At 42.9% G+C, this 72,089-nt stretch overlaps 5 protein-coding genes across 5 annotated transcripts; all 5 read left to right on the forward strand.

Moving 5' to 3' along the window:
- Positions 1 to 8,758: 8,758 nt before the first annotated feature.
- LOC310770766 (protein HGH1 homolog) lies at positions 8,759 to 14,101 on the forward strand (the record flags this gene model as incomplete). Its single annotated transcript, XM_083663478.1, has 8 exons — positions 8,759 to 8,994; positions 9,641 to 9,779; positions 10,446 to 10,583; positions 10,627 to 10,746; positions 11,617 to 11,629; positions 11,720 to 11,885; positions 12,571 to 12,671; positions 14,004 to 14,101. 8 exons carry the CDS (start codon positions 8,759 to 8,761, stop codon positions 14,099 to 14,101), a joined length of 1,011 nt encoding a protein of 336 aa, XP_083519604.1.
- Positions 14,102 to 15,673: 1,572 nt separating this feature from the next.
- On the forward strand, positions 15,674 to 23,961 carry LOC310770765 (uncharacterized protein). Its single transcript, XM_083663477.1, has 12 exons — positions 15,674 to 16,224; positions 16,815 to 16,932; positions 17,120 to 17,176; positions 17,589 to 17,676; positions 17,781 to 17,894; positions 18,083 to 18,163; positions 18,445 to 18,665; positions 19,515 to 19,636; positions 21,284 to 21,515; positions 22,100 to 22,388; positions 22,468 to 22,611; positions 23,593 to 23,961. The coding sequence occupies exons 3-10, from the start codon at positions 17,130 to 17,132 to the stop codon at positions 22,119 to 22,121; spliced, it is 927 nt and encodes a 308-aa protein (XP_083519603.1). The 5' UTR covers positions 15,674 to 16,224; positions 16,815 to 16,932; positions 17,120 to 17,129; the 3' UTR covers positions 22,122 to 22,388; positions 22,468 to 22,611; positions 23,593 to 23,961.
- Positions 23,962 to 38,351: 14,390 nt separating this feature from the next.
- LOC310770767 (protein HGH1 homolog) lies at positions 38,352 to 45,441 on the forward strand. Its single transcript, XM_083663479.1, has 9 exons — positions 38,352 to 38,427; positions 38,715 to 38,846; positions 39,556 to 39,694; positions 40,962 to 41,099; positions 41,143 to 41,262; positions 42,135 to 42,147; positions 42,238 to 42,403; positions 43,143 to 43,243; positions 44,576 to 45,441. Exons 2-9 carry the CDS (start codon positions 38,737 to 38,739, stop codon positions 44,671 to 44,673), a joined length of 885 nt encoding a protein of 294 aa, XP_083519605.1. The 5' UTR covers positions 38,352 to 38,427; positions 38,715 to 38,736; the 3' UTR covers positions 44,674 to 45,441.
- Positions 45,442 to 46,267: 826 nt separating this feature from the next.
- Positions 46,268 to 54,557, forward strand: LOC310770757 (uncharacterized protein). The gene is made up of 12 exons (XM_083663469.1): positions 46,268 to 46,818; positions 47,409 to 47,526; positions 47,714 to 47,770; positions 48,183 to 48,270; positions 48,375 to 48,488; positions 48,677 to 48,757; positions 49,039 to 49,259; positions 50,111 to 50,232; positions 51,880 to 52,111; positions 52,696 to 52,984; positions 53,064 to 53,207; positions 54,189 to 54,557. Exons 3-10 carry the CDS (start codon positions 47,724 to 47,726, stop codon positions 52,715 to 52,717), a joined length of 927 nt encoding a protein of 308 aa, XP_083519595.1. The 5' UTR covers positions 46,268 to 46,818; positions 47,409 to 47,526; positions 47,714 to 47,723; the 3' UTR covers positions 52,718 to 52,984; positions 53,064 to 53,207; positions 54,189 to 54,557.
- Positions 54,558 to 69,022: 14,465 nt separating this feature from the next.
- Positions 69,023 to 71,933, forward strand: LOC310770768 (protein HGH1 homolog; the record flags this gene model as incomplete). The annotated part of the gene is made up of 5 exons (XM_083663480.1): positions 69,023 to 69,098; positions 69,386 to 69,517; positions 70,227 to 70,365; positions 71,633 to 71,770; positions 71,814 to 71,933. Coding segments are annotated over exons 2-5 (507 nt in total), but the record flags the coding sequence as incomplete, so codon positions are not given.
- Between the last annotated feature and the right edge of the window lie 156 nt (positions 71,934 to 72,089).

Below are 72,089 nucleotides of genomic sequence, written 5' to 3' on the forward strand. Positions count from 1 at the left end.
TAATTTACTTTTCCAACTCTCTCTAACTGTGCTGCGCCTTAAACTATGATGCCTTAATTGTGCTGTCCCCTAAAATAGGCCTTCCCAGCAAACATCGTCTTGACCGCGACATCACCAGACGATAGAATTGGAATTGTGGTTTGGCATCTACCATCTAAGTCTGACGTTCTCTCCACATTCCTCCAAAGTAACGTTTAGACTGTCACTTCAAAACAAAAAATATTGACCTCATATTGCTTTGAAAACACCACATGTAGGTGTCTTTTGTGTTTTTGTTGAATAAAATGACATTTGATTGACAATTTACCTGTTGTGTGATCAGATACTCACAGTGTGACATGCACTCCACCTGCAATGACGACTTTTATTGAACGCCCTTTTCTTTTTTTAATATGAAAACACGTTTATGTCATATAAGTGCAAGTGTCTCTTGCTATGGGCTTGTATTTATCACAAACTTCCTGAATCCTGTGGTATTGTCCCATTTCTCTTGCCGTAACTAAACGCAGTGTTGTGGGTTTTGGATGTGCTATGCTGTCTGCTAAAGTCATGTTGGTTATATTATCGTAAATGATATAAATATACCTGTCTCATCGCTGGTTGAAATCATGAAACAGAATTAGCGAGGCAGCTAGCCTATCAACGCAACTTCCAGTCGGGACCGTCAAAATGCTAAGTGCTCAATGTTAAGTATCTCTATATGTGACCAAATCCGTAGCATTTGTAACTAATTCGGTGGCCTTTAAGACACATGACTGCGAAGCGGGCGCCGCAGGATCGAATCCCGCATGAGGTGCGATCTTTTGTCTTTCAAAAATCGTTGAATCTGGACACGTTGTGGGGAAGTAGAGGAATTACGTCGCTAAGATTTCCATTCAGAATATATAATTAGACCCTGACTAGATGTAGTGGTTTGACGTGCAGCAGACGGTGGTTATACGTGAAAATGTTTGCTGGGTTACCTCTACTGTGATTTAAACTATGCTGTGCCCTCTCTTTGATTAACAGAATCACACATTCATGACTCAATCCACTGTGTTGTCATTTAATTTCATGCATTTCTTGCTAACTTAATGCCATTGTTTTTATTATGAAGTGTGACCTTATGTGACCTCTTTTGGTTTGATTGGGAAAGACACCTTTCCCATTATTTTTTAAATCTCCTTCTATCTCCTATGTTGCCTATGTGGGATCATATCTGTCTGGTGTCTCCTTTAAGGGGGTTGTTACATCGCTCCCATGTGACTCCACCACATGACCCCTCAGTGGGCTTTAAATACAGCACCTGTTTGTGATTGTTCCCATTGCCCTGATGAAGACTCTTTGAGTCGAAACGCGTTGGTATCCCCGTCTAGAATAAAGGATTTTTAATATAATTCAGAGTGCCTCGGATGTCCTTCTCTGCTCCATTCAATACCTGGGGAACTTCCTGCAACCACACTGGACAGCTACCTCTTTTTTATCTTATTGTCTGAGACTATGTTATCACAAGTTGTGATGTACTGGTGATGACATTTTCCCCATTTTGCAAAAAAACAAAACAAAAACACTAGCTAGCTAGCTAACAAACTGTAGTTAGCTAGCTACAATACACACCAAATTAAATATAAAACGGATACAAATTCATTATAATTATTTAAATACACAAAATTACAACTCGTATGATAATGACACGTAATAAGTGTACACGCCAACACAAAGAATAAAGAGTAGATTTCCTTACTTTTCTTGATCTCACAAGTCATCTTGCTTGACAGCCATGTGCTCTGCTATGACCTCAGGTCACTATGGCTGCCAAGTAAACTTTTGTTGAAAAAAAAAAGTTGGAGGTGATGACAGCAATATTTAGAACAGGTAGGAAATGTAAGCTTTTAAAGTTTAGGTTAATAAATAACTGGCAATTCCTGTATGTTGCTAGTTGTATGTAATAGGTTGACTGTTTTTTAGCCATTTTCTTTATATCAAATCAGAATGCTTACACTCTTCTATGACCTTATAATCATGGTCATTGTGAACATTGTGATCACCTCAGAAAATCTGTAGCTTGAAGGTTTTATATGTGTAACGGCGTTGTTTAGGTGGTACTTGCAGCAACCCATGTTAAGGGCTTGTCCAGGGGTGGATTCCAACTGCCGACCCTCGGCTTGGGAGTCCAGCATGTTAACCGCAACACCAAGAGAGCTAGCTCCCTTGGCGGAGCTGGTTAACATGCCTTTATACCTGGGGAGTGAGTTTAACCAATCCACTCGCTACCACTCGGGACTCACGAGGAATCCGCGCTGATTCAACTCGGTTACATATGTATGCATATTTAATGAGATATTGCCTAATTTGCATATTTTATTTTATTTTTAAGACAAAGTGTAATACAAAAAGTATTTCTCTTAATATGAAGATTAAACTGGTAGAAATGTATGAGGATATCTATAAAGGGGTAAAAAAGTCCCATTCACCTGTAGTGTGATAATAGTGTCACCTGTTGTGGTCATTTTCAGGACTTTCGTCCCGGGTAGAGATTTTGGCACACATCCCACGTTGTTCAATGGGGTCATATTAGTCTATAACAGTTGAGATATTCTCCGCTAAATGAAGTGCATACAAATCTTACCCAGGACCTCTATACAACTTACTGTTAAATCAAGCCAACAAACCTTCGGCTCCACCTTTTCTCTTTAGAGAAGTGCGCTATCTATCCATCCATCCATATATCTATCTATCTGTCTGCCCCCTCTGTCTGTCTGTCTGTCTGTCTGTGTCTGTCTGTCTGTCTGTGTGTCTGTCTGTGTGTCTGTCTGTGTCTCTCTGTCTGTCTGTCTGTCTGTGTGTCTGTCTGTGTCTCTCTGTCTGTCTGTCTGTCTGTCTGTCTGTGTCTCTCTGTCTGTCTGTGTCTCTCTGTCTGTCTGTCTGTCTGTCTGTGTCTCTCTGTCTGTCTGTCTGTCTGTCTGTGTCTCTCTGTCTGTCTGTCTGTCTGTCTGTCTGTCTGTCTGTCTGTGTCTGTCTGTCTGTCGAGCGTTCCCAATGCAAACATCTCATGCCGATGGGCAAGTGAATGTGTGAGTGTGCGCTGGTGTGTGTGTGTGTGCGTGTGTGTGTGTGTGTGTATGTGTGTGTGTGTGTGTGTTTGCTCATGTGTGGCGCTTCCATAGACAGGTCAGGATCACACCGCACTTTACACGAGACATACTGGTTTTGGTTTTGAACTGCCCGTAAGAACAACGAATGGACATGTAAGAGTCGTTTCTTTTGACCACGCCATGTGAAATTACTTCTCTGTCTCGCAGGCGCACGGGAAGCCATCTCCCACAAGGGGGGGAGATGGGGGGCGCATATACCCGGACTTGCCGAGCACTTTGCACGTGCAAAGTGCGTGCACAGTGCGTGCACGCGCAAAGTGCGCTGCGCGGCACGGCCTTGTGCGAGCATGCTGTGTGAAGTTGGCACTTGTATTGCACATTGTCTTAAAACTTGAATGGAATCAGGGGCACCGATTTATGTCTGTGCCAGTGGGTGCCCATGCTTGCGCATGCCCGTCGCCCAACCCATCCCCCGATAAAGCGATAAAGCTGTAGTGACGCAAACGCACCATAGGAGATTTAACACGTTCACTGCCAATGACGTGTTTTTTTTTTTGACGGTGGGACGTTGATCTAACCCTTTTACGTCTCCTATACCAATATTGGAGGTATTGAATGTGTATAATCTATTTTACCGACCCACTGAGTGGCGACATGTCTCTCCAGAGTAGAAAGAGGTGAGCCAAAACTGGAGGGAAAAGCGCGAGGAAGCCGTTCTCATACTGTAAAATGGATGGCGAAAACGCTTTCACTTTCGCGCTGACGCACAGCGGTGGCAACGGTGGGGGGTTCCAAGAATAGACTGGATGCACACTTTGAAACACGCACCATAAATAAGCCCAGAATCGCAAGAGCTTGATCAGAGCTCTCAACCGAAACGCCAAGAAACGAGCGAAACCCATCCAGCGAGCCCCATCCAGACTGCCAGGCAGCAGCCAGGCAGCAGCAACTCGTTTGTCACAGACCTGCTGCAGAGCCAAGGAGGGCGGAGGAGAACGCCCACGGAGGGAGGAGTTGGAAGCAGAGGGGGGTTTCCTGCTGTTATGGAGGAAATTACTGTTCAAAACTATTGTTTAGATGTCTGACGTCTTACTGATGCCAAAAATGAATGGTTAAAGTGACTGTTCTATCGAATTTCACAAAAAGCCGTTTATCTCAGAATAAATTTTCAGACGCTGAAACCATGCTGTATTCAACTGCTAATGCTTACATAACTACTAACTCTACAAACTAACACTTTTAGACAGAGAAAGCACACATTCTATTAGTTCTTTTGAGATATTGTGTGTTCACAAAATCCTAACAGAAACGAATCCTCGGCTCTTGAAAGATGAGCCAAAATCCTCAAAAAAAAACCTTGGCAGAAGCTAACTACAGTATTGAAAAACGGCTGGCAGTGAATGTGTTAACAGCGACCTACACACAGGTTTTTTGTTTTTGTTTTTTGCTAAAAACGTTTTTCTGTTTTTCTGTTTTAAAGTTTAAAACGGAATCTGGCTGTCATTAGGCATTGATTAACTGAATGCTATTGCTAACTGTTACTTTGAACATCCATTTGCAATGATTCTGGCTGGATATTAACTATTGTAAATGTGTCACAATGAATGCAATTTGTGCACAATGTGTAAATACATTTACTATTAATTGTTTAGGCCTAATTATTTGTAAAGTCACAACACATTAGAGATGTGTGTAGTTCTTCATAGATTTAGCCTCTTCATTTTGCTCTCAAATGCACCAGGTTGACGAATTTTACTTTAAAATGTACAAAATCTTCTTCCGGGGGAGAATCCCCCCGGACCCCCCTTGGGTAGCTTGGCCCCCCAAGCTAGGGGTAGGCCACCAGAGGAGGCTGCAGCCCCGGCAGCTCCCCACTTCAGCGCGGTTGATGTCTCGCATCCCCTCCGTCCGTGTGTCACTCTCACAGCAGCACTAGGAAACGACAGGGAGAAACGATTCGCTTATTTGATTGGCCGAGTAGCATCATGTGCGATGATTTACAGCGCATTCATTGGTCTGTGAGCTTTCTGGCACATAAACCAGTATTACCGTAAAGACTAGAAAAGCATGTGCTGGTTAAAATAGAAACGCTCTGAAAATGACAATTCTCAATGATTTGTAGGTTATAGGGCCATCATTAGAAAACTTAGACCAGGAACTGCAGGGCTATGTTAAAATATTGTGTTTGATCCACAGGACTCTCTATGCACACATCATGTGCGCCCACCTTCCCCCTGCGAAGAGGTCCATGCTCTTGGGTTTGGTGATCTTCCTGTTGGCATCACCAACACTGTACAGCCTCAGACTCACCGAAACACCCCCAAAGAAACGCAAGAGTGAAGATAAGGCCAAGCCCACCGGGTCTCCGCGCAGCCTTCACCAGGGGAGAAGAAAGCTACCGCCGTGGGAGACACCCAGAACTCACAGGGGGTGCCGGTCAATCCGAGATGAAAGACTATATCAGCAGGAAGCAAGAGACTACTGTGCGCTGGCAGCCGTGACAATAGCTTTGCCAGAGCTACCAGCTAAGAACCCTCATGATATCATCCTGGTGGGGCGAGCTTCCGGTGCAGGAAGATCAAGACAGGTTGAGCTTTCGGTGATGACTGGAGATAAGGAGATCCGAGGAAGTTCGTTGGACGTTCTGTGCAGCCACACAGGCGAAGCCCACATAGAAGCCAGCTGTACCCTTGACCCACAGGAATGCACAGCCACACTTAACAATTACAAGATGAATCTGAATGAAGCAAACAAAGTGTTGTCCCTTAAAGAAGTTTGTCACCAGGGCCAGTGCCGGCCCTGACCTCCCAGGGGCGCGTGATTTCTAACCCCACATAGGATAAGCAATAACCACGCCCTGTGGCGCCGGGATTGGCCAGGAGCAACACTGGAGGGCACGCAGCCCAGCGATTTCATGAACCAACTGAATAGCTCTTGAGAACAGACAGCGATATTGAGAGCGGACATTGAAATGAATTATGGTCACCTACCTTCCTTAGCATAGTAATAATAATAATAAGCATAATAATTGTAATCTACACAATGTACACAATCTACAAAAACATGCAATAATATAAACGGTGTTGTGTTCACGTTCATAGCTCATATAATATAATGTATCGTTAATTTCAATCTCAATTCTTACCCAGAGAAAAGGTACAGCACTGAAAATGTAACAAGCAATAGTTTTTTAAACATCTTTATTTTAAAAGATGAAAAACCCCAGGTGCTTTAGTCCCAAGCTTCAATGCTCCTGGCCAATCCCGGCGCCACAGGGCGTGGTTATTGCTTATCCAATGTGGGGTTAGAAATCATGCTCACTTGACACTGTACATACATGTCCAAAACACAAAAAATGACACCCATCCAGCCTCAAGATGACTTCCCTTTGATAGATGGACTATGCCTCTACATGGATCAAGTGAGTTTGCCCTGGAACAATTGACTTTAGATTTTTAATCTTTATTTGAAATCGGAGCGTTTTCATGGTGTTCTGAATGGGAGCGGGCAGCTATAAAATTCCTGCTCACTTGACACTGTACATACATGTCCAAAACACAAAAATTGACACCCATCCAGCCTCAAGATGACTTCCCTATGATAGATGGACTATGCCTCTACATGGATCAAGTGAGTTTGCCCTGGAACAATTGACTTTAGATTTTTAATCTTTATTTGGAATCGGAGCGTTTTCATGGTGTTCTGAATGGGAGCGGGCAGCTATAAAATTCCTGCTCACTTGACACTGTACATACATGTCCAAAACACAAAAATTGACACCCATCCAGCCTCAAGATGACTTCCCTATGATAGATGGATTATGCCTCTACATGGATCAAGTGAGTTTGCCCTGGAACAATTGACTTTAGATTTTTAATCTTTATTTGAAATCGGAGCGTTTTCATGGTGTTCTGACTGATTGGAGCAAGCTTAATATAATAATATAGAAGTAGTTAGTACTACAATACCAAAGGATATATAGATCTAAATGGAATATAACCTTTTCCATTTGTATTTTTATTCAATTTGTGTGATATAACTTCAATTTGTGTATTTTATCGAGTTTGAATGATCGCTTTTATTCTGAAAAAGCCTGACCGGAAGTAAGAAATTCCTGCTCAGAAATTCAGCTCCGTCCTATGAACGAATATAAGACTTCCGGTTTACTTCCGGTTTGCGGAGCTAGCGAATATAAGACTTCCGGTTACCTTCAGAGTAAAAGCGGCGTAATCATGTTTTTAAAAGGCATAGAAAAATGGTTAGTTGGCAGATTAAAACAATAAACAAAGCATCTAAACGAAGGTATACAATACACATTATGTTTCTGTTTAACACCAACTGTTTTAATAACATTGAGAACGCTCTTCTCAGTATGTAAATGGCTAAAACCTGTTCACTGGAGTGCTAGCCTTTACAAATTGGACACTGTACACCCCTGTGTCGAAAGTGGCAGCACAAACGATATATGCATGCGCTCTGATAGACCTCCTCTATAACATCACACTGTCAGCTAACCTCGGGAGGGGTAAAAAAAAACATGCCAGGCCGTCAAACCCACCCAGAGCCCAGAGGTCACTCATATTGTCATTTCTGGACTAATATTGAACACTGTACACCCCTAGTGGCAGCACAAATGATATATGCACGCGCTCTGATATACCTCCTCTATGACATCACACTGTCAGCTAACCTCAGGAGGGGTATAGTCCATTTTAGCCCAGGTTCAAAAGTGTGAAGTTGACACTGACATGTCTACTCTGCACTTTGACATAGTTATTATCATTCATATAATTTCATATCCAAGTTTAAAATGAATATGGAGAGACACAATAATGTTTAAATAAAATAACAGTTTGGCCAATAGCCGGTCCTGATATGTTTTCTATGCCTTTTTTGACAGGGAAACAAAGAAATCTTTATTATAAACAAATAACTGGCCTGTTTTAAAGTTTTTTGAACCCTTCATCACATTGTCATTGAATGAGCACAAATTCAATCATACTGTCATGTAATGATGAAACAAACAACAAATTATGTGACACAACTGATAGGCTAAATATTGGCCACTGCAATCAGTGAACGACATCTTTTCTTGCTGATTGCCGATTGCAGTCAAAAAGGCCAATAACAGCCGATACCAATACACGGCTGATATATCAGTGCATCCCTAAAATTAATTATAATAAAACAAGTAAGCTTGCATAAATATGATCCCCTGCTCTAGAACCTAGGGTGAGTAGTGAGAACAGCCAGAATTCACAAATCAGTTTTTATTAAATCAAATACATGGCTGAAGTTGAACAGAACTGTACAACTATTTTCTGTGTTCTACATGATGCTTACATTATCTAATTGTCTGTTTCTCTCTTGTTGCTTTTGCTAAGAACTTGACCTGCCAGAAGATGAGAACAACAAGTTCCAGAGAATGCCATGCCTGGCCCACACCCTTCAGCTAACACTGAAAGATGCCATGAAGCACCAAAGTGCAGATGCAATCATAACAAGAGCAAGAAAGCTGGTACACGCTGTGAGGAAATCATCAGTGGCAAATGAAGAAATGTTTAAAAGGTGTGGCAAAACTCTGGTCCGGGATTGTAGCACACGCTGGAACAGCACTTTTGATATGATGAGAAGACTCCTTGGAGACCAGAGCTGAACTAAACCAACTACTTGAGGAGTTGAGCATGGACACACTTCTCACAAGCGATTGGGTTAAGCTGGAGAACCTCGTCAAGCTGCTTGAGCCCTTTGCCATTCACACAGACCAGCTTCAGAGTGACAGCCAGTCACTCTCACAGGTAGTGCCATGCCTGCTCAACCTTGAGGCACACCTGCTGACGACAACTGTTGGGAAGCAGTTAGCTCAAGTGCTGCTGAAGTCGTTGCGAGACACTGTGACCTTAGAAGAAATGCAGAGCAGGTCTTGGACCTCTAAAAGGCATGCAGGCAAACACTACACACTGGAGAGTTTACACAAAAATAATCTTTAATCACAATAAATATGATTAACAATTATATAAAGAGAGGCAAGCTGAACAGTGTTCTATGTGCAACAGTGCTGTAGGTTTACAACAGGTACACACAAGTCACAGTGGGCCAAGACAGTGACCCACACCTAAAATTGCAACACAACAGATATTAAAACTATATTAATATTATACAGAATAACAATATCATGCACAATGCACTTCCAATTGACTGGGTCTAGCAGGGAGGAAGTTTGACAAACTATTGGAAATGATTCCACATTGAAAGTCACTGAGATCTTCAGTATGGCCCATTATACTGCCGAGTGCCAATTATTGCCTGTGGAGATTGCATAGCTGTATCCTTGATTTATTTGATATACCTGTCTGCAATTTGTGTGGTTGAAATGGCCAGATCCAATTAGACAGGGTGTCCACATACCTTTGGCAATGTAGTGTATCTATCAATTAAAAGATTTGACTCACCAAATGATTTTGCTTTCTACTACTGCTTTGAGGATTTGCTGCTCTACCAATTTTGTCATCCACTTGTTCTTTTGTTAACTAACTAGCTATTGCTAATCCGTGTCTGTTCTCCAGGGATGGCCGCTGCTCCCTCCGGTCTAAAGCTGACTTCCTGGTGGCGTTGGTTAATCTGACCGCTGACCCCTCTATTGCCATAGTGAAGGACTGTTACCACGCGCTCATTAATCTGTCAGCTGATGAGACACTGCACCAGGTAATCTGTCTCATGGTTTGATTGAGGATTAGCCACTGTCGCATTGCATCATAGTAGACAGCTACACTGAGGCCATTTACACCTGGCATTAACATGTGTTTTCTCTGTCATCACATTGCAATCAGATTGTGTTTTATCACTTGAAAGTACAGGTGTAAACACCCCCAAAACGCATTGAAGAAGGATTGCAATCTGATCGGCCAAACCACCTCCGGAGGTGGTCAGGGATCCATTGTGTACACATTGAACACAAGTATAAATGCAATGTGTCCTCTCAATCTGGATACAGCAACTTTATGCAGATTGAGAGGACACCCATTTCTGCCATCAGATTGCAATGAAAACACATGTTAACGCCAGGTGTAAATGGAATCAGGTTAATGTGGTCAAGTACAATCTGATTGCAATCTGATGGCAGAAAACACATGTTAATGCCAGGTGTAAATGGCCTCAAAGTCTCGCACACTCAATAATGACACCATAATTCTGTCTTTAGCAATTTAATCATCTTAAACCTAAAAATTACTGAGAATATGACAACATATATGAGCATTTAAAGGTGACGTGATGTTATAGCAGGTAAGTTGTGACATGTAACATTGTTTTCACAAGTGTATATAAATATCCCTGCATAATGTAATTTGGTGTGTTTCTCGTCTCTCCCAGGTGTTGGTGACAGAGGCCAACTGTCTTCCAGTGTTCTTTAAGAACCTTTTGGATGGAGAGTACTTGTTCTCTGATCGGATCTGTACCATCCTGAGCAACCTGACCCGCCACGTGAAGACCTGCAAGACTGTGCTCAAGGTTAGTCCTCTGAAAGACCCATGAGCCCAACTTGCCTTTACAGCTCGGTGCCCCTGAACATGGCCCAAAAACAAATGACATTGCCTTCATGGATGACTGCATGATTGAAATGTCTATCCTGCTGTGTTGCTTTGAAAAAACCCGCATCACAAAAGTGCAGCAGGTAAGTACTGTCTTTGCTGTGGAACTGCACTGCATCTCTAGATTGTTACATGCATCTAAAATAATTAATATAAAAACAGTGTGATTAAAAATGAAAGACAGTCTTAAATATACATACTCTCATTATCATGAAAATCATCCCATGGCTTGAAATTGGCTTATCGTAAGATATTCCATTGTGTCAACACATGCCAAAAACTAAATACAAATGTAGCCAATCGCCAAGCAAATAGAAAATATTCCAGCACTGCATTCCAAAATAATGCTGTTCTTCTCAGTCATTTTAAGCTCCAAATGCAGTGTTCAATCCACATAAGGTCTTAATAAACCACCATATTAGACAGTGCACAGTTTTCTTATTTTTCCACTGCACGAACTCAACCGCAGAACTGGAAGGAGCTATTGCAATGTTGAGGAAACATAGGATAGAAAATGTGAGAATGTCTCACAACACTTACCGCCATCTCCTCTGGCCTCCAGAATATGGATGGGTATCGTTAAGGAATTAACAATACTGCTACTCTTATCGTATCAGAGAGCTCTGCGCACCGACATAGCCAGCCTCCTCATTAAATCGAAGCGCTGCTCCGCCCCACGCCTCTGCCTCTCCACCGAGTTCTCTTCTATTGGAGGGGAAATCAAAAACATTGTTAATAAACACTGGCATGTCCTTCAAAGCGACCCTGCTTTGAGACAAATATGTGCGGAACCCCCCCTCATCTCTTTTAGAAAATCTTGTTCACTGAAAGACAGACTGGTCCACAGTGCCATGAGTCCCCCCCAGAAAACCACCTGGCTACCCCCGCTCCCCTCTGCTTTTTACAGATGTGGTCATTGCACCCACTGTTCTAATTCATCTGACTCCAAACAGTTTGTCCATCCAGGTAAAAAATACAATATCAAATCATTTATTAACTGCAGTACTACCCATGTTGTGTATATTCTAAAATGTCCATGGGGTTTGGTCTATGTAGGTCAGACCAAACGCGCACTCAAAATTAGGATTGCCGAACACAAAGCGGCCATTCGCAATAACAACATGGACTATGCCATAGCAAGGCATTACGCACAGGTAAAACATGGCTCTGATGATCTAACGCAGCTATCTGAAGCCAGAAACTACATACTGGACAAGGACAGGTGAAGGGGGGGGGTGATCTAACGCAGCTATCTGAAGCCAGAAACTAGTTAGTTATTTTTATTGACACAAAAGGTTAAAACATTTGGATCCAAACAACATTCAAAAAAATACTGGACAGGGGACAGGTGGTACAACACATCCTGTCACTCCTTCAGAGACATACTGTCAGAACAGTAAACATGAACAAAGCCTCATGATCTTCCAAACGAAAGCCAGATCACAGGGGAAGATGTACCAGTTTACACACACACACACACACACACACACACACACACACACACACACACACACACACACACACACACACACACACACTCCATGCTTTGTTGATTTTAAGAAAGCTTTTGATTTAATGTGGCATAATAGTCTCTTCTATCAATTACTCAGATATGATATTGGGGCAAAATGTATGATTTGATTGAATGCAAATATTGTGAAAACGTGCGAGGACAAAAGATAATTCTTTAAACAAGGCTGCACGGTCTACTAAACTTGTAATGTGTCTCCAGTGGATTTCAATGTACACATTGAGCAGTTAGCAACACTAGCCCAAGCACTTCCACTATTTAATATGTTACAATTGTTGTTTGTGTGTGTTTCAGGTGTGTAGTCCAGAGGTTACTGGTGTTTGTGTGTGTTTCAGGTGTGTAGTCCAGAGTTTACTGGTGTTTGTGTGTGTTTCAGGTGTGTCGTCCAGAGGTTACTGCCCTACACCCAGTACGAGGCCTCCACAGTGAGAAGGGGAGGAGTCATAGGCACCCTACGCAACTGCTGTTTTGATCACGGTGAGACACACAGTGGCGAGTAGGTTACTCAACGTACTGGATGTTCCAAACCAGCCCAACACACAGAAATGTATCCGTCAATAATTCTGTTTTCCAACGGACCAGTTTGGCCACAAAATGCCATTAAGTTAGTAACCTTTGACGTGCTGTGATTGTCAGAGCCCCCATTAAACTCCATCGTGTGTTGTTTGATTTGACTACTTTAGAGTCTACGTAAGAGTCAATGAGAGAGTCCATTTCTGTCTATGTCTGTGGCTATTATACCTCAGGGGATTATTGGAACTTCACCTTTCCAGAGTTACAGTGGCAACAATTATTGATCCTCCACCAAAGTCTTCATCATCTTCATCAGATAGACTATGTAGCTCGGGAGCTACTGTAGAGCGGGTCGTCCACTAATCGCTTTGGATAAAAGAGGTCGTGGTTCGATCCCTGCGTCCTTCAGTCTGCATGTCGAATAGGGCTGTCAAAATTGCCCCACAATCATTTTTGAATATTCCCTCTAAACAAAACACATTCGTTTGAATATATAATAATAATAATAATATAAAATATAATATATAATACTTTTTTGCGTGCGTGGCAAGGCAAACCAATAGAGGGTATGCACGTGATGTCACAGAGGCAGAAGTCACTGTGAGGTCATGCGCACTGAGTCACAGCAAGACTGAGCTTGAATGCAGTAATCAGCCTAGATAACTGACACCTGCTGCTCAGGGAGGAATTTGACACTCAATTTGACACTCATTCCTGATTGAGGGGGCGTCTTCCAGTGGGTGTGCATACCCTCTATACAACCAGAGAGCTTATATAACTACTTGGTATATTTATTTGAAGATAAACTTTTTGCTTGTTTCAACATTGTTTTTTTCCCCCCATATTTATTCAGTCAGTACTAATACAGTAGTAGCCTACACTTTTGTAATGTTTTTAAATAACCAGGCAAAATATGTATGTTTTTATGTTGCCCTCTTGGCCAGGTTTTTTACCTGGGTTAATTTATTTTAAATAATAATAATACATTTGAATATTAATTTTCAGATTCAAATATTCTTTTAATTGTTATATTCGAATATATATTCAAATGTAGAATATTCTTTGACAGCCCTAATGTCGAAGTGTCCTTTAGCAAGATCCTGAACCCCAAAATTGCTCCCAATGGCTGTGCCAGCACCCTGAGTGGTAGCTTGCTGCCATCGATCAGTGTATGAATGTGTGTGTGAATGGCTGAATGTACCTGTTTGTAAAGTGCTTTGGATAAAAGTGCAGGATATAAATGCAGGTCATTAACCATATTAGGTTTTACTTGTGTTGTCTCCTCATTCTGTTCAGCCCATCATGAGTGGTTGCTAAGTGATGCCGTGGACATCCTGCCCTTCCTCCTGCTGCCATTGGCTGGTCCAGAAGAGCTGACAGATGAAGAAAATTAAGGTGTGTGTGTGTGTGTGTGTGTGTATTTACTCCTATAACTTCAGTGTACCAGTCGATAATAGAACTTAGTTTAAATTAATCAAATTGTAACGCATTAATAACGTGGCTGGATTGTTAGCTTGCTGCTAATAACCATTTCTTTTGAGGACGGACTCAGCTGCTTGGATGCGCGTCGCAACACGGACCGGTTGCTTTGCTCTCGTTCTTTCTGCTGCCTCATCTGCCTGCTCGTGGATTCTCTGGATCTTAACAAACTGTGTCATGGTCGCGTGAGTAACTATGGTCGCGTGAGTAACTGGATACTATCGTTTTCTCAAACACTGGAACTGAAAAAGTAGCGTGGTTTCTAAACAGGATTCCTATGTGCACCAACGTATGGGCCCCACCGTTTAGAAAATCCAAGCTTGGTTTAGTTGAACACTGGGTTATAAGGGGGAACCTTTACTTGTCTCTTTGAGAAGCTATACAGTTTGGGGTTACTGTGCAAACTGTACTACTGTCAAAGTTAACTGAAGCCTGTGGTTGTTATACACACACACACACACACACACACACACACACACACACACACATTCGCTCTAACACATTCTAGCACATAAACACATCACATAGACACTGATACACATGCACACATAACTCAGGTTTTGTTTTTGTGTGTAGTTTCCTATAGAGGGCGCTATTACTCTTTTGAGAGTGACACTGTGAGTGATCTACCATACAATATTTTCTTTGGGTATTTTTGCACTTTAAGATAAATTAACACAAAGTACATTTTGTAGCTTTTATTTTATTACTGGGTAAACTTGAATGTTTATTGTTTATTTTGAAATTCTGGTATTGTGAATTTTGTTTTTCTAAAGGGTATAAAAAAAATGGTTTGTTGAAACGTAAAAGAAATATTGTGATAATAGAAAAATACTTTGAAGAAATCTAAAACGAACAAAAGAAAAACCAATCCAACACAATTTAAATAAATTAATATTTGTTATTCCTTTTTATCTTGTTGTCCTGAACTATTTATTATTAGAAGGTTTACACTTACATATTATACTTACTGTTATTTCTGGGGAATACACATTTAGCTCATAGTGCATGAGTCTAGTAATTCCACAGTGGAGGCACCGCACTATTATTCATTTATTCAAGCCTGAACTGACTCTTACTGATAAATAGGAGATCTAGCCAGCTCAACACCAACGGCTAGAAACTCAGGATCCTGTTATTGAAATTTTATACTTAGCCCAGTATAACATCCAGCTCATCCTAGATACTGCTGTGTATGTGACTCTGCTGGTCAGAGCCTATAGGGGGCAAGAGGAGGTTACACACACATATTTTTTTGCGGTGCTGGCCAATACACCGAGTTATATGTGTATATTCAGAGCACTTCCATTCCCATCCCCCCCTGATTTTTCTCCCCTATTGTACTTGGCCAATCACCCCCCCCCCCCCCCTGCTGCCCTGGTCACTGCTCCACCCTCTGCCGATCTCGGGAGAGCCGTAGACTAGCACCATGCTTCCTCCAAGACATGCGCAGTTGCCAGCCGTTTCTTTTCACCTGACAGCGGGGAGCTTCACCGGCAGGATGTAACATGTGCGAGGATCACGCTATTCCCACCAGTTCCCTTCTGCCCTGAACATGCACCCCGACCGACTAAAGGAGGCACTAGTGCCGCGACCAGGACAAATACCCTTAATCCGGCTTCCCACCCGCAGACACAGCCAATCGTGTCTGTATGGACGCCCGACCAAGCCGGAGGTAACACGGGGGCGCGAACCTGCGACCCTCGTGTTGGTAGGCAGGGAATCTATCGCCCCAGAGCACTTCCATTCTACATTATCTGCCATGCCTGCCAGAGCCTGAAATGTTGCCCTGTGTCTCACTGATTTTTAACCAGAAAACAAGTGAGAAAGTCAGCGAATCAAATAGTGGCGTTCACCACTAGGCGTGCCTAGTCCAACTTGTTTCATTCCTAGTGCCAGTGTTTTTGCTATACATCTACCTGTATTTGTCCTATAATGGAATTAATGTTGTCTCTCCCAAGAACATTGAGCTGAAGGTAGAGGTGGAGTCCATGAAGAGAGAGCTGTCAGGGAAACATGAACTACTGGTGTCTGCATCGTAAGTCGTATACATCGTATACAACCCCACCATATTCAAGAAAATAGCAGTGTTAGCGCCACAGCGATGAATAGTCATGTTTGTTTGCTATTATTTGATATATCAACTATCTTATTGTTATCCTGCAACCGACATGATTAGTTTACTACCTGAATGTAGGCAGCAACTTTGTACCCAGAGGCCGCTAACCAAGGTTCATAGGATTATGAACATCCTGGAAAAGTTATAGAAGTGGAAAATTGTGATTGCTAAGTCTGGCAAAACAGTAACCACTTCCTGTATATGCCTTACTATGTGTCCACTCTCGACACAAGAGGTATCATTGACTGGGACCTGGTTTTGGTTTTGTTAGAAAGGAATTTTGAAGGGAACATAATTGTTCAAAGCCCTTTAATAGAAGCTTAGGATACCAGGGTAGGTACCAAAATCCCAGAAATGATGTCAACGTTACATTAGTCTCTAAAGCTTTGACTACAGAACTTTGCGTAGTATTCAGGCAAACAGTCTCAGAAGGCAGGAAGATGTCATGGAACCACACTGGTGAAAATGTGTCTGGACGCTCACCTCATCTCGTCTGTGTATGTTGTCAGGAAAGCATTGGAGAGTCTGTCTGGAGAGGTGGGAGAAACCCGGCGTCTGAGAGAGCAAGCTCAGAGAGCGGACGCTGCACTTCAAGACACATCCAAGAAGGTCGCCGATTTAGAACAGGTGAATATTCAAGACTCAGTGAAGCTAATCATTACCATTGATTTTCAATACACTTGAAAATATATGTGTTTTGCAGGAATAACTGCATAATAGTAGGTGGTCACCAAACCTTATGAGGAGTGATCAACTCTTGATTTGATATAGTTATGTAGTAAGTGACCTTTGATACTGCCTGTCTTCCCTGTAGGCACTGAGGGATGCGCTGGACAGAGAGAAGGACAACAAGGCACAAAGGGATGCTCAGGTTGGTCTTATCTGCATGTTTCCTTCTTTAATCTCTGCGTATGTTTCATAAGATGACTGACGCTCGCTAACATGTGACTTTAACTGGGAATGCATATAAGGCTAACTAGAATGTTGTCACTGCAGCTGTTCAAATATTCTGCCAGGTGAATTGTATGGTTATTCATGGTTAACTTGTCGGTGTCTCTCAGCTAAGTAGTAGAGAAGTACAGAAGTATGAGTGTGTGTATGCCATATGTTTAAGAGTGAAAGGAGTGAAATGGACCATAATTAATAAAAGAAAATGTTTTTAATTAAATCACAACAGATCACTATAGCACTCCCCCCTGTGTCACTAAACATACTTGCTGATATTTGCTCATGTTTTTTCTTCTTCTTTTCTTTGTCATGTATTCTGTGCTTGTGCTAAGAAGCAGAGTGAGCTTAGCCGAGCTCACCCAGGCAAAAAGCACCAATGAAAATGTGACGAAAGCACTGGAGGGAGCCCAGAACCAGAACAAGGTACGTACGGTACATGGAGACAACTTTATTTTTTATTTTTATTGCACAGTATTGAAAGTATGTTTGATTGAAGAGTTGCTAATTATGAGCTCACTAAAAAACAGACCCTGATGTTGGAGGAGAACAAGAAGGAGATCAGCACGCAGAAGGAAAACGCTCTGAAATGCGGCAGATCCATCCAGGAGCTCGGTCAACTCGTTCAGGAACAGGGCAAAGAGGTGAGCTTAAAACAACACACCTCAGTTCACTCATTGTTGACTTTAGAGCAATTGAGATAATAACCTATCCTGTGGTTTGATTTATCACGGCAGCAAATATTGTTTGCTGTGACCCTACTGTGCTGTCACTAGGATTCTGTGTTAGGCGTGTCTCACACGAAGCCGTCTGTCCTTCTTCTGTTGTGCAGATTTCAGAGCTGTGTCATCATGAGGCTTTGGCCAAGGCTAGAGAGGCCGCGCACAAAGCCCAGCTGCAGAAATACCAGCAGGCAAGTCACCTGCACATTCACTATGCCAGTGTAACGCTATGCTACATGCTAATCCTCACTCAATCTGCCCACACCATTATTCTGCTTGCAGAAAGTCAGAATCCCTTCGAACAGTCATTGAAGAAAAAAGTCACTTCATGCATTACAGTATATTGACATCTATATACTCTGTATCTTGACATCTCCCTCAGCGGGCGGAGGAGCACCACACTCTCTGATATATACTCAAATTAAAATATGAACTTCTGTGTAACAGTATTGCCATTCTCACCCCCCTCCAGGATCTGCAAGATCAGCTGAAGAAGCTGAGCGGGCAGATTGGGGACAGGGAGCGACTGGAGAGGAGATTGCCTGAGGTGGAGAAAGAGGTGGAGGAGCTGCGCGAGAGGCTGGCCCGGCGCACAACCAACTTGGATCAGAGCAGGAAGGAAGGCGAGGCTCTGAGGAAGGACAAGAGCCGCCTGGAGGAGGCGCTGCACTCCAGCAAGGAGGAGCTGCACAGGTACATGGCGCACACACACACACACACACACACACACACACACACACACAGCTACTTTATCACAATACTTACATCCGGATACGATATTTATTGCAATTTTAAAAATATTGCGATTGATTACCCTTTTTCAACTGCAAATGATCTCCCCGAAGGAAAAAGCTTCTATCTAATGACATCAAGTTTCCAATCTGTTCATTTCACTTCAATCATTTTTATTGCAGCAAAATTGGATTGTCAAGCAGACAGACTGACCAACACTGTCATTAAAAAAAACTGTCATAAATGTTGCGTGCACTTGACACTTTATATGATCAAATATTGTGATATTTGGTATTCGTGCCACACAAAATATTATGCTGTATCGATCGACCCCCCACCCCCTAGTACACACACACACACACACACACACACACACACACACACACACACACACACACACACACACAGGCCAGATCATTAACAGGACAAGCTATTTTGCACCACACACTCGCAAACAAGATACACACATACTATCATTACTGCCCATAATGACAGTATACAAAACACTCATTACAATTAACCATAATTCTATACCATTACTAGAACTTAGAACATGAGAATATAGCATTTGAGTCCTCGCCCCAGAGCACACGCATGCACGCGCCATACTGAATCCTTTACAGATGACCCCAGGCCCCAGAGGACAGTTCTCTGACATATCACTTTCCTACAGTTGTTGCTGTGTGTGCACACACGTGTACTGTACGTGCATATTGTCTTTAAGGGCTAGACCGTTATCTATGAAACCTTTCTTTGATAGAGTAGTATGTTTTGTTGTGAAACTTCTGATCCCTGTGTGTGCGTTTGCAGGTTGCAGGGTGAGGTTAAGTGTCAGGTGACGCTCGAGAGGCAACAGGTGGCTGACTCCCAATGCTTGCTCCAGTCGCTGCGTGCGGAGCTGCAAAAGATCGAACACACTCACAAACACACAGGTACGCCAACGCATGTTGTCTCTGAAAAGAGTCTTGTGCTGATTTACAGCCATTGTTGTTTTTGGAGTCTCTCTACCCTCTATTGAGGACCTCTACCAGAGCCAACCCCTTCATAAGCACTGAACATGGTCAGGGACCCCTCACACCCTCTTCACAAACTCTTTGAACCTCTGTCATCTGGCACGAGGTGCTGGAGTATCAGAGCCAGAACCACAAGACTGTTAAACAGTTTCCTCACACAAGCTACCAGGCTGCTAAATAGCCAATCCATCTCACCCTGATAATACTCTTAATTGTTCTGGACACTTATACTGGTTTTACAATCTTACAAACTTAATTGTTTTAACTTTTTTTCTGTGTTGCATACATATTTGTGTTTCTTATATATTGTTATTTATTTTCTTTTTTTTGCACCTTGATCCTTTAGAGAAACATGTTCTCATTCTGCCTTGCATAGAGATGTATGGTAAAGTGAGAGTAAACTAAATTTGAAATGTACTATTAATTAAGGTGTTGCTTAATAGAGCTTGAAGAGGCTTTAAAGGCCACATACCAACAAAAGATGCACACGTTTTTGCACGACGAGCCAACTTTCAAAATGCCCACTTTACTTTTCAAAAGAGACACTTTGGTGGGGTTCAGGTAGTGTAGGTAGATTCCCTGCCTTCCAACATGAGGGTCGCAGGTTCGTATCCACGTGTTACCTCCGGCTTGCTCGGGCGTCCATACAGGCACGATTGGCTGTGCCTGAGGGTGGGAAGCCGGTTTGGGCGTATGTGTCCTCGTCGGTGCACTAGCGCACTAGCGAAAAATAATTTAAAAGGGACACTTTGGTGAGCCAAGTTACACGAGAATCCGGCAACACCTCTGATCTGAACCAGGGCTTAAAATCCGAGAGAAATTCTGGTTAATGCTGTGCAATCGTGAGCTAAATTTCCCTCTCCTTGCTTGTACTTCTGAGCAGAATCCAGCGAGGCGTCCAAGGAGTGTGTCCCTGTCCCTGGCTCGGGCTCGGTGGACGTAGGGGAGCTTCTTCTGGTGACCATAGACTGTATAGAAATATGGACATAGCTACCGTGATGTCACCCATTGGTTTGTGAACTCCTGATTTGAAGCCTCGAGTTTGACATTTTGACCGTCGCCATCTTGGTTATTTGAGCCAGAAGCAGCTAGCGCGAGACCAATGGTTTCCCACAGAGCCACAGCGCTGCCTGCTATTGGCCACTGGAATCACGCCCCAAAACATAGTCTGCTTTACAGTCTATTTGACTCTAAATGGGACCGTAATTTACAAAATGATCATCATGCTCTATTGAAGAAGACTTGAAACGAGTGATTTAGACCACAAAACCCAGGTAATAAATCAAAAAAATGTATGTTCCAAAAGTCATAAAAGTTCTTCACGTTTGTGAAGATTATCATGCTGAACCCAAATTCACGTTCCCATAAACTTGTGTTAACCACAGACCTTATTTTATGCATTTAAGCGAAACCTCCATGTTAAATCCCATAGACTTTTCCTCTCACAAACCCGGAAGTATACTTCCGGACTCATTCCTGCCGCTCTCTATTACTCTGCCCAGTTGTGTCAGTGACAGTGTTGCTTTTTCTTTTGTCTCTTGTCCTGCCATTCATAACTCTGTCCAGAAATGACACATCATGCTGAGAAGGAGGTGGACGAAGGCTACCAGCACAGCAGCAGCTCTGGTGACGGCGTCTCCAGTGCTCCCTCCCTCCCCGTGTCAGGCCACCGGCTCTGGGCCAATCGCAACGGCCGCCATGTTTTGGGCCAGATTGAGGACTTCAAAGCCCTGTACAAACAAATCTCAGAGGGCCACAGGCTCACACGCAAGATGGACAAACACCTGCAGGACAACAAGTTAATGACACCCTATGTCAAACATCTATTTCTCCCAGTTGTAAATGTGTGGTGGTGGTGTTGTTTTTAGATTAGATCTTCTTTCAGGGTTTGATTACACACACACACACAAAAATGTGAAAGACAACTCATTTATTTGTAGCAATTCCAATTTCCCACTTTTTCTCAGTTTCCTCTGTTTTGTAGCATCCTGACTATCCAGTGTTGTGCGAGTTCACACTTCACAAGAGCTCGCTCAAAGTTCATTTCACACTGATTAAAATGAACTAGTTCACGTCGTTCATAGTTGACAATTTTGAATTTTCGACTAAGTTCACAGTCCCTGTGTGAATAGTCTCCAGCTGTGTATCTCCCCCACCCCCGTTGGGAAAACTGGATGGGGATAGATGAGCTTTTAGTTGAGTTGTATTGCCACTTTTCATTGCCACTATTTTTAGACAAAGTGGACATACCGACATACAGCAGTTCAGCAACATTCTAGACATACAGCAGTTCAGCAACATTCTAGACATACAGCAGTTCAGCAACATTCTAGACAACAAACAGCCTATTGAAGTGGATCTATTGTGTGCATGTCTAATCAGGCGAAGGAACCGCAGCATCTGAAGAGTTTGACCAGCGGTGTGAAGAGCATGCAGCAGGTCCTGGAGGAGGCCCACCGACCAGCCGTGTGAAGAGCATGCAGCAGGTCCTGGAGGAGGCCCACCGACCAGCCGTGTGAAGAGCATGCAGCAGGTCCTGGAGGAGGCCCACCGACCAGCCGTGTGAAGAGCATGCAGCAGGTCCTGGAGGAGGCCCACACTGCTCAAACTGCTGTGGAAAGTCTCCCTGCCAGCTGGCAACACGCCAGGGGACGGCAGCAACAACCAGCAGGTAGACACACACACCTGCACACGGTTTCCATTCAAGCATCTATATGGACCACACTTACTCCTCTTATCCTCCGTATCAGGTTGAGCTGTTGAAGGACGAGATAGCCAGGCTGAACAACCTGATGTTCCAGAAGCAGAGGATGCTGAGTGAGGCAGCCGCCTTGGCACACATAATCGCACCAGACTCTTTGGTCTCAAGGGCCATGCTGGAGGACCAGACGAAGGTCAGTGATGGTTGAGGCGCAGGGTTTGAGAATGATCTGATGCAGGCGATCGTTCATGAGGGGCTGTGGATTTAGTCTCGTTTGTTCCATGAAGCAGATACCAAGACATCTTATCATGAGGAGATATATTGTCATATTGTGTGCGAGTGACTGGTTAAATCTGTGCATTTATGATGCCATCCCTACTTAACTGAGCCGAGGCAGCTTTTCTGAGCAAGATGTCAGATGCATGCTTCTGCAGGCAGTGTGAAAGCTTGGACATTTCCATTCATATATTTTTGCCAAAATGAACCGACGCTGCATGTCTGAGACCAAAGATAGGAAACTTGTCATGTTGTAAATGGTGGTGTGATGTGTGGACCCAAATGCAGAGGAGAGAGAGGCAGCACGCCGCAGCAGGCAAGGCAATGCAGACCAGGCAGGCAAGGGTTCTTGGAGAAAAATAGTCTTTACTGAATAAACCAAAATAACAAAACCTACTAGCCAGCGGCTAGGCTAAACTCAGGACCAATAGTCAGAACAACAGAGCACAAGGAAGACGATACATACCAACCAGGGGACAGAATCTGTCGACAGATAGACAATGATTCAACAGGGACCACACACAGACTGAGACAATATATACACCAGGGAATCATCAGGAACAGCTGGGGAGGTAGGAACACAGGGGCAAACCGGGAGAGCTGATTGGTGGGGAGAACTCAGGTAATGGGGTAGACTAACGAGACACATAGGCAACAGGTGGGAGGAATTAAGACCGACTAACAAGGGAACATGGGCAACAAGTGGGGAGAAGACAGACTAAGACACATGGGAAAATCATAACAAACTCCTTTCTCTATAAAAGGTCCACTGAGTTTACTCCTCAGAATTCACACACATACAGCAGGCCACACCGTGGCCTGGGCGTTACAGGAAACAGCTGTAAGTGCTAGCCTGGCCTTCATGTTAGTGTGCTTTAATGTGTCTTTGCTCCCACAGGACGTCCCGTGTTTCCCATCAGTTCCCATGAGATGCTTCAGCCCCCCAGCCAGAGGAAATGAGTTGTGCAGTACTAACTGTAGTTGCACATGACCTCCCTATACTGACATGTTTTGGTACTCATTGGTACCCATTCTAAAAGAAGAAAAAAAGGTTTTGTAAATATTCCTGGATTTTGAATGTCTTTATCATTTTTTTGTTTAAGTTAAAACCTATGTTCTCATTATAACTGTAATATTAGCTTGTTTTTTGAAAAATTATTTTGTCTAGTGTTTTTTTACTATCTTTAAAACTGTTTTATAACTATATTTGAACAGCTGTTAACTGTATAATAAATATTTATCTTTTTTGAAAGTTGTTAAAGTTAAAACAGCATAAATGAATCCTTATCGGAAAACCTTATTCATATGTTCTCATAACTGTAATATTAGCTTGTTTTTTGAAAAAATATTTTGTCTAGTTTTTTTTTAGTTTTTTTCTTTATATTTGAAAAATAATATTATAACTGTTTTATAACTTGTATATTCGAACAACTGTTAACTGTAATAAATATGTATCTTTTTGAAAATAATTTGCCCAACACTGGTGAGGACCATCAATCATTACATGTTCTACTTTCCTACATATTGCAATATTCACAAATACCAGTCTCATGTTTACCAGTGATGTGATCTGTAGTGTACTGTTAAGACCAGTGTGCCCAAATCTCATCCTTGATATGAAGGAAGTTAAGTGATTTTTCCTTCAAAATAAAAGCATACAAAGTAGAGAGGTAATTAATGTGCAGAGGAAATAGGCTGGTCCAGTAGTAGAGCCATTCCGCCAGATGGGTGCCATACTGCCATTTCTGTCCCCACCCAGGTCATATGAATGAAAATTTGTGAAATACATTAGAAAGAAAGTGTCCCTCCACATTGATCTAAATTTGAAAACAGTTTACCATCTATAATTTTAAACTGAGCACTGTAAATATGTGTGTGTGTGTGTGTGTGTGTGTGTGTGTGTGTGTGTGTTAATTAAGCCTGTGCTTAATTAACCTTAATTAACTTAACCTTAGATAAGGTTAAGTTTTGGTCCGAGTTAAATGTTCTATGGTCTCTCTTGATTCTAAATATAGCTGAACCGGTTTGGTTTGACCAAGTAAAACTATTTTTTATAATCATTTTACGAAATGTTTATGAGAAAATAAATGCCGGATAAAAATCCCTGGTACAGTGCTGAAGCAGGAAGTAGGCGGTCACTTTGCCTCTCTATACACTGATCAGAGACACAATAAAGAGATATCATTTGGCCAATCATGTCTCAAGGCTAGCTGGCTCCTAGCCAACCAGGGTACGGTGGTGCAGTGGTAAGCGCTGTCGCCTCACAGCTCGAAGGTCCTGGGTTCGATTCCCACCTGGGACGCTGTGGGCGCTGGAGTTGTGACCCCCCCATATCTTCAGTGCCTACTGCCCAGGTGGGCTATCTCGTCGAAAGGGCCTTTCTGTGTGGAGTTTGCATGTTCTCCCCGTACCCCCCAGGGGGTTCCTCCATACATAACCCCCCACTAAAAACATGCAGAAGATCGTCATCCGACCAGTGACGACAACATCTGAAGTTGGTCCAATGATGGTCCAATGAAGGTCCCCGGGCGCTGGAAAGAAATAGCGACCACTGCTCCTGGCCTGCCCCCTGGAGGAAAGGACAAGCATGTGTGTTGTAGTGTGTTCGTGTGACAATAAAGACGGACTGCCGTCTGAAATCGTGTGTTCAGAGTTTAGATGGGCACTGCCCTCCATGTGGGTAGTTGGTTGGCTGTGCTTGTGTAGTGTCCCTCAACTAGTGGCTCCTGTGTCTTTTGACAACACCGTTGTGTGTTCTGTGTGCCCCAGCCAGGAAGACAACGCTTGATTAGATCATTTTCACCACCTTGGAGGTAGATGAATCTCCTTGATCACAGTTCACATGATTTAAACTTGACAACAGTGCCAGAGTGGAGGCATCATTCTGCTATTGAAATACTGGCTGTGCTGTAGGCTCTGCCTGCCGGCCCCCCCATAGGTGACTGTCTCCAGGCATTGTTTTGGCTTTGATCTTATCACACGGGGAAACAATACATGCTGCAGGGAGACATTTAAGATCACCTTAAAGTAAGTGTCATACAAAATAGATTTTGGTGGTCACAATAAATATATTGTTAAAGAAAAGATTTTGGTTGTCAAATTTCAAGGTCACTTTGGCTCAAAAATCCACTTGGACTCAATGATGAACTGATTCGATTTTGGTCCTCGAAGGTCAAAGTTCAAGGTCACTGTGACCTCACAAGGATGAACTGATTAGATTTGGATGAACTGATTAGAACTGCTCAGACCTACATTTCCCCTCCGGCATGGTGAGTGGAAGTGGCGGGTGAAAAAAAGTGTTTGCAACAGATTTTATGGATGAACCTCTTTGCTGGCTGCTGTTTAACACACAGTTTTACCCTTAAGTTTTGTTTTGTCACTTCCTACTTTCCCACCAGTGACCATAACTGACACCAGAAATTAATTTGAGCAAACCGGATTGATAAGTTGGGATGGGACTCTTTTCTCTCTTGCAGTCCCTGCTGTAAGATAGCATACTGTCCAAAGGCCGCTCTACATTGAATTCTAATGGAGATGTACCAGAATTACCATCTGCTTTGATTTTATGGGTTGCATTTGATAACATTTTCAATTTCATCCAATTTACACTATTAAACAACTATGATGAAAAAAAGCAGGACAGCCGACACAGGAACTTAACAAAGTAAAAAGTGTATTTAACAAGACAATGAACGAAGGACTAACTGGAAGACAAGGTACATATATAGGCTACACAAGGAGGTGATTACAAATGACACACAGCTGGGGTAAACAGAACATGGCACACAGAACTACAACAATTAGACAGGGAACCACAACACTCAAATAACAAAAACTAGGGCAAAAGTCTGAACCATGACAACTATATACATTAAAACACGAGTCTGAACCATGACAACTAAACTATATACATTAAAACACGAGTCTGAACAATGACAACTATATACATTAAAATCAAATAAAAAAACTGCAAAAAACAGCAGAACTGCCTAACTCAGATGGGCATTGTAATTAAAGTAAGTAAAGAATAAAGCTATATTTGTAAAGTAGTACAATTCTTGAAAATAGAAAAGAGAAAGGAAATAATAAAAGGCTAGGGAGGCAAAAAAGTGTCCATGTAGATAAAACTACAATTGTCCAGTTCCTCCTGGAGGATGTGGAGCTGGGAGTGGGCCTCGGCCAGCTCCTCTTGGAACCTGGACACCTCCTGTTCTTTGAGGTGCTTGACTCTGGTCTTCTCCTTCTTCAAGGCCAGCTGTAGAGTGTGCACCACCTGCTCCATCTGCTGGTCCTCCTCCTCTTTGTGTTTCAACCTTGCTTGAACCTGAAGAAGAGAATAAGGGAGAAAGCAACAGGATCACTATTAGCTCTTGACTGGATTTGATGGTTTAGGTTGATGATCAATATTATGCATGCCAAATACTGGTATCTGTAGCTTAAGTTTATTCTAATATCTGAAATCCTTATCACAAGCTGCTCTTATCACAATGCACAACTATTTTCTCATGTTCTTTCTTTCCTATGTATGCTGTTGTTTTCTTGTGACTATTGTGACAAGGCAATTTCATGCCAACATGTTTAAGCCAACGTGTAACTTTGCTGCATTCTAGGCCAGATCACAATTGTAAAAGAGATTTTATATCTCAATTGTTTTGATCTAATTAAAGGTTTACATTGGTGAAATAATTGGTTTTCGACAATCAGATAATGTGTGTAGCCAGATACTAGTATGAGGATGAACAATTCCCCACCTCCATTCTCTTGCACACTTTGTGTACATTTCAATAATTTTTCAAGACGCTGAAAATGATCAAATTCCTATTCCATACTCTGAATTTAAAAAAAGGTACCGCAGGAAAAATGGAAGAACATTGTGAGATGTCAAATCATTTTCACCTGTAAGTTGAGTTGGACAAGATCTGCCTCTCTCTCGGCCAAGGCAGTCTCTAAAACGTAGGAATGCTCCCGCAGTACATTGTGGGACTGCCCCAGTCTGGCCAATGTCCCCTTTTCATGCTCCAGCTCTAGTGCTAGCTTCTTGTTGGCACCCTCTAACTTCCGAATCCGCCTCTGGAAGCATCGCGCCTCTTGAAGCTGTGAATTAGATATTGATTCATATAATTAATCTAAAATAAACATGACAACAGAAGTGTAAATGTACTGCTAAGACAGGGTTGTGATCAGGAACACAACAATGGATAAAAACAAGAAAACTGTGATCTCCCTTTAGAAAGGAATAGCAGTTATGTGTACTCACTCACTCACTCACTCACTCACTCACAATTATATAGCATACCTCATCCTCGAGCTCCATGACCTTCTCCTGGTAGTCCTCCAGCTCTGTGGAGGTGATGGTGATCACCTCCTTCAGCTCTTTCTCCAGCACGCTCTTGCTGTGGCTCACAGCCTGCAGCTCAGTCTGCAGAGCCTCAATCTTCTCCTGGACCACAGATAAACACAGATTATATATACAGATTGGTAGATGATTGGTAGATTGGTATACAGATTATATATAAATTATATGCCACCACACTTTAGTCACTCGGCAGGCGCTCTTCTCCTGAATGCATTACAATGAGTAGACAGTAGAATAACTTTTCATTCCAAGATTGTCAACATTATAAGCAATCAACACTAAAAAGTGCAAGATTTAAAAGAAAAAATATGAAGAAATATGAGCCTGGGACAAATCCTCCCCACTGCCTTAGGCCTCCTAAACGCTCGTAGAGGGAGGAGAAAAGCCATGATAGTTTGCTGATCATGTCAAATGATTGATGGTGAGTTGTTGTGATGATCATAATAATAGTTATTTTCCTTATGCCAATGACCTGAAGCTCTGCATCAACACCTGACATCGCAAAAGTGACCGTTAGTCTTATGTTATGTTGTTTGTTGACCACGTTTTTTCCCAGTTGTACTTGGCCAATTCCCCCTACTGTCCCAGTCATTGCTCCACCCCCTCTGCCGATCTGGGGAGAAACATAGACTAGCACATGCTTCCTCCGACACATGTGCAGTCACCAGCCACTTCTTTCCACCTGACAGCGGGGAGTTTCACCGGTAGGATGTAGCGTGTGGGAGGATCACGCTATTCCCCCCAGTTCCTCTCCCCCCTGAACAGGCGCCCCTAACCGACCAGAGGAGGCGCTAATGGAGCGACCTGGACTCAAAACCCACCCACCCGCCAAGAGACTCATTCTGCAGGAGTGGAAGTCTTCGTCTTCCTCTCCACCTTCTTTTAAGTTAAGTAACTTTTAACTTTTAAGTTTCGGTTATATGTATGGAGAGACTCTGGTTCCTGAGGACCAATTGTCTTGTGAAATTCTCGGCTATCTGGGACCCATTTCTGGCCTACTTAGATGAGGTTGAAAGCGACAAGTAACTTGCCCAGCTGACTTTTCATGGACCCCTTGCATGGGATCCTCCCACGCACATCTCTTACAAGCACAAGAAGCACTTGATGTGGCTGATAGCACAACGCTGTAACATTGGAATGTTGATATATGTATATTTTTGTTTTGTTCTGTTTTGTCTGAGCCTGTTTTTGTTCTGAAAATTGTAAAATAAAATATATATATGTAAAAAATAAAATAAAAAAAAACAGCTTCCTATCCAGTTGTGTCTGTAGGAACGTCTGACCAGGCCAGAAGTACCGCTACAGGTCATTGAACCCATTGAATTTTTGTATAGTTTGTATAATATATAATAAATACATGATTTTAATACTTGTTGCAAAAAGAAAAGGTCTATGTTGGAGAAAGTGCTGCCTTACCTGTAGGGCATCATGGCTGTTGCCTCCATCTGCCACCTGGGCCTTGAGTTTGAGCAGCTCTGCTTCAGTCATGTCTTTGTCGCTCAGCACCTCCTGGAGCCTCCTACTCAGGATGCCCTCCGCGTTGGCGTACGCCTTGTGTTTGGCCTTCATCTCCTTCTGCACAGTGGTCAAATCCGTCCCCAGTTGCTTCTGCTCCGAGACGGCCCTGTTCAAAGCACGTGAGAATTAGAAGATGGGATGAAACTAAGGATTCCCGTGGGGGAAAATGGGTTGTTGCAGCAGCAAAAAGAATGAATTGTCTGTCTGTCTGTATTATCACATTACCAGTTCTATAGACGGTTTTCACAGAATTGTGTTGCCGAAGAACAGTTTGCAACCTAGCTTATATTCTGTCAGCTATTGTACTAGCAAACACTGCAACAGGAGGTAAGCTGGGGGTAATTTAGAATGTTGAAATGTTGTTGAGTTAAAACGGTCTATAGAAGGCCATACATAGGTACTGAAAATGCAGCTGCACAGACGTGTGCTGCAAAAAAAACCTACTGAGCTTAGAAAATATATATTCAATTTACAGATGTAGATAACTATGTACAGAACATGCTGACATGATTTGCTTACCAAAGATAGTCTATATCAGTGGTTCTCACATGTTTTCACAAGCTAAGCAATGTTGTGTAGTTGTATAAACTAGACTTGACAACAAGAGATATGTATCATGAATGTGGTTTGGTCCAAGCCATCACTGTGGAGGAGGACATGACTCACTTTTTGGCGTCGCCCTGCATTCGCTCCACCTGCTTCCTCAGCCCCTCGTTCTCCTCCGTCACGGCTGCTAGCTGCTCCACCTGCTTCCTCAGTCCCTGGTTCTCCTCCGTCATGGCTGCTAGCTGGCTCTGGTCCAACTGGAGAGTCTGGGGAGGACGAGGGAGGCAGACCAACTTACAACAGGCTTCACACAAAACGGCTGACAGACAGCAAACCCTGGACTTAAAGCTTGTGGTGCTTCCTCCCTGACCAAAGCCAGTCAAACCCTGGACTTCAACCTAGTGGTGGTTCCTCCCTGACCAAAGCCTTGTTCTTGTTGAAGATCCTATTTGAAGGTTTTACAGAAAGAGGTCATCTCTGGCTGCATATAGTATCTAGCAGTCATTTAAATATGCAATATGCAGCATATAGTATCTAGCAGTCGTTTAAATATGCAATATGCAGCATATAGTATCTAGCAGTCGTTTAAATATGCAATATGCAGCATATAGTATCTAGCAGTCGTTTAAATATGCAATATGCAGCATATAGTATCTACCAGTCGTTTAAATATGCAATATGCAGCATATAGTATCTAGCAGTCGTTTAAATATGCAATATGCAGCATATAGTATCTACCAGTCGTTTAAATATGCAATATGCAGCATATAGTATCTACCAGTCGTTTAAATATGCAATATGCAGCATATAGTATCTAGCAGTCGTTTAAATATGAAATATGCAGCATATAGTATCTAGCAGTCATTTAAATATGCAATATGCAGCATATAGTATCTAGCAGTCATTTAAATATGAAATATGCAGCATATAGTATCTAGCAGTCGTTTAAATATGCAATATGCAGCATATAGTATCTAGCAGTCGTTTAAATATGCAATATGCAACAGGCACATTAAGTACACATCAATGATCACCCACCTAAAATACTTTTATTTTGGGTTTCAGTAAAATTTTTGTGTGTGTCATGCACAACATGTCGTTTCAGAGGCTTTTCCACCCTACTAAAAATAACATTCTTTTGGTGGAGTTAGTATACTGAATCCTTCCCATTTTCCTGGCAAGAAAATAACGAAATTTAAAGATATTGAATATAGGTACAAATTAGTGGCTATCAACTGCTTCACTCCAAAGAATATTGGCATTGGCCTTCAAAAACTGATTAAATCATGAAACTACTTTGTAAAGTTTGTTCAGTTGATTCTGATGATTATTCTTACCTGTATGTGGGTCTCCAGCTGATCCCTTTCTTTCTGAACAGCCTGTAGGTGAGTCTCCATGCTGCTTATCTGCTCCTGGAAGCTCAGCACCTCCTTCTGTAGCTGGACCTGCTCCAGCTCCGTCTGTTGCTTCTCCCCCTGCACGCCCAACACCTCCTGCTTCAGCTCCTTCACCTCCGCCGCCAGCCGCTCGTTGCTGGATTTGAGCTCACTGATCAGCTGGTCTTTGGAGGTGGCGTCCCGGCGGTAGGCTTCCACCATCACCTGTGAAGAGTAAGTCAATCACATGCTTTTCCTCTGGTCTACAAGGAGGAAATACCCAACAAGGAGAGGGGGCAGTCTCTTTGCTGTTTGTCTCGAGTCAGACAGTAGGCACAGGCAGACTGTCTCTGATGATTCAGAGGCAAAATGCTGTAGAATTACATTTGAATTATTACATTTCAAAACTAATCTGATATAGCTGAAAATAATTCTAAAAAGAACGTTCACAATGAGGAAAAAAGAGAAGAAGCTACAACTGTCTCTCCACAAGTGCACCAATCTGTTTCTTCATTTATATTTGTTTTGTAACTGTCTCCATTTCCTATTTTTGATTTAAAACTGACCAAATAAACAGCGTATGGATTAACTTACCATAAGGAGGTCCTGGTCCTCTGCTACGGGGGGAAGTGGGTCTTCAGGCCCATCAAAATCTAGGATCCCGGCCATCTCCTGCTCCTTCTCCAGAATATTATCCTTTGTGAAAATAAAAATAAAATAAAATAAAACACAAACTCCAATGCCAAAGCACAGCAGAGTAAGACCAAATAAAAAGCATGAATTACCTTAAGGAGGTCCTCCTCAGCCTCCTGGTCTCCTCCTGGACCACACATGTCCTCATCCTCCTGGTCTCCTCCTGGACCACACATCTCCTCATCCTCCTGGTCTCCTCCTGGACCACACATCTCCTCATCCTCCTGGTCTCCTCCTGGACCACACATCTCCTCAGCCTGGAGAGAGAAAGACAAGGAATGAGGTCATGCTAAAAAGCCATGTCATCTTATTGACGCTGCACTGCTGGCAACCAACTACTCACCGTCAACTGCTGCACATTGTGTGCAATGCGCTGCATTATGGGCATGAGGTGGGCCTCATCATAGCAGGAGTACTGCTGCTGCGTAGCAGACTGCAACACAACAGAAGAGACATCAATTCACTCATGTGTTGCTTCATTCTTTAAGTCTTATGAACTCATGTTGACTTGCTTCAGTCAACCTTTGACTCCATCTGGAGCCCTATTAGACTTCAGGTAAACTCACCCAACACAGACCGTCCAGCAGCCGCTGAGAGAGGCAGAGACAAGCAGCAGCCGTTTCAGATGGTCGATAGTGCACCATGTCATAGTCCAGTAGACTCAACTGCATGAAGCTCCTGGCCAGCTTTTGTGTCTCTGCAGGAGACTAGACAGACAGAAGACAATCACTTTGAGAGCACTGATGACATCAACTACATGAAGACAGGAGACAAAATTCAAACTCTCCGACATCTATTCATTATATATATATATATATATATATGTGTGTATATATTGTAGGCATGTAGTATTCATCCACAACGTGTTGGGAGGTATTTAGCAGACAAACTCACCCTTGCCATCTTTGAAGCCCATGCGAGGAAATCTAGGGGCAGAGGACGTCCCAGGTGGAAATTGAGTTTCCTGAGCATGAAACGCTCCATCTCCTCAATCGCTGCCTTTGTGACTGTATCGTCCTCTGCCATCTTCACCAAGTCTGCGATCTTCGGAGTCAGAATGTAGATTTCCTCGTACTTTGAGGCCAACAGGAGGGCAGTGACCCCGACAAGCTTCATCTTTGTAGGAGGCACTGGATGGACCTGCAGCACATTAAGAACAGTGTTAGCTAGTTCAAAGTCAAGTCAAGTCAAGTCAAATTTTATTTATATAGCACCTTTCATACACAAAGGCAATTCAAGGTGCTTTACAAAAAAATAATCGAAAAAACAAGCAGCAAAGCAATGCACATATAAAAAAACACATAAAAAACACAGCCGACAGTTTTAGTTAAAATATATACTCAAATTAACAAACATGAAACATTATTTCTGTTTTAAATAAGTTACAAGGCATTCTTCAGTATTATTATTATTACATGTACAGTCCATTTGTTGGAAATGTACAGGAAAAAAAAGTTCACAGAAAGCTAGTTCACACAGAAAGCTAAACAAGATTTTTTTTTTTACAGTTTGTACCTGTAGGAAGCGATCCAATATGGCGACCGTGAGGAATAATGTCTCTGGAAGCAGCTGCAAGTGGGAATGAACCTCCATCATTGAGGCCACTATCTCAGCTCGGTGGCCTCCAGTGAGCTGTCCATACCCCTCCAGGTACTTGGGTCGCACGGCCTCTTGCACCTATGGAGACAGAACAACTTGTAATATAACATACACACTGCAGACACACAGCAGAGCACATCAACGACATCATGTACTGAAACTAAATACCACCAACCTGGTTGCGTGGCAATAAAAGTATCTGAATCTGAATCAGAGTAACAGCAAATAAACAGAATGGATTACCTCAAGGAGGATCAGATAGGAATAAATGTCTTTGACATATTCCATCTCAGGGCAGAGCTGCAACATGTCTCCCTTCTGCTCATCCATATCCTCTATATAGATGACCGTTGCAAATGAAAAGAACCCCGGGGGCAGTTCCTCCTCTTCCTCCTCCTCATCCTTCTGCTCCTCCTCCTCCTCCTCCTCCTCCTCCATGAGGATCTTGTACAGATCCTCCTCTTTCTCCATAATATTTGCCTTTGTGAAAGTAAAAATAAAATTTCATTTAATTAAATACACACTCCAATGCCAAAGCACAGCAGATTAAGACCAAATAAACAGCATGGATTACCATAAGGAGGCCGTTGTCCCAGGTGGACACAGGTGTCTCACAGGTGTCTGCAGGAGGCACTGGATGGACCTGCAGTACATTAAGAAGAGTGTTAGCTAGTTCACAGAAAGCTAGTTCACACAGAAAGTGAAACCATTTTGATTCTCAACCTTTTTCTTATCAACCAGCCCTCATTTCTTACAGCCATGAACCCCTTTGATGAGATCTAGTCTATCTGACCCAAATCTGAGTCTATTTTTAGATTGCTGGGGACCCCCTAGATCTCCCCCGAGGACTCCTGGTGGGCTGCCCCGTCTATGTGCCGACAGCCCGCAATGCCGATAGCCCACAAGCAGTGCACAACCCTAACCTCTCCCACCCCCCACGCCTAAACCTAACCTCCCCCAGACCATAACCCTAACCTCTCCCACCCCCCGGCCACGCCTGCATTGCGGGCTGTCGGCACTGCAGGTGGTCGGCCCCCAGGTTGAGAACTACTGCTGTATACTACATTATGCTGATGCTGTGACAGTAAAGCATTTAGCTAAAGCCAGTGATACTCTACTTGCAGCCCGGGGGCAATGTTATATAATCAGTGCTACTGATCAGATCAGATAAACCTTATTGTCCCCAAGGGGAAATTTGTCTTGGGCATCAATTGCATTACAGCATAACCATCGACAGTAAACATACACCATCAACACCATCAACCTACTGAAGTGGAGATTTTTTGCCTCGGGGGGATGAGAAAGGTCAAACGCCATCTTCACCTGCACTCACTTTCACTGTATATTCACCTCAATTTCGTTGTGTGCTTACTAGTAGGCTAAAGTGAAAAATAGTGTGTATTGCCTATTCCTAGCTATTAGTTATTGCAGTGTGATAACGGGAGGATTTGCAGATTTTGCACAGATGAATGGAGTTAATTTAACGTCTTTGCTAGTTAACGTTAGCTAACGACACTAGACAACTAGACACAAACGTGCCGTGGTTTGAGATGAACAGGCTGAGGTATTTAACTAAAATTGCTAAGTTTGCTGTCAGAAAGTTAGCGTTAGTAACGCTAACTTTCTGACAGCGGGTAATAACCAGCTAAGGATATTGTGGTAACAAACTTAGCCATTTTAGTTAAATACATCAGCTTGTTCATCTCAAAGACAGTTGTCATGCCGAGTTTTGCACCCCCGCCGAGAATTGCATCCCCACCACATTTTGGGGCTGTTTTAACTTAAAAACAGGGATGCAAATGTCGGCATGTACAAACCGCCGAGATTTGCCTCCCCCTCCATAAAGCTAGGAGAGACCCCAGGCATCGAGGTCACCTGTAGCCGGATTTTAAGCACCAAACTCGGCCTCCATGAGCCAGAAGAGAACCCCAAGCATGGAAGTCACCTCGATGCGGATTTTATGCATCAAAGTCGGTCTCCATGAGCCAGGACAGACCCCGTGGCCTTGAAATCACGTTTACCCAGACAATTATATCATTTGTTAACAGTTAAGTTTCTGTATAAATCATTACAATACGCTCCCATGAGATGGGGATGCATTTGGCGGCGGGGGCGCAAAACTGGTTCTCTAGCGTTAGTGTCGTTACATTAACTAGCTAGGACTGGCAAAGTTAAGGTTTGCTAACGTTAGCATGCTAACGCCATAACGTTACATGACTGACATCACTGTACTGTAACACAAACACGACAAGTTAGCTCAAGAACTCTGACAATGTTTTGGAAACTAGCTAGCAGTGTTCGTGAGCTAACTTTGATCCCACTGAGGATAACCGTTCGCAAATGTAAAGACATCAGCCACTGTTCATCAAACCCCGTTTGTGTGTCGTTCATTTGAAAACAATAGTTGTTTTAACCACCCCCAAATTGCCGTGAAATTTGTTTCTGCCTACCTGCTGCTGCTTCATCATGCCGGTGAAAATCGACGATAGGTGCTGTTCTTCAAGTACAGTTGATGCTCCGTGTCGTACCCGAACGTCTCACTCTAAAGAGAAAATCGCCGAGTGCGGTAACGGCAGATGACAAGTGTCTTTTATAGTGACGTGTCCGCTCAGATTTGAAAGATGCCAATATTTATGATTGGCCCATCAACTCACATCTCGTAATGAAATCGCGCACGCGCGTGCGTGAGAGTTGGGGGGGATGCTGCGGAGCTGACCTCGCGTCACCAGGCTCTTCTCGGCGAGAAAGAGCCTGGCCTCCGTTCGTTCACAAGTGATTTTGTCACCCTGCCTGTTTCCGGCCGCGAGCCCGCCCTAGACAGGAAACAACAGCGGAAATAGCTCGTTAACTTGACAATTAGACACAACGAATCAGAAAATAAAACGGCAAACAACAAAACAAAAGATGGACGTACCGAACGAAGTTCTTGTAGAAACATTGCGGATTCACAATCTCACATATCTTAAGCAAATACAGAAGCTTTACTTTTCAAACAAATGGCCAGTTGATGGAATAGTAGACGGCAACAAAGACGTTTTTTGGCGCACTTATTTCCGGTGTTGTTTCCTGTTTCCTTGGTTTACGTCCCCATGACAAAAAGCAGGGTGGAAGGTGTCCAGACTACTGCGGAGCCCATGTGCGTGTTTGACAGTCACGCCCACCATTGGGGAAACCTGGGTCGTTAGCCTGGTTCAAATGTAGTCCAAAGTCCAAGAGCCTCGATGTGATCGAATTATTCTGAGGCTAATTGCTGCTCTTTAGACCCAACAATTTATAGAGACTACCACACACGGAGGCATAGTGCAGAAAAAACTTGATCTCTCACACACACACACTCTCTCTCTCTCTCTCTCACACACACACTCTCTCTCTCACACACACACACACACACACACACACACACACACACACACGCACGCACACACACACACACACACACACACACACACACACACACACACACACTCTCTCACACACACACTCTCTCTCACACACACACACACACACACACACACACACACACACACACACACACACACACACACACACACACACACACACACACACACACACACACACACACACACACACACACACACACACACACACAATTTAATATAACTCAATGAGTAGTACCGACAAAAACAGACATGCTCAAATGAGGAAGACCACCATAGAAACTTTTATTGTGAAAAAGGTCTGACACAGGAGCACGAAAAGAGTACATGCTCTTCACTTGCATTGTTCAGAGTTTCGATTGGCAGATTTATAGTAGATTTCACAAGTCTCGTTAAAAATAAACAGCATTCACACTTTCATTGCCTAAACATAATCATCTAAATAATCAACTGTATGGGCTATAATCTCCCCCATGGTGGCTCATGGTGCAATAAATTATTTTCACTAGTCTTGGTATGCAGTAAACTGAATAACTATATAAAAAACATATAGTTATTCATATAGAAGTACACTATAAGATTAGATATAGTCAAATAATCTAGAACGACCATAATATGGGTGTCCATCGTCGCCCAGGCAAATTTCAAGGAACGGGGCTCGTCCGTAAACGGAATAATTCAAGATGACCAGAAAATAACAAGTGCTTTTCATAATAGGCGCTTACAGGTTGATATGGCTATGAAACAGCCTCCATAACAACCTAAATACAAAACATTTTCAAGTTACGCAAACCTTCCCAGGAATTGCAGATTTTTGTGTTGGTAACTTCATAATAGTGTTATCAAATGGGAAAGTATTGTAGGTACACAGTAACACTACATGGACATCTCCATCTTTTGCTTGATTTTACAACAATTTAAAGCACAATGTAGGTAAAGTGTACAAATAAAATACTTTTCCAGAAAGTAAACTTTCCAGTTTACTTGTGTTTTCACCAGGTTTTCACCAGACTAATGTAAACTTGATCATGTTCTATATACTCGTACGGTAGGTGGCGGTAGGCACCTAAAGTTGGCATTGTGATCCGCAATAAAAAAGAAAAAGAAAAAAGCAAAGAAGAAGGATTACGGAAACGATTCCGTCTAGTGTTTCCAGTCGGGTTGTTATTATCGGCGGACCAGTGGCCCTATGGTGCATGCTGCTAACAAGTAACAGTGGAAAAGAACATGGTCATAGGTCTATAAAGGTAAGAATTTGTCTTGTCTGGTAACTTTTTTGAAAACCAACATGTCACCCAGCTATCATGAAAGAGTTTAATGATTTCATTTTGTATGAGGAAACCATGTGCAGCTATTGAAAAGATCGACATGCACGGAAATCAGTGTGGAACATGTGTAACGCTAGCTACATCCATGCTGCTGAAACAGCAGAAAATGACTACCACACAGAGACATTTGCTACGTTATAAGCTAACTAACGCTATAACCGCTGTAATGCGAAAATAATGTTCATGTTAATCATATTTGTTGTCAGATAACGTTACAGCTGTCACAAGATGCTTAGTGACTCTGAGGCTTTGGAGTTGCTTTCCTTCCTGACCCTTGACACACGACCTGATGTCAAAGGTCAAGCCACGGAGTACATCCTGGGCCTATCTGGAAACAGGTATGATAGTCACATTTTTATCAGATGACTTTTATGTTAAAAAAGTATATTACTGTATTATTACTGTGACCTTAGAAGAAATGCAGAGCAGGTGTTGGACCTCTAAAAGGCAAGCAGCCAAACACTACACACTAAAGAGTTTACACAAAAATAATCTTTAATCACAATCAATATGATCAATTATATAAAGAGAGGCAAGCTGAACATAAGTGTTCTATGTGCAACAGTGCTGTAGGTTTACAACAGGTACACACAAGTCACAGTGGGCCAAGACAGTGACCCACACCTAAAATTGCAACACAACAGATATTAAAACTATATTAATATTATACAGAATAACAATATCATGCACAATGCACTTCCAATTGACTGGGTCTAGCAGGGAGGAAGTTTGACAAACTATTGGAAATGATTCCACATTGAAAGTCACTGAGATCTTCAGTACGGCCCATTATACTGCCGAGTGCCAATGATTGTCTGTGGAGATTGCATAGCTGTATCCTTGATTTATTTGATATAACCTGTCGGCAATTTGTGTGGCTGAAATGGCCAGGGTGTCCACATACCTTTGGCAATGTAGTGTATCTATCAATTAAAAGATTTGACTCACCAAATGATTTTGCTTTCTACTACTGCTTTGAGGATTTGCTGCTCTACCAATTTTGTCATCCACTTGTTCTTTTATTGCTAATCCGTGTCTGTTCTCCAGGGATGGCCGCTGCTCCCTCCGGTCTAAAGCTGACTTCCTGGTGGCGTTGGTTAATCTGACCGCTGACCCCTCTATTGCCATAGTGAAGGACTGTTACCACGCGCTCATTAATCTGTCAGCTGATGAGACACTGCACCAGGTAATCTGTCTCATGGTTTGATTGAGGATTAGCCACTGTCGCATTGCATCATAGTAGACAGCTACACTGAGGCCACACCTGGCATTAACATGTGTTTTCTCTGTCATCACATTGCAATCAGATTGTGTTTTATCACTTGAAAGTACAGGTGTAAACACCCCCAAAACGCATTGAAGAAGGATTGCACTCTGATCGGCCAAACCACCTCCGGAGGTGGTCAGGGATGCATTGTGTACACATTGAACACAAGTATAAATGCAATGTGTCCTCTCAATCTGGATACAGCAACTTTATGCAGATTGAGAGGACACCCAGTTCTGCCATCAGATTGCAATGAAAACACATGTTAACGCCAGGTGTAAATGGACTCAGGTTAATGTGGTCAAGTACAATCTGATTGCAATCTGATGGCAGAAAACACATGTTAATGCCAGGTGTAAATGGCCTCAAAGTCTCGCACACTCAATAATGACACCATAAACAATTTAATCATCTTAAACCTAAAAATTACTGAGAATATGACGACATATATGAGCATTTAAAGGAGAATTTCGTTTTTTTTTAACCTGGACCCATCTCCTGGCATTAATTATGATTTGGCCACTCACCAGGCGATCTCCGCGGCGTTTCTGGCCGTTCTAGCGTTGTTTTGACATCAATAGCGTCCAAGTCAGTTGTAAAATGGAGCTGACTTGGGGCCAAGTGTGAGCCTGTCTTTCCTGCATCTAAATAGCTATTTTTATTCCCGTTTTCGCCAAATATCGTCATAATCTGATCCCTCAAGAACCACCACAGTGATATTTCGCCAAAGGCTGTTTCCTGGAGTTGCACAGGGATCAAATTACCTCAAACGTGATCTCGGTCGCCAAGTCTCGTGAAGTCCCGCGATACTTTCCTGCCGACTGGCCAAGTACAGGAGGACGCTTTGCGGTGGTGGTTTTAGCGCAACCTATGTGGGGTTTGGCATAACCTTCGTTATTTCGAATCCCACATAGGTCCACCAAGTCAGCTGCATTTTACAACTGACTTGGACGCTATTGATGTCAAAACAACGCTAGGACGGCCAGAAACGCCGCGGAGATCGCCTGGTGAGTGGCCAAATCATAATTAATGCCAGGAGATGGGTCCAGGTTAAAAAAAAACGAAATTCTCCTTTAAAGGTGACGTGATGTTATAGCAGGTAAGTTGTGACACGTAACATTGTTTTCACAAGTGTATATAAATATCCCTGCATAATGTGATTTGGTGTGTTTCTCGTCTCTCCCAGGTGTTGGTGACAGAGGCCAACTGTCTTCCAGTGTTCTTTAAGAACCTTTTGGATGGAGAGTACTTGTTCTCCGATCGGATCTGTACCATCCTGAGCAACCTGACCCGCCACGTGAAGACCTGCAAGACTGTGCTCAAGGTTAGTCCTCTGAAAGACCCATGAGCCCAACTTGCCTTTACAGCTCGGTGCCCCTGAACATGGCCCAAAAACAAATGACATTGCCTTCATGGATGACTGCATGATTGAAATGTCTATCCTGCTGTGTTGCTTTGAAGAAACCCGCATCACAAAAGTGCAGCAGGTAAGTACTGTCTTTGCTGTGGAACTGCACTGCATCTCTAGATTGTTACATGCATCTAAAATAATTAATATAAAAACAGTGTCAATAAAAATGAAAGACAGTCTTAAATATACATACTCTCTCATTATCATGAACATCATCCCATGGCTTGAAATTGGCTTATCGTAAGATATTCCATTGTGTCAACACATGCCAAAAACTAAATACAAATGTAGCCAATCGCCAAGCAAATAGAAAATATTCCAGCACTGCATTCCAAAATAATGCTGTTCTTCTCAGTCATTTTAAGCTCCAAATGCAGTGTTCAATCCATATAAGGTCTTAATAAACCACCATATTAGACAGTGCACAGTTTTCTTATTTTTCCACTGCACGAACTCAACCGCAGAACCGGAAGGAGCTATTGCAATGTTGAGGAAACATAGGATAGAAAATGTGAGAATGTCTCACAACACTTACCGCCATCTCCTCTGGCCTCCAGAATATGGATGGGTATCGTTAAGGAATTAACAATACTGCTACTCTTATCGTATCAGAGAGCTCTGCGCACCGACATAGCCAGCCTCCTCATTAAATCGAAGCGCTGCACCGCCCCACGCCTCTGCCTCTCCACCGAGTTCTCTTCTATTGGAGGGGAAATCAAAAACATTGTTAATAAACACTGGCATGTCCTTCAAAGCGACCCTGCTTTGAGACAAATATGTGCGGAACCCCCCCTCATCTCTTTTAGAAAATCTTGTTCACTGAAAGACAGACTGGTCCACAGTGCCATGAGTCCCCCCCAGAAAACCACCTGGCTACCCCCGCTCCCCTCTGCTTTTTACAGATGTGGTCATTGCACCCACTGTTCTAATTCATCTGACTCCAAACAGTTTGTCCATCCAGGTAAAAAATACAATATCAAATCATTTATTAACTGCAGTACTACCCATGTTGTGTATATTCTAAAATGTCCATGGGGTTTGGTCTATGTAGGTCAGACCAAACGCGCACTCAAAATTAGGATTGCCGAACACAAAGCGGCCATTCGCAATAACAACATGGACTATGCCATAGCAAGGCATTACGCACAGGTAAAACATGGCTCTGATGATCTAACGCAGCTATCTGAAGCCAGAAACTACATACTGGACAAGGACAGGTGAAGGGGGGGGGTGATCTAACGCAGCTATCTGAAGCCAGAAACTAGTTAGTTATTTTTATTGACACAAAAGGTTAAAACATTTGGATCCAAACAACATTCAAAAAAATACTGGACAGGGGACAGGTGGTACAACACATCCTGTCACTCCTTCAGAGACATACTGTCAGAACAGTAAACATGAACAAAGCCTCATGATCTTCCAAACGAAAGCCAGATCACAGGGGAAGATGTACCAGTTTACACACACACACACACACACACACACACACACACACACACACACACACACACACACACACACACACACACACACACACACACACACACACACACACACACACACACACACACACACACACACACACACTCCATGCTTTGTTGATTTTAAGAAAGCTTTTGATTTAATGTGGCATAATAGTCTCTTCTATCAATTACTCAGATATGATATTGGGGCAAAATGTATGATTTGATTGAATGCAAATATTGTGAAAACGTGCGAGGACAAAAGATAATTCTTTAAACAAGGCTGCACGGTCTACTAAACTTGTAATGTGTCTCCAGTGGATTTCAATGTACACATTGAGCAGTTAGCAACACTAGCCCAAGCACTTCCACTATTTAATATGTTACAATTGTTGTTTGTGTGTGTTTCAGGTGTGTAGTCCAGAGGTTACTGGTGTTTGTGTGTGTTTCAGGTGTGTAGTCCAGAGTTTACTGGTGTTTGTGTGTGTTTCAGGTGTGTCGTCCAGAGGTTACTGCCCTACACCCAGTACGAGGCCTCCACAGTGAGAAGGGGAGGAGTCATAGGCACCCTACGCAACTGCTGTTTTGATCACGGTGAGACACACAGTGGCGAGTAGGTTACTCAACGTACTGGATGTTCCAAACCAGCCCAACACACAGAAATGTATCCGTCAATAATTCTGTTTTCCAACGGACCAGTTTGGCCACAAAATGCCATTAAGTTAGTAACCTTTGACGTGCTGTGATTGTCAGAGCCCCCATTAAACTCCATCGTGTGTTGTTTGATTTGACTACTTTAGAGTCTACGTAAGAGTCAATGAGAGAGTCCATTTCTGTCTATGTCTGTGGCTATTATACCTCAGGGGATTATTGGAACTTCACCTTTCCAGAGTTACAGTGGCAACAATTATTGATCCTCCACCAAAGTCTTCATCATCTTCATCAGATAGACTATGTAGCTCGGGAGCTACTGTAGAGCGGGTCGTCCACTAATCGCTTTGGATAAAAGAGGTCGTGGTTCGATCCCTGCGTCCTTCAGTCTGCATGTCGAATAGGGCTGTCAAAATTGCCCCACAATCATTTTTGAATATTCCCTCTAAACAAAACACATTCGTTTGAATATATAATAATAATAATAATATAAAATATAATATATAATACTTTTTTGCGTGCGTGGCAAGGCAAACCAATAGAGGGTATGCACGTGATGTCACAGAGGCAGAAGTCACTGTGAGGTCATGCGCACTGAGTCACAGCAAGACTGAGCTTGAATGCAGTAATCAGCCTAGATAACTGACACCTGCTGCTCAGGGAGGAATTTGACACTCAATTTGACACTCATTCCTGATTGAGGGGGCGTCTTCCAGTGGGTGTGCATACCCTCTATACAACCAGAGAGCTTATATAACTACTTGGTATATTTACTTGAAGATAAACTTTTTGCTTGTTTCAACATTGTTTTTTTCCCCCCATATTTATTCAGTCAGTACTAATACAGTAGTAGCCTACACTTTTGTAATGTTTTTAAATAACCAGGCAAAATATGTATGTTTTTATGTTGCCCTCTTGGCCAGGTTTTTTACCTGGGTTAATTTATTTTAAATAATAATAATACATTTGAATATTAATTTTCAGATTCAAATATTCTTTTAATTGTTATATTCGAATATATATTCAAATGTAGAATATTCTTTGACAGCCCTAATGTCGAAGTGTCCTTTAGCAAGATCCTGAACCCCAAAATTGCTCCCAATGGCTGTGCCAGCACCCTGAGTGGTAGCTTGCTGCCATCGATCAGTGTATGAATGTGTGTGTGAATGGCTGAATGTACCTGTTTGTAAAGTGCTTTGGATAAAAGTGCAGGATATAAATGCAGGTCATTAACCATATTAGGTTTTACTTGTGTTGTCTCCTCATTCTGTTCAGCCCATCATGAGTGGTTGCTAAGTGATGCCGTGGACATCCTGCCCTTCCTCCTGCTGCCATTGGCTGGTCCAGAAGAGCTGACAGATGAAGAAAATTAAGGTGTGTGTGTGTGTGTGTGTGTGTGTGTATTTACTCCTATAACTTCAGTGTACCAGTCGATAATAGAACTTAGTTTAAATTAATCAAATTGTAACGCATTAATAACGTGGCTGGATTGTTAGCTTGCTGCTAATAACCATTTCTTTTGAGGACGGACTCAGCTGCTTGGATGCGCGTCGCAACACGGACCGGTTGCTTTGCTCTCGTTCTTTCTGCTGCCTCATCTGCCTGCTCGTGGATTCTCTGGATCTTAACAAACTGTGTCATGGTCGCGTGAGTAACTATGGTCGCGTGAGTAACTGGATACTATCGTTTTCTCAAACACTGGAACTGAAAAAGTAGCGTGGTTTCTAAACAGGATTCCTATGTGCACCAACGTATGGGCCCCACCGTTTAGAAAATCCAAGCTTGGTTTAGTTGAACACTGGGTTATAAGGGGGAACCTTTACTTGTCTCTTTGAGAAGCTATACAGTTTGGGGTTACTGTGCAAACTGTACTACTGTCAAAGTTAACTGAAGCCTGTGGTTGTTATACACACACACACACACACACACACACACACACACACACACACACACACACACACACACACATTCGCTCTAACACATTCTAGCACATAAACACATCACATAGACACTGATACACATGCACACATAACTCAGGTTTTGTTTTTGTGTGTAGTTTCCTATAGAGGGCGCTATTACTCTTTTGAGAGTGACACTGTGAGTGATCTACCATACAATATTTTCTTTGGGTATTTTTGCACTTTAAGATAAATTAACACAAAGTACATTTTGTAGCTTTTATTTTATTACTGGGTAAACTTGAATGTTTATTGTTTATTTTGAAATTCTGGTATTGTGAATTTTGTTTTTCTAAAGGGTATAAAAAAAATGGTTTGTTGAAACGTAAAAGAAATATTGTGATAATAGAAAAATACTTTGAAGAAATCTAAAACGAACAAAAGAAAAACCAATCCAACACAATTTAAATAAATTAATATTTGTTATTCCTTTTTATCTTGTTGTCCTGAACTATTTATTATTAGAAGGTTTACACTTACATATTATACTTACTGTTATTTCTGGGGAATACACATTTAGCTCATAGTGCATGAGTCTAGTAATTCCACAGTGGAGGCACCGCACTATTATTCATTTATTCAAGCCTGAACTGACTCTTACTGATAAATAGGAGATCTAGCCAGCTCAACACCAACGGCTAGAAACTCAGGATCCTGTTATTGAAATTTTATACTTAGCCCAGTATAACATCCAGCTCATCCTAGATACTGCTGTGTATGTGACTCTGCTGGTCAGAGCCTATAGGGGGCAAGAGGAGGTTACACACACATATTTTTTTGCGGTGCTGGCCAATACACCGAGTTATATGTGTATATTCAGAGCACTTCCATTCCCATCCCCCCCTGATTTTTCTCCCCTATTGTACTTGGCCAATCACCCCCCCCCCCCCCCTGCTGCCCTGGTCACTGCTCCACCCTCTGCCGATCTCGGGAGAGCCGTAGACTAGCACCATGCTTCCTCCAAGACATGCGCAGTTGCCAGCCGTTTCTTTTCACCTGACAGCGGGGAGCTTCACCGGCAGGATGTAACATGTGCGAGGATCACGCTATTCCCACCAGTTCCCTTCTGCCCTGAACATGCACCCCGACCGACTAAAGGAGGCACTAGTGCCGCGACCAGGACAAATACCCTTAATCCGGCTTCCCACCCGCAGACACAGCCAATCGTGTCTGTATGGACGCCCGACCAAGCCGGAGGTAACACGGGGGCGCGAACCTGCGACCCTCGTGTTGGTAGGCAGGGAATCTATCGCCCCAGAGCACTTCCATTCTACATTATCTGCCATGCCTGCCAGAGCCTGAAATGTTGCCCTGTGTCTCACTGATTTTTAACCAGAAAACAAGTGAGAAAGTCAGCGAATCAAATAGTGGCGTTCACCACTAGGCGTGCCTAGTCCAACTTGTTTCATTCCTAGTGCCAGTGTTTTTGCTATACATCTACCTGTATTTGTCCTATAATGGAATTAATGTTGTCTCTCCCAAGAACATTGAGCTGAAGGTAGAGGTGGAGTCCATGAAGAGAGAGCTGTCAGGGAAACATGAACTACTGGTGTCTGCATCGTAAGTCGTATACATCGTATACAACCCCACCATATTCAAGAAAATAGCAGTGTTAGCGCCACAGCGATGAATAGTCATGTTTGTTTGCTATTATTTGATATATCAACTATCTTATTGTTATCCTGCAACCGACATGATTAGTTTACTACCTGAATGTAGGCAGCAACTTTGTACCCAGAGGCCGCTAACCAAGGTTCATAGGATTATGAACATCCTGGAAAAGTTATAGAAGTGGAAAATTGTGATTGCTAAGTCTGGCAAAACAGTAACCACTTCCTGTATATGCCTTACTATGTGTCCACTCTCGACACAAGAGGTATCATTGACTGGGACCTGGTTTTGGTTTTGTTAGAAAGGAATTTTGAAGGGAACATAATTGTTCAAAGCCCTTTAATAGAAGCTTAGGATACCAGGGTAGGTACCAAAATCCCAGAAATGATGTCAACGTTACATTAGTCTCTAAAGCTTTGACTACAGAACTTTGCGTAGTATTCAGGCAAACAGTCTCAGAAGGCAGGAAGATGTCATGGAACCACACTGGTGAAAATGTGTCTGGACGCTCACCTCATCTCGTCTGTGTATGTTGTCAGGAAAGCATTGGAGAGTCTGTCTGGAGAGGTGGGAGAAACCCGGCGTCTGAGAGAGCAAGCTCAGAGAGCGGACGCTGCACTTCAAGACACATCCAAGAAGGTCGCCGATTTAGAACAGGTGAATATTCAAGACTCAGTGAAGCTAATCATTACCATTGATTTTCAATACACTTGAAAATATATGTGTTTTGCAGGAATAACTGCATAATAGTAGGTGGTCACCAAACCTTATGAGGAGTGATCAACTCTTGATTTGATATAGTTATGTAGTAAGTGACCTTTGATACTGCCTGTCTTCCCTGTAGGCACTGAGGGATGCGCTGGACAGAGAGAAGGACAACAAGGCACAAAGGGATGCTCAGGTTGGTCTTATCTGCATGTTTCCTTCTTTAATCTCTGCGTATGTTTCATAAGATGACTGACGCTCGCTAACATGTGACTTTAACTGGGAATGCATATAAGGCTAACTAGAATGTTGTCACTGCAGCTGTTCAAATATTCTGCCAGGTGAATTGTATGGTTATTCATGGTTAACTTGTCGGTGTCTCTCAGCTAAGTAGTAGAGAAGTACAGAAGTATGAGTGTGTGTATGCCATATGTTTAAGAGTGAAAGGAGTGAAATGGACCATAATTAATAAAAGAAAATGTTTTTAATTAAATCACAACAGATCACTATAGCACTCCCCCCTGTGTCACTAAACATACTTGCTGATATTTGCTCATGTTTTTTCTTCTTCTTTTCTTTGTCATGTATTCTGTGCTTGTGCTAAGAAGCAGAGTGAGCTTAGCCGAGCTCACCCAGGCAAAAAGCACCAATGAAAATGTGACGAAAGCACTGGAGGGAGCCCAGAACCAGAACAAGGTACGTACGGTACATGGAGACAACTTTATTTTTTATTTTTATTGCACAGTATTGAAAGTATGTTTGATTGAAGAGTTGCTAATTATGAGCTCACTAAAAAACAGACCCTGATGTTGGAGGAGAACAAGAAGGAGATCAGCACGCAGAAGGAAAACGCTCTGAAATGCGGCAGATCCATCCAGGAGCTCGGTCAACTCGTTCAGGAACAGGGCAAAGAGGTGAGCTTAAAACAACACACCTCAGTTCACTCATTGTTGACTTTAGAGCAATTGAGATAATAACCTATCCTGTGGTTTGATTTATCACGGCAGCAAATATTGTTTGCTGTGACCCTACTGTGCTGTCACTAGGATTCTGTGTTAGGCGTGTCTCACACGAAGCCGTCTGTCCTTCTTCTGTTGTGCAGATTTCAGAGCTGTGTCATCATGAGGCTTTGGCCAAGGCTAGAGAGGCCGCGCACAAAGCCCAGCTGCAGAAATACCAGCAGGCAAGTCACCTGCACATTCACTATGCCAGTGTAACGCTATGCTACATGCTAATCCTCACTCAATCTGCCCACACCATTATTCTGCTTGCAGAAAGTCAGAATCCCTTCGAACAGTCATTGAAGAAAAAAGTCACTTCATGCATTACAGTATATTGACATCTATATACTCTGTATCTTGACATCTCCCTCAGCGGGCGGAGGAGCACCACACTCTCTGATATATACTCAAATTAAAATATGAACTTCTGTGTAACAGTATTGCCATTCTCACCCCCCTCCAGGATCTGCAAGATCAGCTGAAGAAGCTGAGCGGGCAGATTGGGGACAGGGAGCGACTGGAGAGGAGATTGCCTGAGGTGGAGAAAGAGGTGGAGGAGCTGCGCGAGAGGCTGGCCCGGCGCACAACCAACTTGGATCAGAGCAGGAAGGAAGGCGAGGCTCTGAGGAAGGACAAGAGCCGCCTGGAGGAGGCGCTGCACTCCAGCAAGGAGGAGCTGCACAGGTACATGGCGCACACACACACACACACACACACACACACACACACACACAGCTACTTTATCACAATACTTACATCCGGATACGATATTTATTGCAATTTTAAAAATATTGCGATTGATTACCCTTTTTCAACTGCAAATGATCTCCCCGAAGGAAAAAGCTTCTATCTAATGACATCAAGTTTCCAATCTGTTCATTTCACTTCAATCATTTTTATTGCAGCAAAATTGGATTGTCAAGCAGACAGACTGACCAACACTGTCATTAAAAAAAACTGTCATAAATGTTGCGTGCACTTGACACTTTATATGATCAAATATTGTGATATTTGGTATTCGTGCCACACAAAATATTATGCTGTATCGATCGACCCCCCACCCCCTAGTACACACACACACACACACACACACACACACACACACACACACACACACACACACACACACACAGGCCAGATCATTAACAGGACAAGCTATTTTGCACCACACACTCGCAAACAAGATACACACATACTATCATTACTGCCCATAATGACAGTATACAAAACACTCATTACAATTAACCATAATTCTATACCATTACTAGAACTTAGAACATGAGAATATAGCATTTGAGTCCTCGCCCCAGAGCACACGCATGCACGCGCCATACTGAATCCTTTACAGATGACCCCAGGCCCCAGAGGACAGTTCTCTGACATATCACTTTCCTACAGTTGTTGCTGTGTGTGCACACACGTGTACTGTACGTGCATATTGTCTTTAAGGGCTAGACCGTTATCTATGAAACCTTTCTTTGATAGAGTAGTATGTTTTGTTGTGAAACTTCTGATCCCTGTGTGTGCGTTTGCAGGTTGCAGGGTGAGGTTAAGTGTCAGGTGACGCTCGAGAGGCAACAGGTGGCTGACTCCCAATGCTTGCTCCAGTCGCTGCGTGCGGAGCTGCAAAAGATCGAACACACTCACAAACACACAGGTACGCCAACGCATGTTGTCTCTGAAAAGAGTCTTGTGCTGATTTACAGCCATTGTTGTTTTTGGAGTCTCTCTACCCTCTATTGAGGACCTCTACCAGAGCCAACCCCTTCATAAGCACTGAACATGGTCAGGGACCCCTCACACCCTCTTCACAAACTCTTTGAACCTCTGTCATCTGGCACGAGGTGCTGGAGTATCAGAGCCAGAACCACAAGACTGTTAAACAGTTTCCTCACACAAGCTACCAGGCTGCTAAATAGCCAATCCATCTCACCCTGATAATACTCTTAATTGTTCTGGACACTTATACTGGTTTTACAATCTTACAAACTTAATTGTTTTAACTTTTTTTCTGTGTTGCATACATATTTGTGTTTCTTATATATTGTTATTTATTTTCTTTTTTTTGCACCTTGATCCTTTAGAGAAACATGTTCTCATTCTGCCTTGCATAGAGATGTATGGTAAAGTGAGAGTAAACTAAATTTGAAATGTACTATTAATTAAGGTGTTGCTTAATAGAGCTTGAAGAGGCTTTAAAGGCCACATACCAACAAAAGATGCACACGTTTTTGCACGACGAGCCAACTTTCAAAATGCCCACTTTACTTTTCAAAAGAGACACTTTGGTGGGGTTCAGGTAGTGTAGGTAGATTCCCTGCCTTCCAACATGAGGGTCGCAGGTTCGTATCCACGTGTTACCTCCGGCTTGCTCGGGCGTCCATACAGGCACGATTGGCTGTGCCTGAGGGTGGGAAGCCGGTTTGGGCGTATGTGTCCTCGTCGGTGCACTAGCGCACTAGCGAAAAATAATTTAAAAGGGACACTTTGGTGAGCCAAGTTACACGAGAATCCGGCAACACCTCTGATCTGAACCAGGGCTTAAAATCCGAGAGAAATTCTGGTTAATGCTGTGCAATCGTGAGCTAAATTTCCCTCTCCTTGCTTGTACTTCTGAGCAGAATCCAGCGAGGCGTCCAAGGAGTGTGTCCCTGTCCCTGGCTCGGGCTCGGTGGACGTAGGGGAGCTTCTTCTGGTGACCATAGACTGTATAGAAATATGGACATAGCTACCGTGATGTCACCCATTGGTTTGTGAACTCCTGATTTGAAGCCTCGAGTTTGACATTTTGACCGTCGCCATCTTGGTTATTTGAGCCAGAAGCAGCTAGCGCGAGACCAATGGTTTCCCACAGAGCCACAGCGCTGCCTGCTATTGGCCACTGGAATCACGCCCCAAAACATAGTCTGCTTTACAGTCTATTTGACTCTAAATGGGACCGTAATTTACAAAATGATCATCATGCTCTATTGAAGAAGACTTGAAACGAGTGATTTAGACCACAAAACCCAGGTAATAAATCAAAAAAATGTATGTTCCAAAAGTCATAAAAGTTCTTCACGTTTGTGAAGATTATCATGCTGAACCCAAATTCACGTTCCCATAAACTTGTGTTAACCACAGACCTTATTTTATGCATTTAAGCGAAACCTCCATGTTAAATCCCATAGACTTTTCCTCTCACAAACCCGGAAGTATACTTCCGGACTCATTCCTGCCGCTCTCTATTACTCTGCCCAGTTGTGTCAGTGACAGTGTTGCTTTTTCTTTTGTCTCTTGTCCTGCCATTCATAACTCTGTCCAGAAATGACACATCATGCTGAGAAGGAGGTGGACGAAGGCTACCAGCACAGCAGCAGCTCTGGTGACGGCGTCTCCAGTGCTCCCTCCCTCCCCGTGTCAGGCCACCGGCTCTGGGCCAATCGCAACGGCCGCCATGTTTTGGGCCAGATTGAGGACTTCAAAGCCCTGTACAAACAAATCTCAGAGGGCCACAGGCTCACACGCAAGATGGACAAACACCTGCAGGACAACAAGTTAATGACACCCTATGTCAAACATCTATTTCTCCCAGTTGTAAATGTGTGGTGGTGGTGTTGTTTTTAGATTAGATCTTCTTTCAGGGTTTGATTACACACACACACACAAAAATGTGAAAGACAACTCATTTATTTGTAGCAATTCCAATTTCCCACTTTTTCTCAGTTTCCTCTGTTTTGTAGCATCCTGACTATCCAGTGTTGTGCGAGTTCACACTTCACAAGAGCTCGCTCAAAGTTCATTTCACACTGATTAAAATGAACTAGTTCACGTCGTTCATAGTTGACAATTTTGAATTTTCGACTAAGTTCACAGTCCCTGTGTGAATAGTCTCCAGCTGTGTATCTCCCCCACCCCCGTTGGGAAAACTGGATGGGGATAGATGAGCTTTTAGTTGAGTTGTATTGCCACTTTTCATTGCCACTATTTTTAGACAAAGTGGACATACCGACATACAGCAGTTCAGCAACATTCTAGACATACAGCAGTTCAGCAACATTCTAGACATACAGCAGTTCAGCAACATTCTAGACAACAAACAGCCTATTGAAGTGGATCTATTGTGTGCATGTCTAATCAGGCGAAGGAACCGCAGCATCTGAAGAGTTTGACCAGCGGTGTGAAGAGCATGCAGCAGGTCCTGGAGGAGGCCCACCGACCAGCCGTGTGAAGAGCATGCAGCAGGTCCTGGAGGAGGCCCACCGACCAGCCGTGTGAAGAGCATGCAGCAGGTCCTGGAGGAGGCCCACCGACCAGCCGTGTGAAGAGCATGCAGCAGGTCCTGGAGGAGGCCCACACTGCTCAAACTGCTGTGGAAAGTCTCCCTGCCAGCTGGCAACACGCCAGGGGACGGCAGCAACAACCAGCAGGTAGACACACACACCTGCACACGGTTTCCATTCAAGCATCTATATGGACCACACTTACTCCTCTTATCCTCCGTATCAGGTTGAGCTGTTGAAGGACGAGATAGCCAGGCTGAACAACCTGATGTTCCAGAAGCAGAGGATGCTGAGTGAGGCAGCCGCCTTGGCACACATAATCGCACCAGACTCTTTGGTCTCAAGGGCCATGCTGGAGGACCAGACGAAGGTCAGTGATGGTTGAGGCGCAGGGTTTGAGAATGATCTGATGCAGGCGATCGTTCATGAGGGGCTGTGGATTTAGTCTCGTTTGTTCCATGAAGCAGATACCAAGACATCTTATCATGAGGAGATATATTGTCATATTGTGTGCGAGTGACTGGTTAAATCTGTGCATTTATGATGCCATCCCTACTTAACTGAGCCGAGGCAGCTTTTCTGAGCAAGATGTCAGATGCATGCTTCTGCAGGCAGTGTGAAAGCTTGGACATTTCCATTCATATATTTTTGCCAAAATGAACCGACGCTGCATGTCTGAGACCAAAGATAGGAAACTTGTCATGTTGTAAATGGTGGTGTGATGTGTGGACCCAAATGCAGAGGAGAGAGAGGCAGCACGCCGCAGCAGGCAAGGCAATGCAGACCAGGCAGGCAAGGGTTCTTGGAGAAAAATAGTCTTTACTGAATAAACCAAAATAACAAAACCTACTAGCCAGCGGCTAGGCTAAACTCAGGACCAATAGTCAGAACAACAGAGCACAAGGAAGACGATACATACCAACCAGGGGACAGAATCTGTCGACAGATAGACAATGATTCAACAGGGACCACACACAGACTGAGACAATATATACACCAGGGAATCATCAGGAACAGCTGGGGAGGTAGGAACACAGGGGCAAACCGGGAGAGCTGATTGGTGGGGAGAACTCAGGTAATGGGGTAGACTAACGAGACACATAGGCAACAGGTGGGAGGAATTAAGACCGACTAACAAGGGAACATGGGCAACAAGTGGGGAGAAGACAGACTAAGACACATGGGAAAATCATAACAAACTCCTTTCTCTATAAAAGGTCCACTGAGTTTACTCCTCAGAATTCACACACATACAGCAGGCCACACCGTGGCCTGGGCGTTACAGGAAACAGCTGTAAGTGCTAGCCTGGCCTTCATGTTAGTGTGCTTTAATGTGTCTTTGCTCCCACAGGACGTCCCGTGTTTCCCATCAGTTCCCATGAGATGCTTCAGCCCCCCAGCCAGAGGAAATGAGTTGTGCAGTACTAACTGTAGTTGCACATGACCTCCCTATACTGACATGTTTTGGTACTCATTGGTACCCATTCTAAAAGAAGAAAAAAAGGTTTTGTAAATATTCCTGGATTTTGAATGTCTTTATCATTTTTTTGTTTAAGTTAAAACCTATGTTCTCATTATAACTGTAATATTAGCTTGTTTTTTGAAAAATTATTTTGTCTAGTGTTTTTTTACTATCTTTAAAACTGTTTTATAACTATATTTGAACAGCTGTTAACTGTATAATAAATATTTATCTTTTTTGAAAGTTGTTAAAGTTAAAACAGCATAAATGAATCCTTATCGGAAAACCTTATTCATATGTTCTCATAACTGTAATATTAGCTTGTTTTTTGAAAAAATATTTTGTCTAGTTTTTTTTTAGTTTTTTTCTTTATATTTGAAAAATAATATTATAACTGTTTTATAACTTGTATATTCGAACAACTGTTAACTGTAATAAATATGTATCTTTTTGAAAATAATTTGCCCAACACTGGTGAGGACCATCAATCATTACATGTTCTACTTTCCTACATATTGCAATATTCACAAATACCAGTCTCATGTTTACCAGTGATGTGATCTGTAGTGTACTGTTAAGACCAGTGTGCCCAAATCTCATCCTTGATATGAAGGAAGTTAAGTGATTTTTCCTTCAAAATAAAAGCATACAAAGTAGAGAGGTAATTAATGTGCAGAGGAAATAGGCTGGTCCAGTAGTAGAGCCATTCCGCCAGATGGGTGCCATACTGCCATTTCTGTCCCCACCCAGGTCATATGAATGAAAATTTGTGAAATACATTAGAAAGAAAGTGTCCCTCCACATTGATCTAAATTTGAAAACAGTTTACCATCTATAATTTTAAACTGAGCACTGTAAATATGTGTGTGTGTGTGTGTGTGTGTGTGTGTTAATTAAGCCTGTGCTTAATTAACCTTAATTAACTTAACCTTAGATAAGGTTAAGTTTTGGTCCGAGTTAAATGTTCTATGGTCTCTCTTGATTCTAAATATAGCTGAACCGGTTTGGTTTGACCAAGTAAAACTATTTTTTATAATCATTTTACGAAATGTTTATGAGAAAATAAATGCCGGATAAAAATCCCTGGTACAGTGCTGAAGCAGGAAGTAGGCGGTCACTTTGCCTCTCTATACACTGATCAGAGACACAATAAAGAGATATCATTTGGCCAATCATGTCTCAAGGCTAGCTGGCTCCTAGCCAACCAGGGTACGGTGGTGCAGTGGTAAGCGCTGTCGCCTCACAGCTCGAAGGTCCTGGGTTCGATTCCCACCTGGGACGCTGTGGGCGCTGGAGTTGTGACCCCCCCATATCTTCAGTGCCTACTGCCCAGGTGGGCTATCTCGTCGAAAGGGCCTTTCTGTGTGGAGTTTGCATGTTCTCCCCGTACCCCCCAGGGGGTTCCTCCATACATAACCCCCCACTAAAAACATGCAGAAGATCGTCATCCGACCAGTGACGACAACATCTGAAGTTGGTCCAATGATGGTCCAATGAAGGTCCCCGGGCGCTGGAAAGAAATAGCGACCACTGCTCCTGGCCTGCCCCCTGGAGGAAAGGACAAGCATGTGTGTTGTAGTGTGTTCGTGTGACAATAAAGACGGACTGCCGTCTGAAATCGTGTGTTCAGAGTTTAGATGGGCACTGCCCTCCATGTGGGTAGTTGGTTGGCTGTGCTTGTGTAGTGTCCCTCAACTAGTGGCTCCTGTGTCTTTTGACAACACCGTTGTGTGTTCTGTGTGCCCCAGCCAGGAAGACAACGCTTGATTAGATCATTTTCACCACCTTGGAGGTAGATGAATCTCCTTGATCACAGTTCACATGATTTAAACTTGACAACAGTGCCAGAGTGGAGGCATCATTCTGCTATTGAAATACTGGCTGTGCTGTAGGCTCTGCCTGCCGGCCCCCCCATAGGTGACTGTCTCCAGGCATTGTTTTGGCTTTGATCTTATCACACGGGGAAACAATACATGCTGCAGGGAGACATTTAAGATCACCTTAAAGTAAGTGTCATACAAAATAGATTTTGGTGGTCACAATAAATATATTGTTAAAGAAAAGATTTTGGTTGTCAAATTTCAAGGTCACTTTGGCTCAAAAATCCACTTGGACTCAATGATGAACTGATTCGATTTTGGTCCTCGAAGGTCAAAGTTCAAGGTCACTGTGACCTCACAAGGATGAACTGATTAGATTTGGATGAACTGATTAGAACTGCTCAGACCTACATTTCCCCTCCGGCATGGTGAGTGGAAGTGGCGGGTGAAAAAAAGTGTTTGCAACAGATTTTATGGATGAACCTCTTTGCTGGCTGCTGTTTAACACACAGTTTTACCCTTAAGTTTTGTTTTGTCACTTCCTACTTTCCCACCAGTGACCATAACTGACACCAGAAATTAATTTGAGCAAACCGGATTGATAAGTTGGGATGGGACTCTTTTCTCTCTTGCAGTCCCTGCTGTAAGATAGCATACTGTCCAAAGGCCGCTCTACATTGAATTCTAATGGAGATGTACCAGAATTACCATCTGCTTTGATTTTATGGGTTGCATTTGATAACATTTTCAATTTCATCCAATTTACACTATTAAACAACTATGATGAAAAAAAGCAGGACAGCCGACACAGGAACTTAACAAAGTAAAAAGTGTATTTAACAAGACAATGAACGAAGGACTAACTGGAAGACAAGGTACATATATAGGCTACACAAGGAGGTGATTACAAATGACACACAGCTGGGGTAAACAGAACATGGCACACAGAACTACAACAATTAGACAGGGAACCACAACACTCAAATAACAAAAACTAGGGCAAAAGTCTGAACCATGACAACTATATACATTAAAACACGAGTCTGAACCATGACAACTAAACTATATACATTAAAACACGAGTCTGAACAATGACAACTATATACATTAAAATCAAATAAAAAAACTGCAAAAAACAGCAGAACTGCCTAACTCAGATGGGCATTGTAATTAAAGTAAGTAAAGAATAAAGCTATATTTGTAAAGTAGTACAATTCTTGAAAATAGAAAAGAGAAAGGAAATAATAAAAGGCTAGGGAGGCAAAAAAGTGTCCATGTAGATAAAACTACAATTGTCCAGTTCCTCCTGGAGGATGTGGAGCTGGGAGTGGGCCTCGGCCAGCTCCTCTTGGAACCTGGACACCTCCTGTTCTTTGAGGTGCTTGACTCTGGTCTTCTCCTTCTTCAAGGCCAGCTGTAGAGTGTGCACCACCTGCTCCATCTGCTGGTCCTCCTCCTCTTTGTGTTTCAACCTTGCTTGAACCTGAAGAAGAGAATAAGGGAGAAAGCAACAGGATCACTATTAGCTCTTGACTGGATTTGATGGTTTAGGTTGATGATCAATATTATGCATGCCAAATACTGGTATCTGTAGCTTAAGTTTATTCTAATATCTGAAATCCTTATCACAAGCTGCTCTTATCACAATGCACAACTATTTTCTCATGTTCTTTCTTTCCTATGTATGCTGTTGTTTTCTTGTGACTATTGTGACAAGGCAATTTCATGCCAACATGTTTAAGCCAACGTGTAACTTTGCTGCATTCTAGGCCAGATCACAATTGTAAAAGAGATTTTATATCTCAATTGTTTTGATCTAATTAAAGGTTTACATTGGTGAAATAATTGGTTTTCGACAATCAGATAATGTGTGTAGCCAGATACTAGTATGAGGATGAACAATTCCCCACCTCCATTCTCTTGCACACTTTGTGTACATTTCAATAATTTTTCAAGACGCTGAAAATGATCAAATTCCTATTCCATACTCTGAATTTAAAAAAAGGTACCGCAGGAAAAATGGAAGAACATTGTGAGATGTCAAATCATTTTCACCTGTAAGTTGAGTTGGACAAGATCTGCCTCTCTCTCGGCCAAGGCAGTCTCTAAAACGTAGGAATGCTCCCGCAGTGCATTGTGGGACTGCCCCAGTCTGGCCAATGTCCCCTTTTCATGCTCCAGCTCTAGTGCTAGCTTCTTGTTGGCACCCTCTAACTTCCGAATCCGCCTCTGGAAGCATCGCGCCTCTTGAAGCTGTGAATTAGATATTGATTCATATAATTAATCTAAAATAAACATGACAACAGAAGTGTAAATGTACTGCTAAGACAGGGTTGTGATCAGGAACACAACAATGGATAAAAACAAGAAAACTGTGATCTCCCTTTAGAAAGGAATAGCAGTTATGTGTACTCACTCACTCACTCACTCACTCACTCACTCACAATTATATAGCATACCTCATCCTCGAGCTCCATGACCTTCTCCTGGTAGTCCTCCAGCTCTGTGGAGGTGATGGTGATCACCTCCTTCAGCTCTTTCTCCAGCACGCTCTTGCTGTGGCTCACAGCCTGCAGCTCAGTCTGCAGAGCCTCAATCTTCTCCTGGACCACAGATAAACACAGATTATATATACAGATTGGTAGATGATTGGTAGATTGGTATACAGATTATATATAAATTATATGCCACCACACTTTAGTCACTCGGCAGGCGCTCTTCTCCTGAATGCATTACAATGAGTAGACAGTAGAATAACTTTTCATTCCAAGATTGTCAACATTATAAGCAATCAACACTAAAAAGTGCAAGATTTAAAAGAAAAAATATGAAGAAATATGAGCCTGGGACAAATCCTCCCCACTGCCTTAGGCCTCCTAAACGCTCGTAGAGGGAGGAGAAAAGCCATGATAGTTTGCTGATCATGTCAAATGATTGATGGTGAGTTGTTGTGATGATCATAATAATAGTTATTTTCCTTATGCCAATGACCTGAAGCTCTGCATCAACACCTGACATCGCAAAAGTGACCGTTAGTCTTATGTTATGTTGTTTGTTGACCACGTTTTTTCCCAGTTGTACTTGGCCAATTCCCCCTACTGTCCCAGTCATTGCTCCACCCCCTCTGCCGATCTGGGGAGAAACATAGACTAGCACATGCTTCCTCCGACACATGTGCAGTCACCAGCCACTTCTTTCCACCTGACAGCGGGGAGTTTCACCGGTAGGATGTAGCGTGTGGGAGGATCACGCTATTCCCCCCAGTTCCTCTCCCCCCTGAACAGGCGCCCCTAACCGACCAGAGGAGGCGCTAATGGAGCGACCTGGACTCAAAACCCACCCACCCGCCAAGAGACTCATTCTGCAGGAGTGGAAGTCTTCGTCTTCCTCTCCACCTTCTTTTAAGTTAAGTAACTTTTAACTTTTAAGTTTCGGTTATATGTATGGAGAGACTCTGGTTCCTGAGGACCAATTGTCTTGTGAAATTCTCGGCTATCTGGGACCCATTTCTGGCCTACTTAGATGAGGTTGAAAGCGACAAGTAACTTGCCCAGCTGACTTTTCATGGACCCCTTGCATGGGATCCTCCCACGCACATCTCTTACAAGCACAAGAAGCACTTGATGTGGCTGATAGCACAACGCTGTAACATTGGAATGTTGATATATGTATATTTTTGTTTTGTTCTGTTTTGTCTGAGCCTGTTTTTGTTCTGAAAATTGTAAAATAAAATATATATATGTAAAAAATAAAATAAAAAAAAACAGCTTCCTATCCAGTTGTGTCTGTAGGAACGTCTGACCAGGCCAGAAGTACCGCTACAGGTCATTGAACCCATTGAATTTTTGTATAGTTTGTATAATATATAATAAATACATGATTTTAATACTTGTTGCAAAAAGAAAAGGTCTATGTTGGAGAAAGTGCTGCCTTACCTGTAGGGCATCATGGCTGTTGCCTCCATCTGCCACCTGGGCCTTGAGTTTGAGCAGCTCTGCTTCAGTCATGTCTTTGTCGCTCAGCACCTCCTGGAGCCTCCTACTCAGGATGCCCACCGCGTTCGCGTACGCCTTGTGTTTGGCCTTCATCTCCTTCTGCACAGTGGTCAAATCCATCCCCAGTTGCTTCTGCTCCGAGACGGCCCTGTTCAAAGCACGTGAGAATTAGAAGATGGGATGAAACTAAGGATTCCCGTGGGGGAAAATGGGTTGTTGCAGCAGCAAAAAGAATGAATTGTCTGTCTGTCTGTATTATCACATTACCAGTTCTATAGACGGTTTTCACAGAATTGTGTTGCCGAAGAACAGTTTGCAACCTAGCTTATATTCTGTCAGCTATTGTACTAGCAAACACTGCAACAGGAGGTAAGCTGGGGGTAATTTAGAATGTTGAAATGTTGTTGAGTTAAAACGGTCTATAGAAGGCCATACATAGGTACTGAAAATGCAGCTGCACAGACGTGTGCTGCAAAAAAAACCTACTGAGCTTAGAAAATATATATTCAATTTACAGATGTAGATAACTATGTACAGAACATGCTGACATGATTTGCTTACCAAAGATAGTCTATATCAGTGGTTCTCACATGTTTTCACAAGCTAAGCAATGTTGTGTAGTTGTATAAACTAGACTTGACAACAAGAGATATGTATCATGAATGTGGTTTGGTCCAAGCCATCACTGTGGAGGAGGACATGACTCACTTTTTGGCGTCGCCCTGCATTCGCTCCACCTGCTTCCTCAGCCCCTCGTTCTCCTCCGTCACGGCTGCTAGCTGCTCCACCTGCTTCCTCAGTCCCTGGTTCTCCTCCGTCATGGCTGCTAGCTGGCTCTGGTCCAACTGGAGAGTCTGGGGAGGACGAGGGAGGCAGACCAACTTACAACAGGCTTCACACAAAACGGCTGACAGACAGCAAACCCTGGACTTAAAGCTTGTGGTGCTTCCTCCCTGACCAAAGCCAGTCAAACCCTGGACTTCAACCTAGTGGTGGTTCCTCCCTGACCAAAGCCTTGTTCTTGTTGAAGATCCTATTTGAAGGTTTTACAGAAAGAGGTCATCTCTGGCTGCATATAGTATCTAGCAGTCATTTAAATATGCAATATGCAGCATATAGTATCTAGCAGTCGTTTAAATATGCAATATGCAGCATATAGTATCTAGCAGTCGTTTAAATATGCAATATGCAGCATATAGTATCTACCAGTCGTTTAAATATGCAATATGCAGCATATAGTATCTAGCAGTCGTTTAAATATGCAATATGCAGCATATAGTATCTACCAGTCGTTTAAATATGCAATATGCAGCATATAGTATCTAGCAGTCGTTTAAATATGCAATATGCAGCATATAGTATCTAGCAGTCGTTTAAATATGCAATATGCAGCATATAGTATCTACCAGTCGTTTAAATATGCAATATGCAGCATATAGTATCTAGCAGTCGTTTAAATATGCAATATGCAGCATATAGTATCTACCAGTCGTTTAAATATGCAATATGCAGCATATAGTATCTACCAGTCGTTTAAATATGCAATATGCAGCATATAGTATCTAGCAGTCATTTAAATATGAAATATGCAGCATATAGTATCTAGCAGTCATTTAAATATGCAATATGCAGCATATAGTATCTAGCAGTCATTTAAATATGAAATATGCAGCATATAGTATCTAGCAGTCGTTTAAATATGCAATATGCAGCATATAGTATCTAGCAGTCGTTTAAATATGCAATATGCAACAGGCACATTAAGTACACATCAATGATCACCCACCTAAAATACTTTTATTTTGGGTTTCAGTAAAATTTTTGTGTGTGTCATGCACAACATGTCGTTTCAGAGGCTTTTCCACCCTACTAAAAATAACATTCTTTTGGTGGAGTTAGTATACTGAATCCTTCCCATTTTCCTGGCAAGAAAATAGCGAAATTTAAAGATATTGAATATAGGTACAAATTAGTGGCTATCAACTGCTTCACTCCAAAGAATATTGGCATTGGCCTTCAAAAACTGATTAAATCATGAAACTACTTTGTAAAGTTTGTTCAGTTGATTCTGATGATTATTCTTACCTGTATGTGGGTCTCCAGCTGATCCCTTTCTTTCTGAACAGCCTGTAGGTGAGTCTCCATGCTGCTTATCTGCTCCTGGAAGCTCAGCACCTCCTTCTGTAGCTGGACCTGCTCCAGCTCCGTCTGTTGCTTCTCCCCCTGCACGCCCAACACCTCCTGCTTCAGCTCCTTCACCTCCGCCGCCAGCCGCTCGTTGCTGGATTTGAGCTCACTGATCAGCTGGTCTTTGGAGGTGGCGTCCCGGCGGTAGGCTTCCACCATCACCTGTGAAGAGTAAGTCAATCACATGCTTTTCCTCTGGTCTACAAGGAGGAAATACCCAACAAGGAGAGGGGGCAGTCTCTTTGCTGTTTGTCTCGAGTCAGACAGTAGGCACAGGCAGACTGTCTCTGATGATTCAGAGGCAAAATGCTGTAGAATTACATTTGAATTATTACATTTCAAAACTAATCTGATATAGCTGAAAATAATTCTAAAAAGAACGTTCACAATGAGGAAAAAAGAGAAGAAGCTACAACTGTCTCTCCACAAGTGCACCAATCTGTTTCTTCATTTATATTTGTTTTGTAACTGTCTCCATTTCCTATTTTTGATTTAAAACTGACCAAATAAACAGCGTATGGATTAACTTACCATAAGGAGGTCCTGGTCCTCTGCTACGGGGGGAAGTGGGTCTTCAGGCCCATCAAAATCTAGGATCCCGGCCATCTCCTGCTCCTTCTCCAGAATATTATCCTTTGTGAAAATAAAAATAAAATAAAATAAAACACAAACTCCAATGCCAAAGCACAGCAGAGTAAGACCAAATAAAAAGCATGAATTACCTTAAGGAGGTCCTCCTCAGCCTCCTGGTCTCCTCCTGGACCACACATGTCCTCATCCTCCTGGTCTCCTCCTGGACCACACATCTCCTCATCCTCCTGGTCTCCTCCTGGACCACACATCTCCTCATCCTCCTGGTCTCCTCCTGGACCACACATCTCCTCAGCCTGGAGAGAGAAAGACAAGGAATGAGGTCATGCTAAAAAGCCATGTCATCTTATTGACGCTGCACTGCTGGCAACCAACTACTCACCGTCAACTGCTGCACATTGTGTGCAATGCGCTGCATTATGGGCATGAGGTGGGCCTCATCATAGCAGGAGTACTGCTGCTGCGTAGCAGACTGCAACACAACAGAAGAGACATCAATTCACTCATGTGTTGCTTCATTCTTTAAGTCTTATGAACTCATGTTGACTTGCTTCAGTCAACCTTTGACTCCATCTGGAGCCCTATTAGACTTCAGGTAAACTCACCCAACACAGACCGTCCAGCAGCCGCTGAGAGAGGCAGAGACAAGCAGCAGCCGTTTCAGATGGTCGATAGTGCACCATGTCATAGTCCAGTAGACTCAACTGCATGAAGCTCCTGGCCAGCTTTTGTGTCTCTGCAGGAGACTAGACAGACAGAAGACAATCACTTTGAGAGCACTGATGACATCAACTACATGAAGACAGGAGACAAAATTCAAACTCTCCGACATCTATTCATTATATATATATATATATATATATGTGTGTATATATTGTAGGCATGTAGTATTCATCCACAACGTGTTGGGAGGTATTTAGCAGACAAACTCACCCTTGCCATCTTTGAAGCCCATGCGAGGAAATCTAGGGGCAGAGGACGTCCCAGGTGGAAATTGAGTTTCCTGAGCATGAAACGCTCCATCTCCTCAATCGCTGCCTTTGTGACTGTATCGTCCTCTGCCATCTTCACCAAGTCTGCGATCTTCGGAGTCAGAATGTAGATTTCCTCGTACTTTGAGGCCAACAGGAGGGCAGTGACCCCGACAAGCTTCATCTTTGTAGGAGGCACTGGATGGACCTGCAGCACATTAAGAACAGTGTTAGCTAGTTCAAAGTCAAGTCAAGTCAAGTCAAATTTTATTTATATAGCACCTTTCATACACAAAGGCAATTCAAGGTGCTTTACAAAAAAATAATCGAAAAAACAAGCAGCAAAGCAATGCACATATAAAAAAACACATAAAAAACACAGCCGACAGTTTTAGTTAAAATATATACTCAAATTAACAAACATGAAACATTATTTCTGTTTTAAATAAGTTACAAGGCATTCTTCAGTATTATTATTATTACATGTACAGTCCATTTGTTGGAAATGTACAGGAAAAAAAAGTTCACAGAAAGCTAGTTCACACAGAAAGCTAAACAAGATTTTTTTTTTTACAGTTTGTACCTGTAGGAAGCGATCCAATATGGCGACCGTGAGGAATAATGTCTCTGGAAGCAGCTGCAAGTGGGAATGAACCTCCATCATTGAGGCCACTATCTCAGCTCGGTGGCCTCCAGTGAGCTGTCCATACCCCTCCAGGTACTTGGGTCGCACGGCCTCTTGCACCTATGGAGACAGAACAACTTGTAATATAACATACACACTGCAGACACACAGCAGAGCACATCAACGACATCATGTACTGAAACTAAATACCACCAACCTGGTTGCGTGGCAATAAAAGTATCTGAATCTGAATCAGAGTAACAGCAAATAAACAGAATGGATTACCTCAAGGAGGATCAGATAGGAATAAATGTCTTTGACATATTCCATCTCAGGGCAGAGCTGCAACCTGTCTCCCTTCTGCTCATCCATATCCTCTATATAGATGACCGTTGCAAATGAAAAGAACCCCGGGGGCAGTTCCTCCTCTTCCTCCTCCTCATCCTTCTGCTCCTCCTCCTCCTCCTCCTCCTCCATGAGGATCTTGTACAGATCCTCCTCTTTCTCCATAATATTTGCCTTTGTGAAAGTAAAAATAAAATTTCATTTAATTAAATACACACTCCAATGCCAAAGCACAGCAGATTAAGACCAAATAAACAGCATGGATTACCATAAGGAGGCCGTTGTCCCAGGTGGACACAGGTGTCTCACAGGTGTCTGCAGGAGGCACTGGATGGACCTGCAGTACATTAAGAAGAGTGTTAGCTAGTTCACAGAAAGCTAGTTCACACAGAAAGTGAAACCATTTTGATTCTCAACCTTTTTCTTATCAACCAGCCCTCATTTCTTACAGCCATGAACCCCTTTGATGAGATCTAGTCTATCTGACCCAAATCTGAGTCTATTTTTAGATTGCTGGGGACCCCCTAGATCTCCCCCGAGGACTCCTGGTGGGCTGCCCCGTCTATGTGCCGACAGCCGGCAATGCCGATAGCCCACAAGCAGTGCACAACCCTAACCTCTCCCACCCCCCACGCCTAAACCTAACCTCCCCCAGACCATAACCCTAACCTCTCCCACCCCCCGGCCACGCCTGCATTGCGGGCTGTCGGCACTGCAGGTGGTCGGCCCCCAGGTTGAGAACTACTGCTGTATACTACATTATGCTGATGCTGTGACAGTAAAGCATTTAGCTAAAGCCAGTGATACTCTACTTGCAGCCCGGGGGCAATGTTATATAATCAGTGCTACTGATCAGATCAGATAAACCTTATTGTCCCCAAGGGGAAATTTGTCTTGGGCATCAATTGCATTACAGCATAACCATCGACAGTAAACATACACCATCAACACCATCAACCTACTGAAGTGGAGATTTTTTGCCTCGGGGGGATGAGAAAGGTCAAACGCCATCTTCACCTGCACTCACTTTCACTGTATATTCACCTCAATTTCGTTGTGTGCTTACTAGTAGGCTAAAGTGAAAAATAGTGTGTATTGCCTATTCCTAGCTATTAGTTATTGCAGTGTGATAACGGGAGGATTTGCAGATTTTGCACAGATGAATGGAGTTAATTTAACGTCTTTGCTAGTTAACGTTAGCTAACGACACTAGACAACTAGACACAAACGTGCCGTGGTTTGAGATGAACAGGCTGAGGTATTTAACTAAAATTGCTAAGTTTGCTGTCAGAAAGTTAGCGTTAGTAACGCTAACTTTCTGACAGCGGGTAATAACCAGCTAAGGATATTGTGGTAACAAACTTAGCCATTTTAGTTAAATACATCAGCTTGTTCATCTCAAAGACAGTTGTCATGCCGAGTTTTGCACCCCCGCCGAGAATTGCATCCCCACCACATTTTGGGGCTGTTTTAACTTAAAAACAGGGATGCAAATGTCGGCATGTACAAACCGCCGAGATTTGCCTCCCCCTCCATAAAGCTAGGAGAGACCCCAGGCATCGAGGTCACCTGTAGCCGGATTTTAAGCACCAAACTCGGCCTCCATGAGCCAGAAGAGAACCCCAAGCATGGAAGTCACCTCGATGCGGATTTTATGCATCAAAGTCGGTCTCCATGAGCCAGGACAGACCCCGTGGCCTTGAAATCACGTTTACCCAGACAATTATATCATTTGTTAACAGTTAAGTTTCTGTATAAATCATTACAATACGCTCCCATGAGATGGGGATGCATTTGGCGGCGGGGGCGCAAAACTGGTTCTCTAGCGTTAGTGTCGTTACATTAACTAGCTAGGACTGGCAAAGTTAAGGTTTGCTAACGTTAGCATGCTAACGCCATAACGTTACATGACTGACATCACTGTACTGTAACACAAACACGACAAGTTAGCTCAAGAACTCTGACAATGTTTTGGAAACTAGCTAGCAGTGTTCGTGAGCTAACTTTGATCCCACTGAGGATAACCGTTCGCAAATGTAAAGACATCAGCCACTGTTCATCAAACCCCGTTTGTGTGTCGTTCATTTGAAAACAATAGTTGTTTTAACCACCCCCAAATTGCCGTGAAATTTGTTTCTGCCTACCTGCTGCTGCTTCATCATGCCGGTGAAAATCGACGATAGGTGCTGTTCTTCAAGTACAGTTGATGCTCCGTGTCGTACCCGAACGTCTCACTCTAAAGAGAAAATCGCCGAGTGCGGTAACGGCAGATGACAAGTGTCTTTTATAGTGACGTGTCCGCTCAGATTTGAAAGATGCCAATATTTATGATTGGCCCATCAACTCACATCTCGTAATGAAATCGCGCACGCGCGTGCGTGAGAGTTGGGGGGGATGCTGCGGAGCTGACCTCGCGTCACCAGGCTCTTCTCGGCGAGAAAGAGCCTGGCCTCCGTTCGTTCACAAGTGATTTTGTCACCCTGCCTGTTTCCGGCCGCGAGCCCGCCCTAGACAGGAAACAACAGCGGAAATAGCTCGTTAACTTGACAATTAGACACAACGAATCAGAAAATAAAACGGCAAACAACAAAACAAAAGATGGACGTACCGAACGAAGTTCTTGTAGAAACATTGCGGATTCACAATCTCACATATCTTAAGCAAATACAGAAGCTTTACTTTTCAAACAAATGGCCAGTTGATGGAATAGTAGACGGCAACAAAGACGTTTTTTGGCGCACTTATTTCCGGTGTTGTTTCCTGTTTCCTTGGTTTACGTCCCCATGACAAAAAGCAGGGTGGAAGGTGCCCAGACTACTGCGGAGCCCATGTGCGTGTTTGACAGTCACGCCCACCATTGGGGAAACCTGGGTCGTTAGCCTGGTTCAAATGTAGTCCAAAGTCCAAGAGCCTCGATGTGATCGAATTATTCTGAGGCTAATTGCTGCTCTTTAGACCCAACAATTTATAGAGACTACCACACACGGAGGCATAGTGCAGAAAAAACTTGATCTCTCACACACACACACTCTCTCTCTCTCTCTCTCACACACACACTCTCTCTCTCACACACACACACACACACACACACACACACACACACACACACACACACGCACGCACACACACACACACACACACACACACACACACACTCTCTCACACACACACTCTCTCTCACACACACACACACACACACACACACACACACACACACACACACACACACAATTTAATATAACTCAATGAGTAGTACCGACAAAAACAGACATGCTCAAATGAGGAAGACCACCATAGAAACTTTTATTGTGAAAAAGGTCTGACACAGGAGCACGAAAAGAGTACATGCTCTTCACTTGCATTGTTCAGAGTTTCGATTGGCAGATTTATAGTAGATTTCACAAGTCTCGTTAAAAATAAACAGCATTCACACTTTCATTGCCTAAACATAATCATCTAAATAATCAACTGTATGGGCTATAATCTCCCCCATGGTGGCTCATGGTGCAATAAATTATTTTCACTAGTCTTGGTATGCAGTAAACTGAATAACTATATAAAAAACATATAGTTATTCATATAGAAGTACACTATAAGATTAGATATAGTCAAATAATCTAGAACGACCATAATATGGGTGTCCATCGTCGCCCAGGCAAATTTCAAGGAACGGGGCTCGTCCGTAAACGGAATAATTCAAGATGACCAGAAAATAACAAGTGCTTTTCATAATAGGCGCTTACAGGTTGATATGGCTATGAAACAGCCTCCATAACAACCTAAATACAAAACATTTTCAAGTTACGCAAACCTTCCCAGGAATTGCAGATTTTTGTGTTGGTAACTTCATAATAGTGTTATCAAATGGGAAAGTATTGTAGGTACACAGTAACACTACATGGACATCTCCATCTTTTGCTTGATTTTACAACAATTTAAAGCACAATGTAGGTAAAGTGTACAAATAAAATACTTTTCCAGAAAGTAAACTTTCCAGTTTACTTGTGTTTTCACCAGGTTTTCACCAGACTAATGTAAACTTGATCATGTTCTATATACTCGTACGGTAGGTGGCGGTAGGCACCTAAAGTTGCCATTGTGATCCGCAATAAAAAAGAAAAAGAAAAAAGCAAAGAAGAAGGATTACGGAAACGATTCCGTCTAGTGTTTCCAGTCGGGTTGTTATTATCGGCGGACCAGTGGCCCTATGGTGCATGCTGCTAACAAGTAACAGTGGAAAAGAACATGGTCATAGGTCTATAAAGGTAAGAATTTGTCTTGTCTGGTAACTTTTTTGAAAACCAACATGTCACCCAGCTATCATGAAAGAGTTTAATGATTTCATTTTGTATGAGGAAACCATGTGCAGCTATTGAAAAGATCGACATGCACGGAAATCAGTGTGGAACATGTGTAACGCTAGCTACATCCATGCTGCTGAAACAGCAGAAAATGACTACCACACAGAGACATTTGCTACGTTATAAGCTAACTAACGCTATAACCGCTGTAATGCGAAAATAATGTTCATGTTAATCATATTTGTTGTCAGATAACGTTACAGCTGTCACAAGATGCTTAGTGACTCTGAGGCTTTGGAGTTGCTTTCCTTCCTGACCCTTGACACACGACCTGATGTCAAAGGTCAAGCCACGGAGTACATCCTGGGCCTATCTGGAAACAGGTATGATAGTCACATTTTTATCAGATGACTTTTATGTTAAAAAAGTATATTACTGTATTATTACTGTGACCTTAGAAGAAATGCAGAGCAGGTGTTGGACCTCTAAAAGGCAAGCAGCCAAACACTACACACTAAAGAGTTTACACAAAAATAATCTTTAATCACAATCAATATGATCAATTATATAAAGAGAGGCAAGCTGAACATAAGTGTTCTATGTGCAACAGTGCTGTAGGTTTACAACAGGTACACACAAGTCACAGTGGGCCAAGACAGTGACCCACACCTAAAATTGCAACACAACAGATATTAAAACTATATTAATATTATACAGAATAACAATATCATGCACAATGCACTTCCAATTGACTGGGTCTAGCAGGGAGGAAGTTTGACAAACTATTGGAAATGATTCCACATTGAAAGTCACTGAGATCTTCAGTACGGCCCATTATACTGCCGAGTGCCAATGATTGTCTGTGGAGATTGCATAGCTGTATCCTTGATTTATTTGATATAACCTGTCGGCAATTTGTGTGGCTGAAATGGCCAGGGTGTCCACATACCTTTGGCAATGTAGTGTATCTATCAATTAAAAGATTTGACTCACCAAATGATTTTGCTTTCTACTACTGCTTTGAGGATTTGCTGCTCTACCAATTTTGTCATCCACTTGTTCTTTTATTGCTAATCCGTGTCTGTTCTCCAGGGATGGCCGCTGCTCCCTCCGGTCTAAAGCTGACTTCCTGGTGGCGTTGGTTAATCTGACCGCTGACCCCTCTATTGCCATAGTGAAGGACTGTTACCACGCGCTCATTAATCTGTCAGCTGATGAGACACTGCACCAGGTAATCTGTCTCATGGTTTGATTGAGGATTAGCCACTGTCGCATTGCATCATAGTAGACAGCTACACTGAGGCCACACCTGGCATTAACATGTGTTTTCTCTGTCATCACATTGCAATCAGATTGTGTTTTATCACTTGAAAGTACAGGTGTAAACACCCCCAAAACGCATTGAAGAAGGATTGCACTCTGATCGGCCAAACCACCTCCGGAGGTGGTCAGGGATGCATTGTGTACACATTGAACACAAGTATAAATGCAATGTGTCCTCTCAATCTGGATACAGCAACTTTATGCAGATTGAGAGGACACCCAGTTCTGCCATCAGATTGCAATGAAAACACATGTTAACGCCAGGTGTAAATGGACTCAGGTTAATGTGGTCAAGTACAATCTGATTGCAATCTGATGGCAGAAAACACATGTTAATGCCAGGTGTAAATGGCCTCAAAGTCTCGCACACTCAATAATGACACCATAAACAATTTAATCATCTTAAACCTAAAAATTACTGAGAATATGACGACATATATGAGCATTTAAAGGAGAATTTCGTTTTTTTTTAACCTGGACCCATCTCCTGGCATTAATTATGATTTGGCCACTCACCAGGCGATCTCCGCGGCGTTTCTGGCCGTTCTAGCGTTGTTTTGACATCAATAGCGTCCAAGTCAGTTGTAAAATGGAGCTGACTTGGGGCCAAGTGTGAGCCTGTCTTTCCTGCATCTAAATAGCTATTTTTATTCCCGTTTTCGCCAAATATCGTCATAATCTGATCCCTCAAGAACCACCACAGTGATATTTCGCCAAAGGCTGTTTCCTGGAGTTGCACAGGGATCAAATTACCTCAAACGTGATCTCGGTCGCCAAGTCTCGTGAAGTCCCGCGATACTTTCCTGCCGACTGGCCAAGTACAGGAGGACGCTTTGCGGTGGTGGTTTTAGCGCAACCTATGTGGGGTTTGGCATAACCTTCGTTATTTCGAATCCCACATAGGTCCACCAAGTCAGCTGCATTTTACAACTGACTTGGACGCTATTGATGTCAAAACAACGCTAGGACGGCCAGAAACGCCGCGGAGATCGCCTGGTGAGTGGCCAAATCATAATTAATGCCAGGAGATGGGTCCAGGTTAAAAAAAAACGAAATTCTCCTTTAAAGGTGACGTGATGTTATAGCAGGTAAGTTGTGACACGTAACATTGTTTTCACAAGTGTATATAAATATCCCTGCATAATGTGATTTGGTGTGTTTCTCGTCTCTCCCAGGTGTTGGTGACAGAGGCCAACTGTCTTCCAGTGTTCTTTAAGAACCTTTTGGATGGAGAGTACTTGTTCTCCGATCGGATCTGTACCATCCTGAGCAACCTGACCCGCCACGTGAAGACCTGCAAGACTGTGCTCAAGGTTAGTCCTCTGAAAGACCCATGAGCCCAACTTGCCTTTACAGCTCGGTGCCCCTGAACATGGCCCAAAAACAAATGACATTGCCTTCATGGATGACTGCATGATTGAAATGTCTATCCTGCTGTGTTGCTTTGAAGAAACCCGCATCACAAAAGTGCAGCAGGTAAGTACTGTCTTTGCTGTGGAACTGCACTGCATCTCTAGATTGTTACATGCATCTAAAATAATTAATATAAAAACAGTGTCAATAAAAATGAAAGACAGTCTTAAATATACATACTCTCTCATTATCATGAACATCATCCCATGGCTTGAAATT

This window comes from Poromitra crassiceps, assembly GCF_964638095.1.
Source record: "Poromitra crassiceps genome assembly, contig: HAP1_SCAFFOLD_223, whole genome shotgun sequence".
Lineage (NCBI taxonomy): Eukaryota > Metazoa > Chordata > Actinopteri > Beryciformes > Melamphaidae > Poromitra > Poromitra crassiceps.

Coding starts and splice junctions, on each gene's coding strand:
- LOC310770765 (XM_083663477.1), top strand. CDS start 17,130: ATGCGCTGGACAGAGAGAAGGACAACAAGGCACAAAGGGATGCTCAG. Junction 17,177..17,588: donor AGGCACAAAGGGATGCTCAG/GTTGGTCTTATC, acceptor TGTGCTAAGAAG/CAGAGTGAGCTTAGCCGAGC. Junction 19,637..21,283: donor ACACACTCACAAACACACAG/GTACGCCAACGC, acceptor AACTCTGTCCAG/AAATGACACATCATGCTGAG.
- LOC310770757 (XM_083663469.1), top strand. CDS start 47,724: ATGCGCTGGACAGAGAGAAGGACAACAAGGCACAAAGGGATGCTCAG. Junction 48,271..48,374: donor GAGCCCAGAACCAGAACAAG/GTACGTACGGTA, acceptor ACTAAAAAACAG/ACCCTGATGTTGGAGGAGAA. Junction 49,260..50,110: donor AGCAAGGAGGAGCTGCACAG/GTACATGGCGCA, acceptor GTGCGTTTGCAG/GTTGCAGGGTGAGGTTAAGT.
- LOC310770767 (XM_083663479.1), top strand. CDS start 38,737: ATGCTTAGTGACTCTGAGGCTTTGGAGTTGCTTTCCTTCCTGACCCTT. Junction 41,100..41,142: donor CCTGCAAGACTGTGCTCAAG/GTTAGTCCTCTG, acceptor TTGCCTTTACAG/CTCGGTGCCCCTGAACATGG. Junction 43,244..44,575: donor CAACTGCTGTTTTGATCACG/GTGAGACACACA, acceptor CATTCTGTTCAG/CCCATCATGAGTGGTTGCTA.